Here is a 72,089-nt window from a genome sequence, read left to right on the forward strand (position 1 = left end):
TCACAATTTTGACTTTCTTTTTAACGTTAGTTGGGGTACAATAGTTTTTTCGTGACGAAAAGGTGAAGCCAATGTGCATATGCATATTGGTACTGATTCAGGAAATCTAAAGACAAGAATAGATATGTTTAAGGTGATTTTTTGGTAAATTACTAGTTTATTACTTAGAGTCACTTGTAAAGTTTGATGTAGTAGACACAGGTATTCAAAAAAATCCTTAAAATTGTCTAGATAGATGTTCCTTTTTAATTGTACATGTCAACATTCTATATAAAGTGGTTTTCATTTCTGAAAACCTAATTAGGAAGATAATAGATGCGAGTACCGTTTTCTTAAGACAAGTTAGTATATAGTGTATGAGTTTCCCACACATAATTTGTTGAAAAAAAAAAAAAGAAAGTCAAAACAAAACCTATACAGAGCCAAAAAAGTAAAATTAAACTCAATCCACTATGATACGTGTACTGCTCATAACTGTTACTTTCCCCCCTTGCCAACTGTTCTTGCCTAAAACCTAATGTAACAACATAATTTAAAAAAGTCAATTTTGTGGTCCATTTTCTCAAAGCTGCAAAGGCCTGCCTGCATTCTACACACATCTTCTTTTCCACATAAGGCCAAGGAATTTTTCTTTAGAGATAAACGTTGAAGAATTTTGATCACTCCAATGTTTCAGTTTCCCAGAATATGCTGGTGATTGGAACCATAAGCAAAAGGGCATCACTTGCTCTTTACGTCATTGCAGCTTTATTCCTAAGTTCCCAATAAGACAAATTGAATTTGTTGCGTCTGGTCCTATTCTCTTCTGCTGCATGCGGCTTAGGTTTACCCTACCATGATGTTCTCACACGCCTATACAAACAAGAAATAAACATCGAGCCCCAAACAAAAAGGTGCAGACGCCGATTTCATCACTTTGATTAGTCTTATGCTTTTGTGGGGTTGCCCACAATTTGACGTTCAACAAAACACATACCAAACTTGCTAGCTAGTTTTACCAACCAAACAAAAAAAAGGTATGGGTCAATTCTACTTTAGTACTTATGCAAAGAAGCAAAATTTTAATTATTTATACTCCTTTGGAAAATATACTATGAATTTTGACGCATTTATATATGCACTTATAAAGCTATCCTTTGTGCATACTGAGTGTATGTAAGGATATTGCAAAAAATTACCATTTTATCCCAGAAATCGATAAGTTTGCCTGCCATCGTAGTAGGGGACGAAATTATCAAATGCAAATTAATGGTTGTAGTTCTTGATGCATCATTTTTCTGAGATTTTCTTTTGACAAAGAATTACACAAGTCTATTGAAGTTGAACTATGGAACCCAATAATTCTATGCTTTGCAATTTTTGTTAATAGTTTGGCAAGATAAACATGAGCAAGGTAGTAGGTGACGACGTGATTTCTTCACGTTTTCAAAGAAAGTTAGGCTATAGAAGTGATGAGATGAACTGAGAAGACAACTCATACAATTCACAAATTGGGGTAAATTGCATCATACCCAAAAGAAAAGACAAAGATGAACAAGCTTAAACACAAGAGACAATAACCTAAATGGAAGGTCTCTGGATCCACAGATTCAGTAAGTGCTAAAATGAAACAATATTAAACTGATGAGTAAGGATTCCAAAAGCACCATCCACGTTAAGGAACAGAATTCTGTCACTCAAAACCCTAACATCACCTCTGACCTGCTTCAAGATTCTTCACATGACATTAAAAACTTGAACATGAGCAAACAACTATAGACATAATTAACTAGGACCACATTATTCAATACCCCTACCTTAAAAAACAAAAAGCGATAATTTTTTGTATAGTCTAAGGGGTAAGTAATTTTTTATACTGTCAGATATAGATGCATGTCTCGTGTTTAGGAATAGAACTTCAAATATTACATAAAGAGAAGACATACCTTTATAAAGCTTTTGAAGGAGTTCATGAAATTCCCCCAAGGAACTATTCAATTAGGGTATATGGGAATAAAGCGTGCTCATTTTGTTCACCAAAAACCCAAAAAGATAAAAAAAAAAGAAAGAGCTAAAGAGGGTTCCTCATGCTCCCATCAGTAGGTGAAACTACCGCATGATCTGATCTAGCCTTGAAGGTGAAGGAAAGATCAGATCATGCTGGCAGCTTCAACTACGAGTGGTGCACGAAAAGATTGCAGCATCCTCTTCCATCTTCAAGAGGGTCGAATTTTTCCGGCTTGGTTGGAGACTTGAGAGGCTAGAGGAGGCTGATCATGGGAGAGTATTTATAGGCCAGAGACTTGGGAGGAATTCTATGCCCACTTTGATGCTTTTTGCACTGCCAGTCTTGCTGCTTTTGTCCTTATGTGAAATGCGTCCTACTAGTATTTTAGGCAATTTTACTAAAAAATTGTCTGCAATTTATTGTTCAAGGAAACAAGAGTGTCTCTATTAATGACAAAGTTTATGCAAAAATATTTTGGTTTTATTGGCTAACAAATTCATTTCCAATATATATATATATATATATATATATATATACATATATATCTTACATATATATAAAGACTTAAGATTTCTTCTCCCCCACGTGGCGGTATCAGGGATGACATCTTTTGTTGTGACACTTGAGCGCATAACTTTCCTGCCTGAAAAGTATGCTAAGCAATAGTTCTGATAATTTGTTTCTAAATGTAAATCATTTTTCAACGAAAGAATAGGAATATTGAGCCAAGTACTTAGTCAGAACAATGGAATTTTATTTATTTACACATCTTTCCCACCAAAAATTGCAATACAGAAAACTATGTAAATTCATCATTTGTTTTTGTTCTATGCTGCATTTTGCACTTCCTTGTAAATTTCTGTTCTCAAATGATAGGTGAAATCTGTCTTACAACTTACAAGTATAGCAATTCTTTCCTTCCTTGTGCTGTTACTTAATTTCTGAGTCAAGATGATTTGCGGAGATGCAGATTAGCCAATGAAAATGAAAGCAAGCATAATCATTACAGTTCAATGAGTGAGCATGTGGATATTTTTTCTATGACAGTCAATCAAATCAAGAGAAAAACTCAAAAATGTCAATTTTGCACACCCGCTGAAGATTCAACATCATGTGCAAGATAAATATTGAAAACAAACAATATTTTTAGCGAAACTTTTTTTCTCCTAAGAAGTTTTTTTTTTTGTTTCCTAAGGTTTAATGTGTTTGTATGAATAAGGATTTTTTGCCCTTTTCCTTCCCTGTTTGAAATTTTAGGATTAATCGATGAAGCTGTTCAATCCTAAAATGTATAACTTATATATGCTGTGTCTTGCTTCAATTTAATTTCCTATGTTATAAGGCACACATTCAGCTGCTAATCTAACGGTCAAAATAGTAATTTCTCTTGCCTGTTAATACTTCAATAGATTAATATGTATACTGTTGAATTAAGCGTATAAGCAAATTGCCTCCCCAAGTCCATTTTTCTTTCCAATTCCGTTTCTTCCATCTTCCATTCTTTTTTTTTTTTGGGTAGGTAGCCTAAAGAATAGTTGATTTAAGTATAATTATCTCAAGAATGTCATAAAGAAATGGAATGATAACCCAATGAGAGAACTTTAGTCACGGCAATGATGGTTGTTGATGTGGACGCACATTATTTGAAGATTTTATGCGTGATTTCCTTGTAAGAAGATGAAACTTAATGTTGATGTGGGCTACCATGAGAAAGCGATCAATTTACTGTGCGAATTTTCTTAGTATATAACTTTTTTTTTCTAAAACATGCAAATTCTGAAATTCCTTTGGAGTTTTATTCAATGACTTTTAAACATTTATGTTAGCAAAGATCTTACTTTTAGCATTCTTCTCCTCATTTCTTCCAACTTCTCTCTATTTCTTTTCATCTTCTCAAAAAAGCCTTCCTTCTCGGGAGGGAAACCACCATGGTCTCCCTTTCATGGATCTTATTTTATTGTGTTTTTTAATAAAATCTCTCCTAAATTTTTTTAAATAAATGTCCTTTCTTTCTCCTAGATGTTTCTAGTGAGAATTTTCTATTTCTCCTAAAGATTTCTAATGAGAATTTTTTATTTTTATCCTTATTTTATTGTTTGATCAAATTTACTTCAGATTTGGTCGTCAGACCTGAAATTTTTTGAAATTTTAGGTCTGTCTCAACAGTTATCATCATCATTATTGGAGTTTAAAACCATTGCTCAACAGATCTAGCAAGTAGAACATGCACATAAGGAAACTGCAGTGATTTATATAATTATTAGAAAGCAATTTAAAAATTTCTTATACTTTTTAGATTTGTTCGAAATCATTCATGTTTATTGTATACGTTATTAAATTGCAGATATGTTATTTCAAGTACATGTTTAACCTGTCATTGGGCCAAATTGTAAATCAAATCATGTTAGACGATTTGCAACAATCCATTAATAACATTTGCTTTTTATATATAAAAAAATTACTTTTAACGTTCAATTGATCTTATGAAGCATTTGGTGCTTGTTTCTTAATGTGAATTAGCTAAGATTTTGAGCTAAACTTGTTATGCATGATATTTGGCAACTTAAACCTAATTTGTAACAGCCCGTCCCTTAAGAGTACTATTACCAGTTCAATTTGACTCAGTCAATATCAATGGAAAAATGATAAATAATAAGAAAAAATTTTAGGCCTCATGCATGATCTAGCTATAACTAGTGAAAGAGTAGAGTTTTTCGCACCATTAGAGCCCATAATTATTTGCTCCATGTTTTTTTTTTTGGTTGAAATTATACAATTTTGAAATATTGAAGTCCAACTGCAATCCTACCTGTAGTTAAAGATGACAATGGGTACCAACCGGGGTTGGGCCAAGTGGTAAGTAACTTGGTTCCGCTTAAGCAGGTCTCGGGTTCGAAACTTTGCGTACGCAGCCACCCTTATTGGGAGACTCACCCACCACAGTCAGGTGTGTGACCGGGGTCGACCAACGGATTAGTCAGGGTAAAGCCCTGGATACCGTAGCAGGCAACAAAAAAAAAAAAAAGATGACAATGGGTAGGATAAACCTCGATATCCACATGTGTCCAATCTGATGGTTAATTCGATTAGATAACCGATGGATAATCCGCTAGAACTTGATAAGAAAACCTTAAAAACCTACATACATACATACATATATACATACACTCACAATTATGGAATATTAAAGTCAAATTGTAGTTTGCATGTAGCCAAGGTTGAGATCTGACATTCTTAAATTCAAATCTCTATTCTCCTCCTTCTTCCTTAAATCCCATCCTTCTCCTGTTGTGAAATTTTTTTTAAATGCAGTTCTGCCTTTGTTTTCCTATGACCCTTTTCATTTGCTTTGTTTCTTTCTCATAATTAAACGCACATAAAAATATATTTGGGGAGTAGACAGAAGAGAGCTTTGTGACTGAATGAGCAGTGTAGTTGTCTGATATCACTTGTAAGCATCAAGCATTACTAAAAAAAAAAAGAATTTAAATTTGAAAAGGTAAAAACAAGTAGCAAGGGGACCATCCCTTTAGTTAGAGCAAGAAAAAGGCAGGTGGGAGTTGGAGTGAGGGAGACAGCTTCTATACTTATCAAAGTCACCTCTCTCTTCCTCACACGTAGTAGCATCGAATACATATTTTACATACATAAATGAAACCTTAGTTTGTTAAGTGATGCTATCAACCTCTTTTTTTTTTTAATAATTTATAGGGGCGGCCATTTGTAAAAACGATGCAACGTTTGCTTTCTTGATTGGTGAAGATTTGACATCAAATGGAAGTATCCAGTAAACAGCCACAAATAAGTTAACATTTGGAACACATTAGCCTGTAAAGTTCTCAATCTGACTCTAGCAGTATGCAACATATATATACTTTGGAAAAAGCATACATCTTTTAATAACCTTTGTTTTTTCCTTACCCACTCGTTTCCACCAAATGGGCTGTCAGAGGAATCCATTGGAGGCATATAAATATCACAAAAAAAAAAGGTAAAGAAAGTGAGGGGGATTGGGAAAATTTCTATTGGTTAATTAACTAAAAGCAGAGGGCCTATTAACAGAGACAGATATGCTCCAACTTTAGTGATCAGTAAGTACTATCATGTCATCCAGAATTGTTGCATGCTTCTTGAATCAAGATACACAGACAGATATTATTTAGGATTCCGTTGGTTGGACTTAGAGAGTAAACAATTTAAAGTAACAGTAAGTATTGAAACTTTCTTTTTTATTTTTTAGAGTAATAAAAGTAGAATAAGATTGTAAAAAGAAAAATAGTAAATCTTATATACACTGACAGTGCATACACTATCACGGTTGGATGCATGATATATGAGCAAAATTTGAATTTTAAATTTAAATTCACATGAGTTATTATGCATCCAATTATAATTGTGTATACACTGTCAGTATATAATAAATTAATTCAAACAAAAAGAAAACGTTAATTACACTCCCTAGTGTAAGCCATATCAATTGAGATCTCAACTTGGGATGGGTTTTAATTAATTGAGATCTCTAAAGAGAAATCACGGGCCGGCTATCTCTGTTGCAGGTCAAGAACTGTGGCTGCAGATCAAGACTGCTGGTGCTGGTGATTGGTGGTGCCTATGATTGACATGGAGCAGAAGAAGTGCTAATAAAAAAATGTACAAAAGCAATAATTGGGTTCAATTGGGTTATTGGGTGTTATCCACATGTACCCATTCGTTTGATGGGTTGAAATGGACAAACTCAATTAGACCTGGCTTAAAAATGTTAGCTCCGTATGGATTAGAGGTAGTGGTGTATGTGAAAAATAACTAGTGTAGAATGGTTCCTTTGGATTAGATATTTTTCAACATATTTTTGGAGTGTTTTTAAAATGGGATAATTTCAGAAACCTTCCTTGAGGTTTCTCATAATATCACTCAACTTTCTTGAAGTTTTTAAAATCTCACTTTTCTCTCTTATCAGTTTGACAAGACTAAATATTCCTATCAAATGTCACAAATTGACAAAATATTCCTAAATATTTTAAAGGAAAAATCGTTCAAAACGTCCCTCACATTTTGCAAAACGATTTTTTTCGTCATTTACTTTTAAAAGTATAATTTTACGTCCCTTATAAATTCACATTGATCAAGTTTGGTCCTAATTTAGGTTTTCGACTAGTTTTTTGCCGGAAATCCACCACGTGCAAGTCATTTTTTAGGGGCAAAATTGTCAAATCAAATTTCACATAATTCAATTTTTTCGTCCCTCACATTTTTCAAAATGAATTTTTTCATCTCTTATTGATCATGTGTACGAATAGTTTCCTTTTTTTTTTTTTAAACCCATGTATATATCTATTTGATTTCACCTGAACAATACAAATAACATGTAATATATCTGTATTTGCTTTCATCTTTAACTACAATTAGTTTATTCAGGTGAAATTAAATAGAAATATATTGCATGCTATTTATATTGTTCAGGTGAAATCAAATAGACATATACATGAGTTTTCAAAAATAAGAAAAGACTATCATACGTATGATCAATGAGGGATGAAAATTTTCATTTTGCAAAATGTCAGGGATGAAATAATTTATTTTGTGAAATGTGAGGGACGAAAAAATTCATTTTGTAAAATGTGAGGGACTATGGATCAGATTATATGAAATGTGTTTGACAATTTTACCCCTAAAAAATGATCATGTGTAAGGCACGTGGTGGATTCCGACAAAAAACTAGTCAAAAACCTAAATAGGGACTAAATTTGACTAATTTGAATTTGTAAGGGACGTAAAATTACACATTTAAAAGTAAGGGATGAAAAAAGTTATTTTACAAAATGTGAAAGATGTTTTGAACAATTTTTCCTATTTTAAACCAAAATATTTAGATTAAAAAATAAATTAATATATAATAATGATCCATATTTCTTAATATCGAGGCTATGGTAGGACAGCTAAAAAAGTGGTTAAATTAAATCTAGTCAATATCAACCACTTAGAAGGATTTTGGTGAATAATTGACACTTTGAAAAATTTTGAGGACAATTATAAGGAACTAAGGAAGTCAATAGATTTTTTAGGAAATATATTTTAATACATGATATAGTTTAAGTTGTATTGAAAACTAAAATAATCTCTTCATACGTGTGTATTTTTCAAGGTGTAAAATTTACTTTTGTTCCAATACAACAAAAATAAATAGTTCAAGTCAAGAAATTTACACATTATAAAAATTTAACCTTATTTTATTTTTTATTTTTGTTGTAAACTTCATAAGTAAGATAACACAAGGGTAGTATTGAAATAAAAGTTTTATCTTTTTTGTATTTCCTTCAAAGGGATTAAAATATTACAAGAAATGTCAATTCAAGAGAGATAAGTGAGATTTTTGAAAATCTCAAAAAAGTCAAGTGATATTATGAAAAACCTAGGTTTTTTGAAATTATCGCTTTTAAAACTTAAAATTTTCTTCGGATAGTATTAAAAATCTAAAAAAATTTCAACATCCACCACTACTCACCACTACCCCTCCCCTCCTCCACCACTACACTAGGCTCTCTCTCCTTTCCTCCCTTCTCATCCTCTCTTCTTTCTCCTCTTCCTCTCTCTCTTTCCTCCCTCCCCTCCCTTCTCCTTTTTTGGCCATTGCAACCAAAGAGAGGAAGGGACGAAAGAGGGGAAGCAAAAGAGGGAGAAGAAGAGGGAGGGAGAGAGAGAGAGAGAAAAACAGAGGAGGGTGGTGACTGGCAATGGTGGTGGGTGATAATGGTGTGTGGAAGAAGAAAGAAATTTAAAATTTACTTTTATTTTTATTTTTATTTTTTAATGTATTTAAGTGTGTGTTTTTTGAATTGTTTTTGGGATTTATTACTGTAACTTCCACAAATAAAAATAGTTTGTGGGAAATAGAGTCAATCCAAGCAGACTAGTAATTAGTTACTCAAACCCTAGTAGTAACGGGTGGATTTGGATGATTCAGAACATATGAGTCATAATTGCATATCTAGTTTTAGGAAATATGAAATAGGGGTGCATTCGAATTAAGTTGAATTCAAACTCGAGCTGAGGTAAAATAATTGAATTCGACCTCAAGTTAGAGCTCTTCGTTTTACCTTACTGTGTTTGAATTCAAATTCGAGTTAATTAAATCTAATTGAGTCTAATCAAACTCAATCGAGCATATTCGAGTCTTAATACAGCTCAACTAATAAAAATTAATATTTTACATATAATTTTAAATAAAGGATATAATTAGCATTTCACAATTATATATGTATACACACACACACATATCTTGATTAGGCTCATCAAATTTTCGAGTACAAGAATTCGAAATTCGAACTCGACTCGTGAGTTTAAACAAGTAGCTCGAACTCGAGCAAAAGCGAGCTCGATTCAAGCTATTGACCGACTAGTTTACAAATTCAAATCGTGCCACTTCATTCAATATCACCCGTAATGTGAAACAATAATATATGTAGTTTAAAAGTTTTGGCAAAAACTTGGATAGGCCTGACATACCGCTCTACTTGTAGACACTGACAGAGTGACCCAAATTTTGCCACATCATCATTGTGCATTAAATGATTAGAAATTAGAATTTGCTCTTTGATGGGAGCGGGGAAAATGCCCAAGATGGGAGCCGGGAAATGACCAAGGATGTACAAGCATTGAAGCAACATCCTCCAGTCTTCATACTTCATTTACTGTGACTCCGTCGCCATCATATCCCCGCCTACACTTCAACTTATTGCCTATTTGCCTTGCGGAAAAAAAATATTCTTCTCAATTCATACAAATTATTTTTACTACTATATCTTAAATCCATTCTTTTCTCTTGCCACCCAAAAATTGAAATAAAAAAAGAAGCCGTGATTTTTTCCTTGAACTTACAACTTAATTTCTCTGCCATAGTCACAAAACCTTAAAAGGAAAAATCATGACAGGAGTGGGGGGTTGGGACTAGTTCCAAAGAGGCAGTGATCCAATGCCCTTAAAACCAATCACGGTTGCTTGCCATTGTGGCTACTGGCTATCCACGCTGCTTTGCGAACATTGCAATACCTGGCCCTAGATCCTTTGTCGGAAGCATTTTTACTAAGGGGCGAGATCTGGATTGTTGATTGTAGGAGAAGGGGGAGTCCTTCCTCTACTTGGACTGATGCTGATGGAAGCTTGTTGCCTTAAAAAAGAGACGAAAATCTTTAGCATAAGAATTGTTTTGGAATGATGAAGGGAGAGTTCTTCCCGCTCTTGGACTGATGAAGTCGTTTTGTTTTAGAATTGTGTTTGAGTTGGGCGAAATGACGTGGCAAATTCTGAACAATTCTGTATACAGCTCAAGTTTTTGTCTAAAAGCAAAGAGACCATGTCAATGTTAAAATCACAAAAAGAGCAATTGAAAAAAAAAATCACCATCCCCAGATTTGTCCGTGACCCCCAATAGTCACATATTATAAAAAAAGGTTAGTTACATTTTTCTCCATTGAGATATGACCAAATTATGAGTCAAACCCTCAGGTTTGACAAAATTACAGAGACACTCTTGAAAACCATAAGCTTGCAACCATTACACCCCTCAGTGATTATTTTGCATGACTTTAAGGGTGCTTATTTACTTAGTTTTGGAATACTTTTAGGCTTTTATGGATGAAATTTGCTCTTTTAAACTACTTTTTTTGATAAACTCCATTTTATAATCAAAACTTTCATTTGAAAATTTATGTGCAAAACTTGTTGCATTGGTAGGTTTTGGTGATTATGGATCAATTCGGATGAAGGAGAAATCAAGTGAAACATTTGGAGCAATTCAAGGATGGATTGGAAAGGATTAAATTAACAAGAGCAATTTTCTGAGCAAGAAATGCGACCTAGTTATACTAGGGTGGTCACAGTGCATATCTTGTTTGAGCTAGAATAGAAAATGACTTAAAAAAAATACAGGGGACGAGTTATGCGAGGGGGTTACGCAGCATACCCAGCATAACTTAATGGTGGCTGTGCAAGTCAATCTTAGCCTTTTCTAGAGCTACAACAGCTCATTTCCAGCAAGAATTTTAGCTATAACTGTTCAAGAAATCCTAAAAGCTTGTGAAAGAAGTTTTATTTCGTCTCAAATGGAGACCCTTTGATCATTCTAACATCTATATATTTTAAGATCAAAAGGAGAGAAAGGAGATAGCTTACGGAGTAGAAATAATAGTAGTAGAGAAAAATTGAGGTGTTGTTAGTAGAAAGAAATTGCTTTTGGATTAGAACTTGAAGAACAAGTGAAAAAGTGAAGATCGAGGAGCTCGATTCATCTTTTGAATAAGATTCTTCTACTTTTTCTCTTTACTTCCTTGTTTTTGTTCATATTTTCTTATAAGAGTTTCATGAGCTTTGATATGTGTGATTTTATGTATAGTTAAACTTCTTATATCCTAGGGTAGAAATGAACTTGTAGATTCTTGATATATGATAACTTGAGTTGATTTTTGACTATCTTTTGAACTTTTTTTTTTAAGGCAAAGATACTTTATTTTCCAAAAGTCAGGACCGATTACATGAAGAAGACCAAAAGAAAAACCAGAGGCTAACGCGTAGGGCTATCACTCCCGTACACGCTGAACCCGAACATTCGAGAATTCCCTACTATCCAGTAGAACTGTTGCCCTTACTTTCCCTGGGAGGCTGGCAAAGGAGACTATCTTTTGAACTTGTTAGTTCATGTATTTACATGCCACATTGTAGTTGTTTGATCATCAACTATAATTCATCCAACCATGTGTTTGGTGTATTAACTTGCCTGACATGTATACTTCAAAATATATAAACTCTACATTACATCTTCATGTTAGTAGGAGATAGATTTAGTTGGAATAAAGGTTGTAATTTCATTGAGTTTCATGAACTTGTACTAGATTAATTTATCATGCAAATAGATAGAAGCTTGATATAAGTATATTTGTTTAGTTTCGAAAGCATTATACAAATGGATTAGGAATTTACTTCCTAACAAGTCACATGTCAATGACCTAATCAACTAAGTTATTCATTTACCTTGAGCTACAAGGGATTCACAAACCATAGAAATTCTTTCTACTAATTTAGACCTTACTATTTTACCACTTTAATTAGTTTAATTTGTAGTATTATTTATTATGGTATTTTTGTTGTTTAGATAATAAAGTGAGTTTAGAAAGGCATAGTAATTGACCAAATCCCTATGCGATCGCTTTAATTATCCCTATATTCGTTTGACTTATATACTTGCGAAAAATCAAGATAATTAGACTACATTGATTTAATAATTAGTGTGAGGACCCGAAATCTATTTGTTTAACTTTTCTCTTAAATTATTTGCATTGATTTAGGGCTTAGGGTTTAATGGTTGATTGATTTAATGGTTGAGGAATGATTGTGTACCTTATTGCTCCTTTAATTTGTTGCATGATGATTTTCAAAGGGGAGTTATTCCAATTCGACCAACTAGTGGGGTGTGTGGTATAAATTGTGAGGAAATGAGGGAGTTTTGTACAAAGAGAATTTTGTAAAAAGGAGTATTAGGAGATATTTGAGGAAAAGAAAGATATTTGGTAGAAATACTTGTGATTTTGCCATTTGTCAAAGATCCATCCAAGGTCTTGACCAAGACTATTCTTAGTCTTCATCTTGTAAAATTGAACCAAAAACACTTCACTTTCTTGCTAGCTTGGCCGAGAGAGAGAGGTGAGGAAGAGAGAAAAACTCCTTCAAGTTTCATCTTGATTCCTAGCAAGATTTTGTGGGAAAATCAACCTCAAACCCTAAATCCTTCCATAGAAGGTTGCAACAAGAAAGGAAGGAGCTTGGTGTGGTGTGATTTTGGAGAAGAAAGCTGTGATTTGTTACTCTCCTTAGGAATTGAAGGTATTCTTGGCAAGGAACTACTTTTTCCCTTTAATCTTGCATTTAAGTGGATATATTACTTGAATATGGAAATTTTATGAAAGATTTCATGGGTTGTGAAGTTGGTGGAACTTTTCTAGCTTTGATTCATATTTTCCAGCCATGAGATGATTATATCTAGCTTTGCTATAGACTTGAGAGAGATGATATGAAGATTTCTAGCTTTAATATGACTTTTTAGCTTCCAAATAAGGTTTTTCCAGCTTTAGTTCCAAATTTCCAGCTTTGGTTGAGAATTTCCAGCTTTGCTATGAAACTTTAGTCTTGCCATGAGGATTTTCCAGCTTGAACATGTATGTTTGGCTTCACTTGAAGGATTTCTAGCTCTTGGTGTTAAATTCCAGCTTAGGGTTTAAATTTCCATCTTAGATATATGTTAAATATATGCTAGATATATGCCTACTATAGCTAGTTTTGTGGCTAAAACAAGGACCCTTTTGTAGCTTATGAATTGTGGACTTGTTTGGGGCTGTTTTGCTATGAGATTGTAGCCGTGGAATTGGACGAAAATGTAAGGAAAAACAGGGGAAATGCTGTCCGTTTATTTTCTTGTAGTATAAGTGAGTGAAAGTGAGATTGGAAATGTGATTTTTTGATGCGTTGGACTTAGTTTGCTTAGAAATGCTTGAGTCCACTCTAGTGGTGGTATATGAGCTAAATTTTACTAAAACTTATACATTTTGCATGGTGAACGTGATGACCATTTTAAACATGATGTTTAGTTACATATGTCAAGTTTCGAACTTAAAATATTTTACTCGTTTTCTTCCCAAAAACAAAAAGGAGTTGCATAGGGTTACTAAGCCACGACATATATTTATATAAGTTCCATTTACATGATTTTCCGTTGATATTAACAAGCGAGGCTTTAGGTGTGAATTTAGGACATTTTTGTTTTTCCCTTGCATATGATTTTACTCAAAACACTTGTTACAATTTATTTCTTTATGGGTGTGCTAGTTTTGAGCAAAGACAAGAGGTTTAAATGAAAGGAAATGAATTTCTTCAAATCATTTTCTGGTCGGACAATTTCCAATTTTTTACTTTGAAAGTCTTAACCTAATTTCTTCAAATGTTTGATTATAATCGATGCCCGTGTGTCCAAATGACTTTTGAAACATTGATTTAGTATGTGCATGAGATTTTCTCCTCAATTTGCACAAGAAAATGTTATATTTTTTATAAGTTATATGGGCATAAAACTTATAAATTGATGCATCTTTTAAATGAAGTTTTGAAACCTCAATTTCTTCATGCATTTTGACTTCGCCTTGCTAGTCTTTTAATATGGTATATGACCATAAGACTCGCGAGAGTTCAGGAGGACAAATCAAGGTTAAAGTGAAAGATTACGATTGATCGGTGAGTGTTCCTTGCATGTGTATGCTTTAAATGACTATGTGAAATGTTGTGAATATTACCAGAATGTTAAATGCTTTTCAATGATTGCTAAATGGATTTTCGATAAGCGAGTGTGTACTTTATCACTCTCAACCCAAGCAAAAGTGAATTTTCAATGATTGAATGCTACTTGTGCATGAATGTAAGTCTTTTGGTTGAACTGGGCCCTTGCCCTTCGTTGCCAATCGACTCGAGCCAGAAGCAGATTCGGTCGGGCGGCTGGTGACCCTGGGACAATGTTTGGCATACTTGAGTATTACCACGAAGTCTGGTGGAGAACTGGCCAGTGGATTCAATGCAATGATATCAATGAATGAATGACAAGAACACTGAAGGAGTTTTCACTTGCAAACGTTTTCTAATATTGGAGGGATAAGGAAAATGGTTGGCGAATGAAAGAATGAATTACTTGAATAAATGGATCCAAGTGAGCACGTATCCTTCCAATGATGGAATGATTATTTCTTGAATAACTGGATATTATTGCTGTAAGGATCGAAGACAACCAAGTGGAAGAGATAAGCAATGTACAGATCACAGACGTAACAATACGTAAATAGAAAGGAAAGAATTGCAAACCAATTAACTACCCAACTCCTCCTGAGCTTGTAGATTAATTCAAATAAGCTTCTTCAAGTTGATGAATTACAATCACTCTTGCGTATAAAGGAAGGTTCACCTCCTCCTTGCCCCGAACACCACTCGATCAAGTCAGGAAGTTTTACTATCCCTCAGGACAACCCTCACAGAGCTACACTCATGAAGTATTCACTCACAAATGAAAAGCTTACAATGAACCTCACACCACTAAGACTACAAATCTTCTTTGAAGAGTATTTTCTCACTAAAATCACTCTAGATCTTTTGTATCTTCAGTGTGCAAAAGTTGTTTAAAGTATCTGACCAACCACTATTTATATAGGACCAAGAAAGTGCCTCATTAATGTTTCCAACGGATAGAAAATAGATGAAGAGTCAACTAGCCGTTGGAGTGTCGGACGTCCGATAGTCCTGTTTTTTGCGTCCGACAGCAAGCAGTGAGTTTAAGAGATTTTCTTCAATTCTTTCGGAAGTCCGGTGTAAGCTCTTTGTGCGTCCGACAGCAAATAAAGAGATTTGAGAAATCATCTTGTTTCTATCGGACGTCCGGTGGAGACATATTCAGCGTCCGATGGTTTCGTCGACTTTGAAGGATCCTATTGGACGTCCGATACTTGCGTCCGATCGAGGTCAGTGATCCAGGGGGAATGTCTTATTTCCTTCGAACGTCTGGTGGTGGAGTTCTTCATGTGTCCGAAGTTACGCAATAATTATCGGACGTCCGATCCAAGCGTCCGACAGCTTTCAGCAGCCTTTGTCCCTTTCAATTGCACTTGATCTTTGAATCTGATTTGCTTCACAACTGAAAGTATTTCTTGAAGAGATATTAGTATTATCCATTGTTTTGTAAACATAAAAAACTAGGGACCAATGTCAACATTCTCCCCCTTTTTGATGATGACAAAACAATGGATGGAAGAAAGAAAAAGATTGAGCATATGAGCATAAACTCCCCCTCACTCATTGCATCCAAACTTATAATCTCAGAAAAACTCCCCCTTACACATAGCATCTATTTCTCCCTCTTTTTATCATCATAAGATGAGAGTAAAAAAAAACTCATACCAAAATCCAGCAATAATAACAGAGAATTCAATATTCCAAACAAAAATAGAGAAATGATACCAAAATTCAACAATCACAAACATACCAACATATTACAGAGAGTTTAACAAAGTAAATCATCATTAGACCAGAATTGTTCTTTTCTCTCCTTTTTTGACATCATACAAATTCAGTAATATTCAAACACATCAAGGAAAACTCAGTTCAAAGCATCAGAAACATCAAAAGAGAATTACAAAAAAAATATTATGAACAAAAATCTCATCAATCTTACCAATATCTCCTACTTGTTAGAGTTAGTATCATGTCTAACTATCCACATGCATTTCATACCTCTTTTCATGTTCTTTCTCACATAACAATTACTTTTCATGTGACCTTTTTGACAGCAAAAATTACACATAACCAAAGAGTTATTTACATGAACAGGTTTAATAAACCTTACTTGTTTTCTCTTATAAATAGCAAATTCATTTACATTCTGATTCAGCCTTATCTGATGAATACCAAAATTTATCTTCTTCTCATAAGTGCCAAAATAAGGTTTTGTTCCATTTTCTTGAAAGCAGTTTTGTTTCTTATATTGTAGTAACTCATTTAAATCATCCATTCTTCTTTTCAAATCACCTTGTTTCTTTTTTAGTGTCTCACAAAGACTTATTTTTCTATCAAATTTATTTTGTAAATCAATCTTATTCTTTTTCAAAGAATCATTTTCAGCTTTTAGTTTTTTATTTTCTTGAAAAAGACGAGCATTGTCCTGAAGAAGAAAGCCAATTTTATGTTTTAATTCCTTGTTTCTAACATAAGATTCTTTCAAACTATCATGCAATTTTATAATGAAAGATTCAAGATCATCATCACTTTCATCATCACTTTCAAATTGAGAGTTAGAAGATGTTATCTCATCATCTCCAATGGCCATGAAAGCCAATTGAGCAGATTCTTCTTCCTCTTCAATTTACCATCGGAGTTGCACTCATTCCATGTGAATTGAAAGTTATTGAATCTTGATTTTCTTCCTTCTTTCTTCTTCATCATTGGACACTCACTTGCGTAGTGTCCAGGTTTGCCGCATTCAAAGCACTTATCAGTTTGGTTTTTGCTGAACTCTAGCTTCCCTTTGTTTCTTGTATTGCTGAACTGATTTGGGAGTGAGTTGCTGTTTCCTCCTTTTCTGAACCTTCGTTTGTTGAGGATTCTCTTGAACATTTTTGTGATGAGAGATAGATCACTATCATCAGCTTCCGCATCTTCTCCATCTAGAGAGGCAGAATCATCTTCATCTTGAGATGTCTTTAGAGCAATGCTCCTTCTTACTTTCGCATCCTCTTCCTCTTGTACTTTGGACTTAAGTTTCAGCTCATAAGAGGTTAGAGAATTAATAAGAGATTCAATAGGCATAATATTCAAATCTTTAGCCTCCTTAATAGCAGTCACTTTATTTTTCCAATCTTTAGACAGAGCATTCAAGATTTTTCTGTTTTTCTCTCCTAAGGTATATTCTTTTTCCAGAACCTCTAAATCTTTAATAAGATCATTGAATCTATAATACATTTGATCAATATTTTCATGAGATTCCATCTTAAACAACTCATATTTAGTAATCAGGACAGATTTTTTCTATTATCTAACATTCTCACTACCTTCATGAATTTCTTTCAGTTTGTCCCGAATTTCTTTCAGTTTGTCCCAAATTTCTTTAGCTGACTTGCAACCCTTGTCCCAAATAGATTCATTTGAGTCTAAAAACACAATATAACACATTCATGACTTTTGCATTTAAAGTGAGATGAGCTCTATCCACAGCAGTCAGTTCACTTCTTATTTTTGGTCTAGATTTATGAGTATTTTCATCTATAATAGAGGCATCATATGGACCTTCATTAATAATAAACCACAATTCAATATCAATTGATTGTAAAAAAATAATTATTCTTTCTTTCCAACTCACATAATATGATCCATTAAACATAGGTGGTCTAATGACAGAATGTCCTTCAAAAAACATGGCATTATTGGTTATCATATTTACTCCTAAGCCTATTGAACTTAATCTCAAAGAGACCAAGCTCTGATAGCAATTGTAAGGATCGAAGATAACCAAGTGGAAGAGATAAACAATGTACAGATCACAGACGTAACAATACGTAAATAGAAAGGAAGAATTGCAAATCAATTAACTACCCAACTCCTCTTGAGCTTGTAGATTAATTCAAATAAACTTCTTCAAGTTGTTGAATTACAATCACTCTTGCGTACAAAGGAAGGTTCACCTCCTCCTTGCCCCGAATACCACTCGGTCAAGCCAGAAAGTTTTACTATCCCTCAGGACAACCCTCACAGAGCTACACTCATGAAGTATTCACTCACAAATGAAAAGTTTACAATGAATCTCACACGACGAAGACTACAAATCTTCTTTGAAGAGTATTTTCTCACTAAAATCACTCTAGATCTTTTGTATCTTTAGTGTACAAAAGTTGTTTAAAGTATCTGACAAATCACTATTTATATAAGACCAAGAAAGTGTCTCATTAATGTTTCCAACGGATAGAAAATAGATGAAGAGTCAACTAGCCGTTGGAGTGTCGGACGTCCGATAGTCCTGTTTTTTGCGTCCGACAGCAGGCAGTGAGTTTAAGAGATTTTCTTCAATTCTTTCGGAAGTCCGGTGTAAGCTCTTTGTGCGTCTGATAGCAAACAAAGAGATTTGAGAAATCATCTTGTTTCTATCGGATGTCCGGTGGAGACATATTCAGCGTCCGATGGTTTCGTCGACTTTGAAGGATCCTATCGGAAGTCCGATACTTGCGTCCGATCGAGGTCAGTGATCCAGGGGGAATGTCTTATTTCCTTCGGACGTCCGGTGGTGGAGTTCTTCATGCGTCCGAAGTTACGCAATAATTATCGGACGTCCGATCCAAGTGTCCAACAGATTTCAGCAGCCTTTGTCCCTTTCAATTGCAATTGATCTTTGAATCTGATTTGCTTCACAACTGAAAGTATTTCTTGAAGAGATATTAGTATTATCTATTGTTTTGTAAACATCAAAAACTAGAGACCAAGGTCAACAATTGTGCAAAGTGTTCAAACTGTTAAATGCCATATTTTCATGGTTTCTCTACCTGATTGCTTGTTTAGGAACCTCACTGGGCTTGTAGTTCATTCCTTTAGTTTTTGTTTTCCTTACAGGAATGGAGGTCTGAAGCAGTTAAATGTGAACTAGAGTGTATAACCCTCTTGTATTTATACTTTTGGTTGATAGGATATATTTTGACATTTGATGTTGTATCATACGTTTGGCTTTTGGGTTGTAAATAAGTTTATATTTTGGTTGAATTGTAGAACTTAAATGTTATTTAGAGGCTTGAATGATTAATCTTGAGAGTTGATTGAGTAAGTGAGTGAGTCCTGACGAGAGTTGGGCAGACGATCCGCCAAACCCTTGTGTACACCCTAGAAGGAAGGTAGGGTCGTCACAATTAGGAATTTATAACTTAACAGTCTAAACCACATCACTTCCCATTAGTCACCTAACGTTGACTATCTCAATTCTAATAGACCCAATAGTAAGACTTTTCCCAAACTCATAATATATCCCTCAAAACCCTATAACTCTTTTTCTACCTCATGTTTTTAGAACTTGTCGGTTGCAAGGCTTCAACAAGCACTTTTCCCTCTTATTGAATCAAATAAAAAATATGAAATTTAGGCCACCATTGTCGTCTCCACTTTACCTCAAAGAAAACTAACATCAAACTGTTAAAAAAGGCAAAAAGAGACCAAAAGCTCCTTACCAGAAGAGATGAAAAATAGAGAACACTTCTTGATGATAAGGGATAAGATATTATTGATGATCAGATGTAGACAAGAGATTTGGGGAAAATGAATTTGTTACAAAACTGTTCGATGATATTCCCTTTAGCTCTACTGATCTTTAATACTAGTAGAGAGGCGGTGGAGGGAGAGTTAGTTATAACTAACTCCACTGCCATTCCTTTTCCTGACTTTCTATTTCTGGTGCCATGCATGTGATCAGCACGTAAACTTTCCATGCATGGCCTTACTATTTCTGTTAATTGGTTACATGCAATCTGAACAGAAAAAACAAATGCAGAAAGAAAAATACAAAGTTACCTTATTACTAAAATGCCCATGGTAAATATTTGTGCACGTAACAGATGCTCCCTCCTGAGAAAGTCCTCAAGGACTAAAGGTAAGGAACCTCTGCTTTAAGTCATGCAAGAATTCCCACGTTGCATCCTCTGGAAATGAATTACTCCATTGGACCAAAACCTGAGTTGCTGCTTGATTTCCTCGCTTTGCAATGCGCCTGTCTAGAATGGCTACTGGTTCGAGTAACAAGTGGCCTTGATCAGTGATGGTAGATGGTAATTGTGGTGCGACAACGTGAGATCCCACCTTCTTCTTTAACAAGGAGACATGAAAGGTTGGGTGGATACGTGCATGGTCAGGAAGTTGTAGTTTGTAGGCCACTTTCCCTATTCGTTTGATGACCGGAAAAGGGCCAAAATACCTTGGAGCTAGTTTCTGACAGCTAGAGGATTTGAGGGAGTGTTGTTTATAAGGGTGCAGTTTGACATAAACCAAATCTCCAATTCCAAATTCTCTGTCAGTTCTATGTGCATCAGCTATCTGTTTCATGCAATGTTGAGCCCTTCGAAGGTTATGCTTAAGGAGATGGAGTACCTTTTCCCTGGCAGCCAAACTCCTATCTACGACCTTAACCACAACAGAACAAGCAGATAAGGGATGTGAATGGGAGGTGGCTGCTTGTAGATCACCTGGAATGGGGTGATCTTGATGGCTGAGTGGAAATTAGTGTTGTACCAAAATTCTGCCAAGGGTAGCCAGGAGTACCATGATTGTGGTTGCTCACTAGCCATGCAACGCAAATACCCCTCCAAACACCTGTTCATCACTTCCGTTTGCCCATCAGATTGTGGATGATAGGAGCTAGAAAACTGCGATTGGACTTTTAACAGTTGGAACAGTTCCTTCCAGAAATTGCTAAGGAATATGGAGTCCCTGTCACTCACAATGGTCTGAGGAAGACCATGTAATTTGAAGATGTGATCCATGAAAGATTGAGCAATCTCCAGTGCTGAATAGGGATGAGATAGTGCACAAAATGTGCATATTTACTCAGCCAATCTACTACCACCATAATGACTTGTTTGCCTTGAGATTTTGGGAGGCCTTCGATGAAATCCATAGAGATATCTGTCCAAATTCTGTCGGGTATAGGTAGAGGTTGCAACAGACTTGGATAAGCTGCCAAATCAGCTTTGTGTCTTTGACAAACATCGCAAGTAGCAACAAAAGTGTAAACATCCTTATGCATGTGCTTCCAATTGAAGGTGCCCTTCCGCTTGTGATAAGTCACCAGAACTTCAGAATGTCCTCTAAAAGAGCTAGTATGCCAAAATTTGATTAATTTGTCCTTGAGCACTATGTCAGCTCCTACACCAGCTTTCCTTCTTAACATTTGATTGTCCCAACTATAGTGCTTGACTCTGGAGGTGTCAGTTGAGAGTAGCTGTTGAATAATTTCCTGCATCTTAGGATCTGTCTGACATGATTGTTGTATTTTTGATAGTATCTAAGTGGTAATTCCATGGAGAGACCATGAGGTCACTGGTGTGTGAGGTTGCCTGGATAAGGCATCAGCAGTGATGTTTTCAGTACCCTTTTTGAACTGGACTTCATAGTCACATCCCATCAACTTTGACAACCACTTCTGCTGACTTGGTGTTGAGATCTTTTGATCCATCAAGTATTTAAGGCTCTAGTGGTCAGTTTTGATGACGAAATGGCCCCCTAATAGATATGGTCTCCACTTCTGAACTACATTAACAATAGCCAACATTTCCTTCTCATACACTGACAAGTCTTGATGCTTGGGTGCTAAAGCCTTGCTGAAAAAAGCTAGTGGTTTCCCACGTTGCAACAGAACAGCTCCAATGCCTGAGTTGGAAGCATCAGTTTCCACCACAAACTCCGGAGAAAAATCTGGCAGAGTTAATACAGGAGGAGATGTCATCGCAGTTTTCAGCTGATCAAATGCTGCAGTTGCTCCATCATGCCATATAAAAGCATTCTTTTTGGGAAGATCAGTCAAGGGTCTAGCAATCTGTCCATATCCTTTGATAAATCTGCGATAATAACCTGTCAAACCCAAGAAACCCCTCAACTCCTTAATTGTAACAGGTGTAGGCCACTGTTGTATGCATGCAATTTTCTGAGGATCTGCACTAACCTCTTCTGCCGAAATTACATGTCCCAAATACTCAATTTGGTCAACAGCAAAGGAGCACTTGCTCTTCTTCACCTTGAGCTGGTGTTTGAGCAATGTCTCAAACACTTTTGTCATATGTTGTAGATGTTTATCCTCGGATTTGCTATATATTAAGATATCATCAAAAAAGACCAGCAAGAATTTCCTTAAAAAGGGTCTGAATAAGTCATTCATTAAGTTCTGAAATGTTGAGGGTGCGTTGGTTAGACCAAATGGCGTAACCATAAACTCATAGTGCCTATCATGAGTTCGAAATGCAGTTTTGGCAATATCTTCAGAATGCATCCTAATCTGGTGATATCCAGACCTTAGATCCAGTTTGGTAAAGATGACAGCTCCAAAGAGTTCATCAAAGAGCTCCTCAACCAGTAGTATAGGAAATTTATCCTTCATCGTGGCCTTGTTAAGCTCCCTGTAATCCACACACATGCGCCAGGTACCATCTTTTTTTTTTACCAACACCACCGGAGAGGAAAATGGACTATTACTGGGTCTAATAATGCCATTATTCAACATCTCAGTCACTAGTCTCTCAATTTCACCCTTTTGAAATGCGGGATATCTGTATGGTCTAACATTAATGGGTTGGACACCCTCCTTAAGATAAATCCTATGATCATGCATCCTAACAGGAGGTAACTCCATAGGTTCTTCAAACACCTCACTATATTTCAATAGAAATGACTCAAGTTGGTGTTGGTAAGTTTTTACCTGCTCATCAGAGTTCATAGTGGTACAGAGGCTATCAATCTTGGGGGCACCAGCTGCTGTCAAATCTTCTATCCCCCTCAGCAGTCACCAAACACAGTTGAGCAGATTCAATTTGTTCAGGTTTGGTCAGGAGTTTCTGCATTTGCTTCTTTGAAATCACCTGAACTGGTTGTTGCTTGGACCCTCTCAGCACCACCTTCTTCCCCTTTTGCACAAACTCCATTCTCAATTCTGCAAAATTCCACTTGACTTCTCCCAGAGTTGACAGCCATTGCATTCCCAACACTACTTCACAACCACCTATAGCCAAGACCAATACATCTCCTTCAAACTCTTGCCCCTGCATTTTCCATTGGAACCCGAGACACAGGGTAGTTGTAGTGAGGAAATTTTCATCAGCTACTACTACCCTAACAGGAGCAACTTATACTGTTCTCAAGCCAAACTTCCTTACCACGTTGGGGTGTAAAAAATTGTGAGAACTCCCACAGTCTATCAGAATGCTGAAAGCCTTTTTGCTAATCTGTGTATTCTCATAGTTCTGTAGTTGGGAACCATTAAACGACACATGGCATTTGTAGAGATTTGTGCCAAATTGCCTTTAGTTAACAGCACCTGCTCATCATCCTCAAGGAGTTCTGGTTCCCGTTCGTCCAGCGCATCTTCCACATACTCAATCTTGTATAACTGCTTTCTTTTGCACTGATGGCCAGGACGATACCTTTCATTACACCAATAGCATAGTCCGTTGGCCCTCTTTTCAACCATCTCCGCAGTACTCATGAATTTAGAGCTTCGTTTCTGTCCTTCCACATCACTTGCTCCTCTTTCCCTAGGTTTGAGTAGTAGGGGAGCATTGTTAGAGCTATTTTGCTTGGGATAATTGCTGCTGGAACCTGCATTTGGGGAATAAGAAGTGTTCACTCGGGATGGTCCAGAAAACTTACTTTGCTTCCAAGCATTCGGAATCCTGGCTTCCTCAATTCTTGGCAATCCCACAGCGTGTTGTAGATCACGTGGCATGAACATTCTCACTGCCAGCTGAATTTCTTCCTTCAATCCCCTAATGAAGCAGCTTACCGCGTATTGCTCAGGGAGATCTACTCTGTTTAACAATTCTTCAAATGATTCCTGGTACTCATTCACTGACCTGATCTGCTTCAAGCTCTTTAAATCTCCCATAGGATCATAATAAAGACAGTCTCCAAATCTTGATCCCAAGGCCCGTACATACTCCTCCCATGAAGGTGGATCTCTGGAGATCCTAGCCTTGATGAAAACTTGATGCCATTAGAGAGCCTTGCCCTCCAAATGCATGGCAGCAATTCTGACCTTGGCTTCTGATGGGGTTTCATCAATTTCAAAAAACTGATCACACTTGTATAACCAGCTTTTGAAGTCTAAACCTCCAAATTTGGGAAATTCTATGCTCGAAAACTTGGTTGGAGCCTGATAGCTACCCCCACGACTTCTTTGATTATCATTCTCAGAAATGTGGGGAGATTCTTGCTGTCCTTGACTCCTTTGGCTGTAAACCTCTAACACCAAGCTTTTGATTGCTTCCAATTCTCGCTCTAATTGCTCTCTCTGCTCCTTTAGCAGATTTCTGACAGTTTCTTCGAACTTCCTATTTTCTTGACCTCTCGTGCCTTCTGCCATTGCTTCCTGGAATTTCCTACTGAGCTGGAGTGACCCAGCTCTGATACCACTGTTACAAAAGGCAGAAAGAGACCAAAACCTCCCTACCAGAAGAGATGAAAAATGAAGAACACCTCTTGATGATGAGGGAGAAGATATTATTGATGATCAGATGTAGACAAGAGATTTGGGGAAAATGAATTTGTTACAAAACTGTTCGATGATATTCCCTTTGGCCTCTACTGATCTTTAATACTAATAGAGAGGCGGTGGTGGGAGAGTTAGTTCTAACTAACTCCACTGCCATTCCTTTTCCTGACTTTCTATTTCTGGTGCCATGCATGTGATCAGCACGTAAACTTTCCGTGCATGGCCTTACTATTTCTGTTAATTGGTTACATGCAATCTGAACAGAAAAAACAAACGCAGAAAGAAAAATACCAAATTTCCTTATTACTAAAATGCCCATGGTAAATATTTGTGCGCGTAATACCACTGTTACAAAAGGCAGAAAGAGACCAAAGGCTCCCTACCAGAAGAGATGAAAAATGGAGAATACCTCTTGATGATGAGAGAAAATATATTATTGATGATCAGATGTAGAAAAGAAAATTGGGGAAAATGAATTTGATACAAAACTGTTCAATGATATTCCCTTTGGCTCTACTGATCTTTAATACTAGTAGAGAGGCGGTGGAGGGAGAGTTAGTTATAACTAACTCCACTGCCATTCCTTTTCCTAACTTTCTATTTCTGGTGCCATGCATGTGATCAGCACGTAAACTTTCCATGCATGGCCTTACTGTTTCTATTAATTGGTTACATGCAATCTGAACAGAAAAAACAAACGCAGAAAGAAAAATACAAAGTTTCCTTATTACTAAAATGCCCATGGTAAATATTTGTGCGTGTAACACAAACCCAAGAAATCCAAAAACAAAAAACTTAGATGTCAAGCAACCATCCCAACTCTGATGAAAAACCGCACCCAATCCTTGAATTGAACAATAAATTGAATTAGATTGGATTTCTTTTGCAACCATTTTTAAATTCACGAGTGCATTCATATGTATTGAGATGTTTTAAAACTATCCCATTTATTGGTGGATCTTTTTGTCATGAATTTGGGTTTGGCCAAAGTTGGGAAATAGAGAAGTGCAAGATGAAGGGAGTTTTATCTACATTTAGGAATATATCAAGGATGGAGTTAGAAGGGCTTAGGTGTGAATGAAGTTTCAGGCATTCAACTTTGCATTCTTCCTTTTTTTCCCCCTCTCATCTTCTAGTGATATTACTATTCTAATCCTTTCATTTCATCTAGATTTGGTAAATTTTTTTAGTATCTTGTTTACTTTATTTCCAGGAAAATAATTCTTTAAGTAGTCTTTCAAAAAATAAAAAGTGTTTCTAGGCGATGCTCTCAAGGATGGGGAAAGAGAATTCCATACAATCACACTATGAATTTGCTTTCTTTTTTTCTCTTTTTTTGTTTTGGATTAAAAATTGCTCTTTTATTGATAGGAGGTTTTGTTGTCATTACATTTCATTTGTTAACTAGATTTATACACCATTAGTAGCAAGGGGATAAACATAATTTGGTCAAACCTAAGGGTTCAACTCATAGTTTGGCTAAACCTTAGGGGAGGTAAATGTAATTAACCCTATAAAAAAAATTAGTCCCACTCCTAAATGCTTCCATTAATCAACCAGCCAACATACATAGCACTCATATTGATTAACCAAAATAAAAATAAACTAAATTAGATCTAATTACTAGATTACTAGATATTTCTGTTGAGTCTGCCTCATCTTTGCCATACTTGTCACAGACTCACATTCTACTCCCTCTATCCTCGCAGATCCCGATCTGTCCATTAGATTTGTATGAACTTTCGCCAAAATTATTTTACCAAACCCAGTTTTTCTCTCAATTTTGTTCATAAGTTTTTAGACTTAATCGCATCTTTTGTTCATTCTAATCCTTTTTATTGCAAACTATAGCCTGATGTTCCAAAGTATTTGGTTTGAAGAGATAAAATATGATGGCAACACCGTAGAAGACATACATTAGAATGGAAAACACAATTCTAGGGCTAAAATGGTAAAAAATATCATACAGGATGAATTGATTTCAGTGAAAAAGTTCATGGACTAAATTGGCAAATTTCCTTTTAATACATCATCACAACTACAGCTCGTGGTGTACAATGTCAGAAGACTGACTTTTTTGTGGTGTAAAAAAATTCTAATAGGAATGGTAGGATTTAAAAAGTAAGGAAGGGTTAAGGGGATGTTGGAGAGTGCAAAATGAAAATAGTCTATTCTTTTATTTTCAACTCAGCTTTCAAATTAAACACTAAAAAAGGAAGAGTTGGAGTTTTGCTCTCCAATTTATAATTCATGTGCAAAATTAGTCCCTAATCTATTTCGCAAAATAAATTTGGCCCTCAATCTATCCAATTTTGCGTGAGAGTAGGCAGTTGATGGATTTTCTTCAATTTTTGCCAGAAACAGGTCAAGTGAGATCATGTGCTGATACTCAAAACAACTTTTTCTATCTTTTATGTGAAAACTCTTAAAAAATGAAAAATGTGTTTTAAGTACAAACATATGATCACATGTGATCTATTTTTGACAAAATTGAAAAAAAATTGCCACTTGCCCATTTTCACTCAAAAAACTGGATAGATTGGGGACCAAATTATTTTACAAAATAGATTGGGGACTACTACTACGCATGAATTATAGATTGGGGATCAAAACTCTAATTCTCCCCTAAAAAAAAAGTTTTGCATTAATTCAAAAGTATCCCCTCCAAAAATAGCTCTTTTTCACTTTGTCCTATAAGTGTTAAATTGGATCAATTTACCCATTATGTATTCTATTCTTCATATTGGAGGACAATCTATACAATAAGTCAAATTCCTTGAAACAAAAAGTTATCCTTTTGGGGTACATATGCTACTCTTCAAAAAACTATTGGAGTGTTTGGATCTGTAATTTTTTGAAATAATATTTGTATTTGCATCACAAATATATTTTTAATAATATTTTTATTTTCTCAACTATCTCTTTTATCTTACATACGTCACATTACAAAAAATACTATAGTAATTATTCCAAATAATACTCAATCTAAACAATCCTTATATTATAGGAGACTAAGTCAAACTTGATTTTATTATTAAAATACCCCTAATTCTAACAAATGCATCTACATTCATGTGCTCTATGTATAACAAACAATATATAAAAAAAGCTAAAAAATGATTCTTTAATCTCTTCACTTATAGGTAGAATCTCCAATTTTTTTCAGAACCCCTAATTTTTTAAAATGTTCAAAACCATGTAAAAATATTAGGAATTTTTCTATAAGTAGAAGGTTATTGGTTTTTTTTTCTTTTTTTGTTCAAGGATATTTTGGGATTGCATTTAAGTTGACCCTTTTTTTTGGAGGGAAATGATATTTACAGCTCTCAATTAGCTTCTAAGTTCTAACACTCCTCAAAGGTTAGTGCAAGAGGTTAAATAAGGAGTGCGAATATCAATTTTATTTTTGGAGACAATTCAATCTTTTGACAGCCATTCGTGCATCTTACATGACAATCTAAATAAAATTCGGGCTTCATTGACTGTACCTAATTGGAAAAAAACTAGAATAGAGCGTGGAGCAAAATTGATAGCGAAACTTTCAAGGGGGCAAAGTGAAGAAAAGTCTTAGAACTAAGGGGTAGTTAATACCAAATGCCGAAACTGTTCAGTCTAAGGATTTCAACTAGATGTTTGTTCTCCCTTCCGTCGAAGAAGGCAATAAGGAACCTTGGGATGTTATCACATTTGGTTTCCATTCTTTGAACAGCAGCCAAGTAAGGCCTCACGCTAATTTCTCCCTTTTTCCTTTTCTTCCTTATTGATTTCATGTTCATGTACTATATCTATCTTCATACGGGTAATGTTTGTTATCTTATCAGTTATCTCTGTTCAGTTTTTGTTGTTATCTCTTCATTTATTTGTTCTGTTATAATTGTTTGATACGGGGTTCTTGTTCTTTTCCTTTAAGCAAAACAATCTGGTTTTCCAATGCAATTAAACAAATTGGAAAGTTAGCCGCAAAAGTATGCCATGAAGATGACTGGAGAATTCACTAAACAGTAAATATATTTTTTATGTGTTTATAATGATTTTTAGGAGTAAAATTTGCTGATATTTGAGTGATTATTTCCAAGTCTATGACTTTTGAAAGCGATTGTGGAGATTGAGTTGGGAATTTGAGGCTTACATTATGGTCATGGATTTTCTTTTTGTATGTATGTGTATTGAAAGATTCAGCTTGAAGGGATCTTAAAATAACCCCTTTGAGTGTTAAAAACAAATTTATTGTTTTAAGGGCACGGGTTTGGGAAAATAAAATATGAAATTTCTGGATTGTTTTGTTTGGAGAATTTTAGTTCTTCCTTGCATGCAAAATTAGCATCTAGAATGTTGATTTAGGGATTTGAGAGAAGGCTTACTAAATTGGAAATGTTTGCTTAAGGGATATTTGTAGAGGATCAAGCTTCTTAGAGGTGGTCAAATTAGCTTGTTTTGGTCCCCTATGTCAGTAGTGCTTTTGTTTTAATGATATATGTAGTTTCTTCAGTTTTCTGATGTCTAGCTTTCAAGTGCATACAGAAAGAGATTAAACATAGAGGATTTAATTAGAATGTTTCTTGCCGTGCTTGAGTGTGGGAAGCAGAAATGGCACAAGGACTGCTGCACTTGCTACTTCTCTCTCTCTCTCTCTGTTTTTTTTAAAAAAATTAAGGAACATACAAATCTGAATTAGAGGTTTAGGTATAATTTGGAGTGGTATTAGCTTCCAAAATTTGCTATGCTTCCATTAGATGAATGTCTTTTTTTTTTTAAGAGTATGTAAATCTTTACATGGCTTACAATTTTGATGGCTTTGAATTCTGTTGGCCAAGACAATCGGGGTAGACAGGTCAAGGGAAGGGGGACGGATTCTCTGCATGCTGGCTAGCATACAGATTTTCATTTCGAGTACAAACCATTCACAGTTCGTGAGATTGGAAGGGATTTGACATGTAGAAAGCCTGGTGTGTTTGCTTAATTTTCAGCAAAAGAGGTAGCTATCTGACACTTTAGCTGCTATTAGGCACTTTATTGGGGAAGGGAGTTCAATTCACATTTTCTTTTAATGATGGACAACAGAGGAATCATTTTATCATTATGGCTTAGAGCAATACCATTATGGTCAAAGTAATGGAAATACTAGAACGCAAATACTAGAATGCATCATATCAAGACATGTTTTTACTAGGTGAAGTTAATGGTGATTTTGAAGGATGGGAGCTCAGTGATCTAAATCAAAAAGTGGTGAAGAATAAAACCTGTAGCTTCTTAATCATCATCTGAAGTAACTTAGAATGCTCAACTAGGCTGGTCTGATGCCACTACATTTCCTACTTGAAATAATTGTCAATCTTGATTAGGATGGTTTGGTCCTCATACATTCTTAATGAAATTCCTTCGAGTAGCTAGTCATTGGTGGACAGAGGATGAGAAGTTATGAAAATCATCAAGTGTTGCTTTAAAATTTGTGGATATATGTGTAAGTGAACCAAGAAACCAGAAAGTCATGTCAAATCTGAAAGCATGCAAAATAAAATACTTGATGTGTATTTTGGTGAAACTTGCAAAAACACATCTTTTAATGATAACAAAGAGGAGCGAAAAGGAAAATAAAATTATCTGTAAAAACTGAAGTACATTGATAACTTTTAATTGCATACTTGTACACCTATTTCATGCTTTCTGAAAGGCTGACATTTGAAACTTAATACTTCAGGGCCTCATTTGATTAATAATTTCTGTTTTAACTTTCTTGATGCTCGTGGTCTCTGGCATGACATGTACGTATAAAGATTGACCTCCTTCCACCCAGTTGATCTAAGATTCCACTTCTTAAAATGTAGTTCTAAATGGAAGAGAAGGGAGCCGTTCAGAAGGGATGCATTTGACAAACCAACCAATTGGCCATGACAGTGCAGCAATTCCAATGCATGAAACCCATTGTACCCAGTTCAGCCTTTCTGTAGTGGCAAATCTCTTCAAGAACTCTACCATAACCACTTGAAGAGCTACTGTCATCCCTATGATGCTTAGAAACAGTTTGTTCTTTAGTACTCCCCTGAATACATTTTTCTTCTCAAGCTCTCTTGCGTTGAACTCATTAAAAACTTGACAGAGGACAAAACTATTGAAAATAATGGTGTGCTCAACCTTTTCGTTCACATGGAAGATAGAGCTTCCTTTGAATTCAAGGATCAGTATGATAGTTACCTGATATAAAGCCTGAGCAATGAGATTTCGCCACATGATTTTGGTTATAAGAGGTTCTCTGCGACCAACAGGTCTGCATTCCATTAGATCATTGTTTGGCTGTTCAGTTGCCAAGGCCAAGGCACCCAATGTATCCATGATCAGGTTCACCCAAAGAAGCTGGACTGCCGTGAGAGGAACTTCGCCGGCAGATACTGCAGCAATAAAATTGATGCATAGGGCTGTGATATTGACTGTGAGTTGAAACTGGATGAACTTTTGAATATTTCTGTATACGCATCTGCCCCACCTTAATACCATAACAACGGTATTGAAATTGTCATCCAGGATGACAACGTCTGAGCTTTCCTTGGCAACTTCTGTGCCCTGGATGCCCATTGAAAGGCCAACATCTGCTTCTTTCAAAGCAGGTGCATCATTTGTGCCATCACCAGTTACTGCTACCACATGACCTTTCTGCTTTAAACTCTGTACCATCAATAGCTTGTCAAAAGGAGATGATCTTGCCATAAGAAGGATCCGATCAATTTTTGCCATTCTTTCTTCAGGTGAATAATTTCTGAAAGTTATTCCTTCAACAGCTGTATCTTCCAAGTCCTCATTACCATTTAAAATTCCGCACTCTATGGCTATTGATTTTGCTGTCAACATGTTGTCTCCAGTGATTACTTTTATGTTCACTCCAGCTTTTCTGCACGATTTTACTGCTGCTTTAACCTCTGGCCTGCATGGATCCTTTAAACCCACCAACCCCAGTAATGTTAATTGAGTGTCTGGAAGATTCTCGCAAATGACACCATGTCCTGCAATGCTTTTGAAAGCAAAAGCAATGCAGCGAAGACTCTTACCTGCCATCTTTTCAATTATTATTTCAAGCTGTTTTCTCTCTTCATCATCTATGGCCTTAACTGTACCATTTTCCATGTAGTAGTTTGAACACCTGGCCAGAATCATTTCAGCTGCTCCTTTCCAATGCACACGAACTGTCTCCGAATGATTTTTCCTCACTAAAACCCCACTTCTTTTCTTCTCTGAATTGAAAACTTCAACATGGAGCTTTTCATACTCTTGCTTTGTTGTGTTGATATCCATTTTCATATCAAATACAGCCCAATTAAGGATGGCTGACTCTGTTGGGTTACCAGTAATCTCTGGATTTGGTGAAGAAGGTGAAGTATAAATCTCACCAGTACTGTTTAAGCCAATACTTTCTTGCAGCAGTTGACCAACATCAGGTGCTATGTCTGTTGGTGTCTTTCCCTTCATCGGCTCATTGCCTAACCAAAATTCAGTGACTTGCATCTGATTTAAAGTCAGGGTGCCGGTTTTATCAGTGCAGATGGTAGTAGCCGATCCCATAGTCTCACAGGCTGATAATTTTCTCACCATGGCATGGTCCATCACCATTTGTTTCATTGAGTATGCCAGGGTTAGTGTTACAGCCAAAGGCAAACCCTCTGGAATAGCCACTACAAGGATAGTAACTGCTGCAGCAATGATCCGGATGATGGAATTCATGATATCGCCAGTACTCGTCTGTCTGGCTTTGAACTCCCTTTGCCCTCTTTCATCTTTGGTTTGTCCGGTGAAGTAACGTATCAACAACACGACTAAAACAAGGAAAGCGACCAACAAACCGACCTTCCCAATACCGGAGGTCAGCTTGTTAAGCCGCCTTTGTAATGGTGTCTGTTCATTTGTGTCATGAGTTATTAAACTCATCATCTGACCCCATGTTGTGTTCATTCCTACAGATGTAACGAGCATGCGACCATAGCCATCTGTGACCTTTGTACCCGATAGCAGGAATGGATTGCCTGCCTCATGGATTTCAACATGGTCACTTTCACCTGTCATGCTAGACTCATCTACCTTTAAAGAGTAACCATCCAGGAATAACCCATCTGCTGGAATTTGATCGCCGATTTTTAGACATACAATATCGCCTACAACGATTTTGAATATGGACATTTGCTGTCTCCGCCCATCTCTGACTACGACAATTCTTATATTATTGCTCTCATTGGAAAGCTTCTCAAATTGCTTACTTTGTTTGAAGTTGCTGATGGCAGAGACTCCAAGAACTAGTATTACAGCCACAATTATGCTTGCTCCATCATACCATCCTTCCTTCAGGCCATTCTGTTTGATTCCAAAACAGAGTGACAAAACTGCACAAACCAGAAGAATGATGATCATGGAATCTTTGGATGCTTCGAGAAGAAACCTCAGTAAACTTTTAGCAGGGGGCTTTCTGTATGTGTTGGATCCAAATGCATCGATTCTTTGCTTTATGCTACCCTCTGCACTGCTGATACCAGCTTCTGGATCTGTTTGAAGAATGGCTGCTAATTCTTTTGCACCTCCATAAGTGTGCAGCCTATCGCTATTTTTTTCTCTTACCAAGTCAGCAAGTGCCTTCCTATCAATTTCCATAAAAGATCTTTCGAGGCGATCATTTTTGGAGGGTTGTACATCAATGGCAACGTAGGAGGGATTGTGATGCAAAACTGAAGGAAACAGCAAGGCATTGGTATTAACTGCTTTCTTAGACAAGGAAACTGCAAAGTATATAGCTCGAAAAACTATCTGCAAACGCTTCTGAGTGCGATTAGACTTTGGTGGAAGTGGATACATGGAAGAAGAAAATGAAGAAGAAAAAGAAGAAACAGTGACTGTGGAAGAGATTCTATAAGATACTGCTGCAAGCACTGAAAGAAAAAACACGAATCTTAACGAGTGCTTGAGATTTTTCTTGTTTAAATTTCTGTTTCCTTTTTTTGGTGGTGTTGTAGATGAGCTTAACATTGTTTATATAAGAGTCTGTTTGTGAAATTTCTTTGCAACTACAGATCATATATAATTACAGTCATGAAATGTGGGTAGCCACAGCATAAATTTAAGTTTGAATTATGTAAATGTTATGTATTTCGTGATTCTTGTGAAATGATCTCGTATATATGCTTCATGCATAGCTAGCTGGAATCAATTCTCTTTCTTATCTTCAGTCCCATCATATGCTCTTTTCTTATTAACAGCATGGAATCAATCCAATTCAGATGCTTCTGTGCTTTTTTGCTTTCGGTTTTTGTTTGTGAATTCAATTTCCCTACTGTTTTTGTATTCCCGGAAAACCTTGGACCACCACCAGAAAGGCACTTGAGTAACTCTATGAGATACTTACATAGTTCTATGGATTAAGGATTTGGAGTTATCATGGGACAGGTGATCGAAGAGTTCATAGAGCATGGAAATCTGGGATCTGCAACCACAGCTTCATTGATGACAGTCGCAGATTGATAAAATATGATGAGAGTTCTTTTAACAAAGCAGAGTAAATACACTAAATATCTAAAAACTTCCATAGATTTACGTAAAATTGCAGTTTTGGTCTATCAAAAATATATTTGCTCATCTAAGTATTAAAGTTTTGCTCCAAGAATGAGAACAAATATTGTATATATTTTTACTGCGAGCAAAAACTATGCAAGGATCTGAATTTCAAGTCAACAAATTTTAAGTGTGGTCCGCTATCCAACACATTAGGCTCTAAAGATCGTAATTGACCTAAAACTTCCCTCAGTTATTTTTTTTCCCAATTCTAAGGAGATTATAAGTCTTACAAGTGTGAATGCAAGGGGGGTGGGGCCCTGAGATTCGAATCAAGACTTATGATTATTGAAAGAATTGCAGTTGTGGTCCAAATGTTCAAGGAATAGGCACTGCTGGTATTTTTTTTTTTTTTTTTTGTCGAAACGATAGATGTCCTATAACCTAATCTAAGGGGAAGGGGAGGGGGTTCGATGTGAGTACAGACTCCATCGATGAAGGTCAATTAAGACCGCCACAAATTGTGACAAATTTGTGGGAGGTAGGGATTGAACCCCTGACCTCCAGCATCACCTTTAATGGTGATGACCACTGGACCAAATGGCCAGTGGCTTTTTTTCAGGGATGTTTACAAATGGTGCACTGCTGGTACTTGAGGTTTCAACAAAAGTAAATTACGTCTATTGGAATCAAGTCACGTGCTGGTAGCTAATTTTTTTTTTTTTTTTTGAAAAATTCTAAAAAATTGAAAAAAATTTGCCAGCCATATTTTGTAATAAAAAATGACTAACTACCCAAATATTGATCGCGTGAATAATTAGTCTCTAACCCTTTTTTCTTGTCAATTGAATTTTTGTATTCTGAGTTAAAGACTAATTACTCATATGATCAGCATGCAAGTAATTAGTCCTCTTTTACTACAAATTATAGCTACAATTTTTTTTTTTTCATGTTGTTTAAGTCCTTTAAAAAATTTAGTTGTTGGCACGTGACCAAATTCCAATAGCAATTGGCAAACATCAGTTAATAGGACTGAATGTGTTTAAAAATTGAAACATTTGTAACTATACTTGCTTTTATCTTAACTTTAGGGACTAAAAGCGCTCATACCCCAAACATTTAAGACCAAAATTGCAATTTTCTCCATGATTATTTAACTAATTAATTTACCGACTAAGTTAGTTTTTGAGGATAAATTTTCTCATTTTTTTGGTTATATGCGGAGTCCAAGAAAAGGAATAAATGAAAAAAACCGGCAAAAAACATAGATTAGACGCTTTAAAATGCTGAAACACGTTTGATGTCTTTCTTTTCTTTTCTTTTTTTTTTTTTAAGTTTTTGGTCTCTCAAATAAATCAAATGGGTATCCTCGTATACAATTTGCTTTTCATTTTTGCCTTTTCCTCCTTTTGCTTTTTTCATTACGGTCTCCCAGCTTGATGGGCATGTATCAACTTTTTATATTTAAGTAAAGAATAAATCTTATATGCACTGATAATATAATATTATAACCGTTGGATCATGACATATGTGTAAAAATTAAATTTCAAATTCAACTTTTGTGTAATTGTTATTCATTCAATGTTAACAGTAATATATACACTATTAGTGTATGCAAGATTGATCCTTAGTAAATGGAAAAATATAGGAAAGTGTCATAATCCATTGTCTTGGTCAATTAAGATATTTAAATTTAAGACTAAAAGTCAATCTCCCAAAGTCTTGGTCATCTTTCTTTCTTTCTTTTTTTTCCAAATAATTCGGTACTTGTTTGGAGCCCAAAAAAAAAAAAAAAAAAAGTACAATGCATGCTCCACTTTTTCGTGATTCCTCTGTGGAAAACTATGGAATAAATTAAGCTGAGCTTTTATAGTGTATATATTTGCATTAAATTGTGGAGTTGAAGAACTGAAACAAATTAAAATGAGGAATTGATAGGAAATATAACATCAGAAACAACTTCCAACAACTTTTAACAGTTTTAACATATCCTTAGATGGATAACATGTAGCTTCATTCTTCAGATTTTTCTTTTTGATTTTTTTAAGGTTCTTAACTTCTTGTGGAGCTCATCAGTTTTCGTCATCTTGATGACATCAGGTTCAAATTAAGCCAGCCGACTGAGAAAATAATATACACCATAGTCAAGCTTTACTAACTGGCATGGTGGACCTTGAAGACTACAAAGTCCCTGAACTTGCTAAACAAATTTTCCACATTTTTTTATGTTAAAATTTTTGTTAAAAAAAAGAGACTTAACAAGTCAATTATGGTTTAATAGTTCCACTGTCTTGAGAAGTTTCCCATTCTTTTCTCTCTTTCTTTTGCTTGGGGGAAGGGATCAATTGGTTCTGGGGAAATTTCATGTGCCAATAAATATTTGCCAATTGACAAATGTAGACCATGTCGTAAATTGTTTACCTCAAATTGGGAGAGCCATAACCATATATCAAGTGCCAGAAGTGGTAATTTTGGGGGTCTACATTAACTTAAAACAAATTTGATTGATGGAATAGTGAAGCTCTTTCTTTTAATTTTTTCCTTTCCTATGTAATTATGAAGCTTCGTCAGATGAAAAAGTGTAGTTTCTGAGCTTTTTGATACATTTTTCCACGTTTGATGTTTACACATTTTAGGTGGAGAATTATGAAAAATCCTTGGTAAATCATCTGAGTGCTCTCATCTTGACAATTTTTTTTCGTTTTTTGAAACGCATTTCTCACGACATACTTATTCCAATTCGATATTAAAAGGGACATTGAAGTCTGAACCAACAAATGTTCTCGTTTAATTCATACAAAGAAAGAGAAAAAAAAATCAACAATGTGGAAGTCAAGGATGAAAAGATCAAGAAACAGTTCCATTAGATTATTAAAAGGTTCAAACGTAATTGCAACTCATATGGTACATAGATATCCATTCAACAACTCCTTGACATCAGACGTATGATGTAATGGTCATGACGCAAGAGAATGAATAATGTAGACAAACTAATCTCCACGCAAAAGCAAGTAGAATTCTATCCTTTCTGCTGCCAACTGTTAAAAAACAAGGAAATTGAAGAAGCAAAATTGTTGTATGGTATGAAAATTTGATTCATTCATCCTATTCAATATAGTGTGCTCTACTAATAACTTTATTGGGGCGTGTGTTTGCAATAAATAAAATGTATAGTTGTTTGTAAATTTTTTTTTTTTACTAAAGTTGGTTTTATGCTTTGAGAATTAATTTGTTAAAGAAGTTATGAAAATAAAAATGTATATATGGATAGTATTTTTTTTTTTCCAACCCCATTAGCAGCTCTATCTGTGTCAATAAATTTAAGGATAGAAGTGAAATTTTAATGTGAAATTCTTGGCCATATATGATAATTATAAACATTTTGGGATGGACCAAAATAAAAAATATAATACTTTCAATCGAACAAGAAAGTACAAATGAGTGTTATGCTTTCGTGATTAAACAATATGTATGCGATGTGTGTAAAGTTATTGTAAATCCATGAACTCTAAACGATTATGTAATAGATGATAGGTGTTATTACAATGAGTACTCCTATTTCAAGTATGATCTATTGTAGCCATTTGCCCCTATTTTGGCCCATGTTTATCAATGGTTAACTGTAACAATTTGTCTAGCCTTTGTCCCATGTTCATGTATGTCAAGCGGGATTCACAAAACGCCTTGATTGCCCACCTAAACCTCCTAGACAGGATTATTCTCTAGATTAAGGACTTGGAACCATACTATTATATGTACCTTGACAAGAAATGAAATAATATGATCCACAAGTTATATGATTTATGAAGAATGTATATAAATATGTTCACGTTATGTTATATGGTTTAATGCCATGCACTTCTCAGTGTAATATGTATGTGTACGTGTGAAACCCAATGTTTTGAAAATCGGATCGGAGCGGGCAGTTGAACCACGAACCGGCCATGGCACCGGTCCGGTTCTATGTCATAGTTGACTTTGTCAGAAAATCGGTCAAAACTCGGTTGAACCATGAAAACCGCCGAATCGGATTGAACCGGCGGTTTTCCGGTTTTCAACTCCCCCCCCCCTTTTTTTTTTTTTAGTTTTGCAAAATATAGATATCAAGATTCGAACTCAAGATCTTTGTAATAGAAGATCAATATATTAACCATTGTACCATCACATCTTATTAGTTTTTTTTGATAACTTATTTATATAAAACAAACACTCATATTTCTTTTTTCCATTTTTCTTACAAAATCTCATTCTCTCATGGCTCTTTCTTTTTAATCTTCAACTCTCTCTCTCTCTCTCTCTCTCTCTCTCTATCCTCTTTTATTTTATCACTTCCTTTTTAATCAAACCTCTTTATTTTTAATTTATTGATGTTTTCTTCCATCTTTTAATTTTGTTTTTGTCCATTAAATTGAAAAAAGTTAAAAAAGAATTATTTTTCTTTAACCCAAATTATTTAATGCCACAACCACTCACTTTTATCTCATTTTTTGCTTCTTATCAAGTTTACATTTCTATTTTCGATTCTCTTGACTTCCTTTGAATTCCAAACTTCTTTTTTTAAATTGCAATCTCTAAATCCCAAAGCGTAAATTAAAATTTAAGTTCGCAATGTCTAAATTCTCATAGACGTGAATTTTGTATAATTTCAAAATATTGGGATATTTTTGGGTTGGATTTAGATATAATTGAAATTGAGATGAAATTTATTTGTTTTAACTTATAATTAAAAAATTTATTTTTAAAAATCCAAGTTATTAAAAAATAGTAAACTTTTCATCATATAAAGTATTAAATTAGTCCATTACATGTCTTATTTTGTGCATATATATATATCTATATAAATTATTTTTAAAAAAATTCATTGAATCGGGGTTGAACTGGTCCGACCGGTTGAATCTCAACCCTTTCACTTCACCGGTTCAATTAACGGTCCAATTTTTAAAACATTGGTGAAACCATGCCTATGTTTTCAAGTCGAGATATGCATGTGATACTATATAACCTAACATTTTAAATATATAGGCTCCGTTTGGATTAGCTATTTTTTGGGTTATTTTTCAAAAACAGCACTGTAGCATTTCGTTTTTGAAATATAGTATATATATTAGCTACATGATCCAGTAAAGGAGCAAGTTTTATTTGCTACATACATCACTCAATCCATGTTGCCTATGTTTTTCTTACAGCCAGAGATATCAAGATTGTTTTTCTCGAGAAAGATAAGAGCATTGCAATCGAATTCTAGGCCTGTGGACTAAAGACTTAGCAGGTGTGTTAAATTTTAAGTGTTTATATTTCTCATAGAGTTATTTAGACTAATGTTGATGATTTTAAGTGTTTAGCAATTTAATATTGGTGTTTACATCGTCATAGAAAAAGTTGTAAGTTTAACGGGAAAAATACACTTTTCATCTCCAATATTTGGGGTGTTGGATAATTTCGTGCTTAAAGTTTCATTCAAACACATTTCATCCTCATAGTTTCATAAATTTGACAAATTGAGAATAACTGAATGCATGTTAACCAATTTGGGCAAAGTATCATGGCATGACCAGCATGTCTCATTATTATTAATAATTAATCGTTGATTAAATTACATAAATAATAATGAGTGTGTTTGGATAGGAGAATTCTTTTTTAAATTTGTGATGTATGTGTCTGAGATAAAAGGATAGATTGGATGATAGATAAACAGTTTGAAAAACATGTATATGATGCAATAAAACAAGATTTTGCTAATACATGACAATCCAAATAATTCTTTCTTTCACATTAATATTTTGCTCCAACTGGTTGTTATAGGATTGTTTGAAATATTTCTCCAATTGGATATCATGGAGTTTCTTCTCCACCACATCGTTTCTTCTCAATCTTCTTGTTCGATTTGTGATTATGAAGAGAGTAATGGTGGTTGAAAATTGCTTAGTTTTCTTTTTCTTTTTCGTACTAAAAAGGAGAAAGTAAATTTAAAAAAAAAAAAGAATTTTAAGGTTTTGTTGATCCAATATTTTTTACGAACGGACATGGTCAAGTGATGACATTCCATTCAAATTACTTGACAATTCATCAATTGTTCTCAATTAGTCAAATTTATGAAACTATGAGAATGAAATATATTTGCATAAAACTTTAGGGATGAAATTAATCAAAATTATAAAACTATGAGGATGAAATTGTTTTGACTAAAATTCTAGATATAAAATTGTCCAACACTCCAAACATTGGGGATTAAAAGTGTATTTTCCCCTAAGTTTAAGATTTTCAGTGAATGTTGTATATTATGGCCAAGATAACTTTTAATCATGGAGTAAGGTCTTATAAATATAGCATGCCTCGTCTTAAAATCTGGTCAATGGACTTCGCGTTTGTGACATGTTAAACTAGAAGCAAAAATCTAAATATGCTTTCTTCCTGTTGTTGTTGTCAAGCACAAATTGATCCCGTTTACCTACTTGTCTCTTCGCCTCATTCTTATCTATTCTAACAAAATAAAATTGTCCAGAAGAAGAATTTAAAGTAAGGGAGATTCTAATCTATGCCTAACCAAGAAAGACTATATTATAGATAGAGTACCACAAAGTATTTATGGGTTAGGTTAGAGGCTCTTGTTGGCAAATGTCAAATCCCTAGGGTTTCTTTCGATCAAAGAAATGTTACTATAAATAGGACCAAGGTTCCAAACGGTTGTTAGAAAAACCGTTTGGGCCAATTTTTGTTCAAATGCACAAGATGTAACCTCATTTGTTCAAATCTAATTCACTTTCAACAACTTGTAAATATAGAACAAATTTTGTAGGACTCACACATGGTATTAAAATCGATGTACGAAATGTGATCTAAGCCTTATATATATATATATATATTGGCCAAATCATGGCCGTCAACCTTTAGGGACAGTTGCTACCTACAACCATCCCTGTCACATTTTCCTATAAATTATAACTTGAGAATAATTGATAAGAGTATATTTTACGTGTTTTAAGTGTATTTTATTAGTTAGTTTTGGTATGTTTTAACTACTTTTATAACTAATTAACTAGTAATCTAGTAAAAAGATGCATTTTGTGGTTTAAAGTGTGAAATTTGCATTTCTATGGATTTTAATGGTGAAAATTTCATGTTTTTGTACGTTTAAGGATTCAATCATCAAAGGGCGTGATTTGAGAAGATAATTGGATGATTGATGATGATTTGAAGTGATAAAAAGAGAAGATGAAGTGCAAAAGAATAAATACAATCAAGAACAAAGGAAGCAAGTTTCACAGCTTTGACACATTGTGGTATTTTATCAATATCTTGAGCTACAAGCATTGGATTGAGGTGAATTTTATACCATTTTGAAACTAAGAGATAGATCTACATTTGATATGAAGACATCGAAGTCCAGTTCAGTCGTTTTCATAGTCAAAAAGTCAAAATACAGAAGCACAAACTCTGTTGTCGAAAGCTGAAACAGAGCTCTGACCAGTCTTTGGTATTTTGGTCATATCTCGGTCCACAGAGCTTTAAATTGGATGATTCTTGAGGCATTGGAAAGATAAATCAAAGGGCTACAACTTTTATGTTTTGTACAAGAGCTAGTTCGGCTCCATCAGTGAGAAAATAGCAGTTGAAGTGGTGCCATGTGTGCAGAAGTGAAAACGCGACTACATGAATACGTGGCTTGAAGTCGGGTATTCCCTAGTCACATATTCCTCAATTTCAGTTGCAACTTGCTCAGCAACTTGTGTTTTGTTCACACAAGCTTTTTGACCCATTTTTCTGTAAGAATATCGGTGGAAACAGCCCAAGACAACTGCAAAAGAAGCTTTACAACTCATTTCTAGCTTGTTTATAGGCTCAAGACATGATTTAACACTTTGTCTCTTGCAAGAAGTTCCTCTATATATAGAAGCCTTTGGAGGATATTTTCATAACTTTGAAAGGCTAGAGAAACTCACAAAAAATGTAGCTTTCACTAGAGTTTCCTTAGTTCATTAGTTAGAATAGTATAGTAGGTAGTGTAGTTTATCCTTCTTGTATTGGTAGCTAGATTTGGATGAAGATTGAGGAGCAAAGATGGAGAGGTTGATCTCATGTGACAAGGGTGATATCTTTTCTACTACTTTCTTTATTGTATTAGATTTCATGTTTAGTTATAACACAAGTTTGGAATTGTGTTTTTAATATGTGTTTCTAAAGTTTATGCCTAGAGTATGGATGAACTTTCTATATCTTGTTAGTGATGTTTACTTGGTTATTTGATGATATTATTTTGAGCAAGTTATTTATTACTTTTGCTTATCTAATCATGATTAACTAGCCATTAGTTGTGATTATCTAAAGGCGTCAAGTTTGCAATGAGAATTGGAATTTAACACTAGTTCAAGGAAGTGATAAGCCTAGGGAGTACACTCACGAGAGTAGAGGTGCACCTATGTGGCTTTCGTGACTTATTTCATGTAATTTCATAGAAAAAATGAACTTGTAGTTAATTCATAACCACAAGAGTAGGTATGACTTAGCTACAACTCCAAGTATAGTTGATTCACTAAAAGAGTAGGTTTCACATACATTAAAAAATTACGTCATAACTAGCCAAGATAATAGCATTCACTTAATCGGTAATTTCATTTGCAAGATTAGTAAGGAATTCCATACCTCTTGTAGCTTTTTGGTGTTAATTTTATTACTTTTACTTCATGCTTTTAGTTTAAATAATAAAGGAGTTTGAAAATCACCGATAATTGAAAATCTTCCCTGTGGGATCGACCCTTAATACCCTATACTCGCTCACGATTTGTATACTTGCGATAAATCATATGTGGGGTATTTAGGAATTATAAATGTAAAACTTGATTATGGATGAGCTAAATTATATATGTATACCCTGCGCACGTCAAGTTTTTAGCACTGTTGCCGAGGAAGATTTGTCAATATCGATGCTAAGAACAATTTTATTAATTTAGACATTTAGACATTTTTAGTGTCTTTTTGAGTCTTTGTGTATGTTTTTTTAGGTATTTAGAGTCACCTATTCTTCTTGACTAAACATGTTTTTGAGTTACTTTGAAAGCATGTTTAGGGGTTCAAAGAAAGTAGAAAACATGAGGAGACAATGCTTGAGAAGTGGAAGATTGGCAATGGATGGTTACTACGTGCAAAACTCCTTGAATAGAGGTAACCATGAAATAACCGAAGGTATGTCGTTTGAAGATGGTTTAAGGTGTTTGAAGGCTAAACTTGATGTTATAATGTTAAAAATTCAATTGGATGCCATTTCAAATATGCTTGAGCAAAAGAGGAACGTTAGTGCTTTTAATTCTTATCATGTAATTTTTGACTTGTGTGGATGTTATCATGCTACTAATACATGTAAACAAGCACAAAATGTGGATTATTTTGATGAATTAGGGCATTACAATCCTTATTTTGATCAATATGATACTAATTTGAGCAATTCTTATGCTTATGGTTGGGATAATCAATGTAGTTATAGTGATTCTCCATGTTTTTATAATTATCCACCCGAATGTGTCCAATATGAATCAAAACCATCTTGAAAATTGGCAATAGAAAGGTTAGTTAATGCACCTTTACCTTCGGAATTAGAAAGTGAACCAATAGCTAACGACTCTAAGCCATCTTGGGAGTTAGCTCTAGAAAAACTAGCTAATGTGACTTCCAACCGTTTTGATAGGGTCGAGGAATGGTTAAATGAATTAACTTCTCACTTTGGTAGAATACAAGAGCAATTGCATTTATTGTGTGAAGTTATTTCTTCTAATGACATGCAAAATGATCTTAGCATGAATGGTGGGAGTGTTGTCTATGAAAATGGAATGCATTTTGGTCAAAATGATGAATCTAATTTGAGTTTCAATGAGCAAATATTCATTTCACATGATAGTATTTTTGGAACTAACGTTGAACCTCAAGAGGTGAGCTTTAATGACTCATTTTTCACCCCTCTTGAGGAGTATATTGAAAGTACAGGTTCTAAAGATATTGTTGCCCAAGAAACCCTCATGGCATCTCCTTTGGTAAGTTCTCAAGTGGTGCATATTCAAGGTACTATCCATGAAATACTTGAGATAGGTAAGTCACTTCCATCTCTCACATCATTAGAACATGTGGTTGTTCCTATAAAGTCACCTTTTAATATTCCACCTCGACCTATAAAGGTGGATTATTTATTAACAAAGCCTCCTTGAAAAATGAGGTTCAATAGTCGAGCCAACGACTATAAACAAAAACGCTTGTTGGGAGGCAACACAATGTTTTGGCTATTTATGTTATTTTGGTGTGATTTTATGTTTAAATTAGGTGTTTAAGTTATCTTATTGTTTTTCTTTTGTAGGTTTGGGAAATAGAAGTAAAGGTGACCATTTGAGGTGAAAAAGGCGAAATTTGATCGAGGAACTCAACCCCTCAATTTGAGTAATTGTTGTTTTTGATTCGTTAGAAAGGGGTAAAATGCATGTTTTGATCATTTTATATGTGTGTGCATTGATTATTTTGGCAAAAGAATGATCTAGAATGTATTTTGAGTAATTGGGGTAAAAGTCAAATTTTTAGAAAGTTACAAAATTTCTGCAGAAAAACTGTAGAAATTGAAAACGCGAGCTCAGAAATACGCGACTTCAAGTCGCGTATTCATGAGCTGCGTATTCCATTCTGCGACAATAAAGAAGAAAATGCGAGCTTCAAAACGCGACTTCCAATCGCGTTTTCAGAAGCCGCATATTTGATCCGGCAACTTTTCAATTGAAAACGTGAGTTGCAAAAACGCGACTTCAACCTCATGTTTTCTGTAGTCACGTTTTCAGAAAAAAAATGCAGGTTCCTTGTTCATTCTTCTTCTTTGCCTCATGTGTTTCCTTGTACCTTGAGCAGTTTGTTATGTATTTTCTATAGGTACTTCACCATCACAAAGGCGTCGAGTTACGGATCACCTTTATATTTATTAATGCCTTTGTTATCACATTTTTTTCTCATTTTCATTCTTAGGTTTCTATTACTAATGGTTATCAAATGGAACTCATGAAGCATTGGAGATAAGCGGACAACGGATCTTGAAGCTTCATATTCACGCATTTCAATCACAGCAATAGGGAAGTATTACTTTCTTTATCTTGGTTTCCCTTTTTATACATTGAGGACAATGTGCATGTTAAGTGTGGGGGGGGGGGGGGGAGAGAATTGAGATCATATACATTGTATGTGATTGACTTGTTTGTTGCAAATATTGGACTTGTGTTAAACTTCAAAACTTTTTCTAAAATCTTGTCCAAAATTGCAAAATTACCCTATAAAGTTTCAAAATTTTTTCAATTTTATCCAAGGGGTAACAAGTTCCATACCATTAGTAACTCAAATTCCTTCTATTTTTGAAATAAATATATGTGACTTAAGCACTTCTTTCCTCATTTAATTTGGAAATGACTATTATGTGATTATAATTTGTGTATTTATAAAAAAGTATATCATGTAAAGTGGAGAAAATTATGCCTACATTTTGCATGTTTAATGAAATTTCTTCTCTTTACTTGATTTTACATAGTTAAGTGATAAGTTTGGTCAATAATTGCAATACTCTTCTCATGATTGTGCTTTTGAGGGACTTACTTTGAAAAAAAAAGAAAAGAAAAGAATAAAAAAGAAGAGAATAAGACTTGCTCTACTCCAATGGTTCTTGTACTTAGTAACCGGGAGTCTTCATCTACAAATATCGACTTTCGCGTAAAACGGTACTTGAATTAAGAGTATGCAAGGCAACTTGAGAATGTGAAGTGTTGAGTAACCGGCGATTTTCATCTAAAAATGTCGATTTTCACGTCAAAAGGCACTTTCACAACTTGAACAATATTTAGCAATATGAATAAATCCCTCTTTAAGTTAAATAAAAAGATGATCATGAGTTTAGGAAGCGTTTTGTTGACCATATGAGTTACTTGCTTGTGAAATTGGGTAAGGATGAGAAATTGAGTTGAACTAGTTAAATTTATGGTATAATTGGCTCTCCTTTACGTGATATTATGAGTACTTGAACTTAATGGAGTGATTGCCTAATAGTTATTTACCTTGTTTTGAGGAAATGAGTTGAATGGTGCACTTATGTTTATTTTCAAAATGTTGGATCATTGTTGGTTTGTATTTCTTATTGCTTGAGGACAAGCAATGGTTCAAATGTGGAGGTATTTGACAAGAGTGTATTTGACGTGTTTTAAGTGTGTTTTATTAGTTAGTTTTGGTTTGTTTTAACTACTTTTATAACTAATTAACTAGGATTCTAGTGAAAATATGCATTTTGTGGTTTAAAGTGTGAAAATTGCATTTCTATAGATTTTGATGGTGAAAACTTCATGTTTTTGTAGATTTAAAGATTCAATCATCAAAGGGAGTGAATTGAGAAGATAATTGGACGATTGATGATGATTTGAAGTGATAAAAAGAGAATATGAAGTGCAAAAGAAGAAATGCAATCAAGAACAAAGGAAGCAAGTTTCACAGTTTTGACACCTTATAGTATTTTGGCAATATCTTGAACTACAAGTATTGGATTGAGGTGAATTTTTTACCATTTGGAAGCTAAGAGATAGATCTATATTTAGTGTGTAGATATCGAAGTCCAGTTCAGTCGTTTTCATAGTCAAAAAGTCGAAATATAGAAGCGCAAACTCTGTTATCGAAAGCTGACACAGAGCTCTGACCAATCTTTGGTATTTTGGTCATATCTCGGTTCACAGAGCTTCAAATTTGATGATTCATGAGGAATTGGAAAGCTAACTCAAAGGACTACAACTTTCGTTTTGTACAAGAGCTAGTTCGGCCTTCATCAGTGAGAAAATAGCAGTTGAAGTGGTGCCAATTGTGCAGAAGTGAAAACGCGACTACATGAATATGTGGCTTGAAGTCGCGTATTCCTCAATTTCGGCTGCAACTTGCTTAGCAACTTGTGTTTTGTTCACATAAGCTTTTTGACTCATTTTCCTGCAAGAATATCGGTGGAAATAGCCCAAGACAGCTGCAAAAGAAGCTTTACAACTCATTTCTAACTTGTTTATGGGCTCAAGACATGATTTAACACTTTGTCTCTTGCAAGAAGTTCCTCTATATATAGAAGCCTTTGGGGGATATTTTCATAACTTTGGAAGGCTAGAGAAACTGACCAAAAATGTAACTTTCACTAGAGTTTCCTTAGTTCATTAGTTAGAGTAGTATAGTATAGGTAGTGTAGTTTATCCTTCTTGTATTGGTAGCTAGATTTGGATGAAGATTGAGAAACAAAGATGGATAGGTTGTTCTCATGTGACAAGGGTGATATCTCTTGTATTAGATTTCATGTTTAGCTATAATACAAGTTTGGAATTGTGTTTTTAATATGTGTTTCTAAAGTTTATGCCTAGAATATGGATGAACTTTCTATATCTTGTTAGTGATATTTACTTGGTTATGTGATAATATTATTTTGAGCAAGTTATTTATCACTTTTGCTTATCTAATCATGATTAATTAGCCATTAGTTGTGATTATCTAAAGGTGTTAAGTTTGCAATGAGAATTGGTATTTAACACTAGTTCAAGGAAGTGATAAACCTAGGGAGTACACTCACGAAAGTAGAGGTGCACTTATGTGGCTTTAATAACTTGTTTCATGTAATTTCATAGAAAAAATAAACTTGTAGTTAATTCATAACCACGAGAGTAGGTATGGCTTAGCTACAAGTATAGTTGATTCACTGCGAGAGTAGGTTTCATATACATTAGGAAATTTCGCCATAACTGGCCAAGATAATAGCATTCACTTAACCGGTAACTTCATTTGCAAGAGTAGTAAGGAATTCCATACCTCTAAGAGCTTTCTAGTGTTAATTTTATTACTTTTACTTCATGCTTATAGTCTAAATAATAAAAGAGTTTGAAAATCACTGGTAATTGAAAATCTTTCCTGTGGGATCGACCCTTAATATCCTATACTCGCTCACGATTCGTATACTTCCGATAAATCGCATTGGGGTATTTAGGAATTATAAATGTAAAACTTGATTGTGGATGAGTTGAATTGTATATGTATACCCCCGCGCACGTCAATAATATATTTGACTAATTGATTGATTTGATTAATTGAAATATCAATTAACATGAGATATTAATCAATCGTCATTAATAAAAAATACTAATCAATTATTGACAAAATGTCAATTAATTAATTAGGATATCAATCATATGGATCACAATTGCCTCTAAAAAGAGGTAAGTATTACATTCCCCCATTTGACCCATATAGAATATTCCGATAGCTTATGAGTGAGTAGATAGTTAAAAGCCACAAGTCTTGATCATTACTCACCAAATTTAACAGTTATTTAATTAAAAATTAATAATACATGAATTATGGTAGTTATGCTTGGGGAGGGTTGGGTTGGGTGGTATGGGGGGAGGGAGTGTAAGCAAGAGGTCTCGGGTTCGAGTCCTCCTGCTTACACTAAAAAAAAAAAGAAAGAATTATGGCAGTTATGCTCTCACTGCGAGCACTTTCTTCCATGTATTATAATGTACTATACTTTCTAACCAAGCACTAAAATAACTTTATGAATAATTTTATACAAGTTACTCAGGGTCCAACTTTATGAGTCAAATGATCCTTACTTTATATAGAACAACAATGTGCACAACATCATGTAAACGTAAGTATCTCGAGTGTCTAGACAATAATAATAGTTTGAAAATAATAGCAAAATACTAAATATGCTAGTGACTCCTGTATGAGTTATTTGATTGTTAACAACTTAACTGGCAACTTTAGTTGTTTGATCAATAATGATAACTTCTTACTGTATACTGAATAGCTACCATTAGCTTTCTAAATATTATTTTCAACTATTGAATACCTTATGTCGACTTATTTGTCTTGGCTCTCACTCTTTCATACATACATAATAAAAGTGTATAGCCAAGTCGAATATCTATAGTGGATAAAATGCAAATCGACAAACTGTAGCCCAAGCAGTAAATGCTTGTGATATAATTTTATAGCATCTTTGGTAAATCTATTCATTCTAATGCATGATGTGAACATTATGCAATTATTCATTATTATAAAGTAGATTATTTAACCAAGTAATACTATGTTCCTTAATATTATGTTTTGTGAATGCCAATGACATAAAGGCTTCGTAAATAGCAAGGATTGAGAAAACTTCCACTGTATTACTCCCACTAACCTTGACGAAAATTAATTTACTAGTGGAATTCTTCCAAGATCAAGTCAAGAATCAATAAATTAATATACCATTGAGGAGTAATAAATTGGTTTAGTTTGCATTCTCTATGAATGCATTATGTTGACACGTGTGTATGCCTAATTATCAAGATCCATATTAAGGACATTAGTTTTCACATTCATCTAATGTAACTCTAATAGTAAGTTACTATTGTGACAATTACCCTAAACAAAATCAATCAAAACTTGGCAGAGATTTTACGATATTCAATGTCTCTTTTATGACATTGTTCTAGAATATGGAGCTTTTCCATTTGTATCTTGTGAAAGCATTGTATAATTCATCCTTAAAGTCTTCTATGTATATAACACAATAACTAGAGAACTTAAATCCTTAGACTCTTGTAAGTATACAACACAATAACTAGAAAACTTAACTTTCTTATTTTAGAGAACATTTTATCTCCCACTATTTCAAAGATAAATTGACCAGTGGATTCAAGGTAAATTTATCTTCATGTGTTTATTTGACAAGAAAATTTTCAATTGATTGCTCATCTAAAATAATTTAAATAATTATTTTGAGAAAGGCCATCTATTTTCATATATAAATGAGTCGAATATGAATCATTACCTTTTCAAACTCCAATTTTAAGTCAAAGCACTCCCGCTTAATGTTCTTCAAGAAATTTGAATCTCCAGTTCTAATAATTCTTAACATATGAAAGAATCTAAATTTCTTGGAGTTAGCAAGATAGCCTTGTTTCTTTTATCCACCTTCTTTATGTGCAGGTTGATTACCCTCGGGAAAATTGAATATAAGACCTTAAAACTTGGTTTCCACCTATACCATAATCGAAATGGTATTTGAACAACATTGAAGGAAATTGTTTAAGTATATACTTTATTATAAAACTTTACTCACAAGATATAAAGATTGCCAACATACTATATCTATGCAAAACTCATAATTTCCTTAAGGTACACCATTTAAATGAAACCAATAGAAAGCATTGGTTTTATTCATTAACAAATGCTTCTCAATTAAGTAATTTATGAAATGAGCACATATAATATTGTCCCTCTTTTGTTTATATGCTTTCACTTTATTTTCTATCCCTTAAATTTCAAATTTCCTTTCTCATTTAAACATTTCCAAAGGTATTAATTGTTGATCCTTTATCAAACAAGAAAAGAAATTTACTTAGTAATGAGATAAACAAGTATCTCTACTAATCCAATAATAGAAGGGTATAAAGTAATTCACAAAATCAATATTATAATGAAACTCTTATGGCATCCATAATGGTTGAATAGTTAGTTTTACTTATGCAGTCTACTTAAAATACTATAGTTAGTAAATCTAAAATCTTTAATGATTTATGATTTATCAACTCTTTATTTTCTTATGGAGATATATCTCAATTTCATATGCCAAAATTTAAGAAATTTCTTTTAGTGATAATCATACTTACTACCAATATGTTTATTGTGGTCATGTATAGTATATTGTTCTTTTTTTTTTTTAACTTTCATAGAGGGCCACCCAACAAAGGGCGACACCTCTCAAAAAATTGGTGTATGCCACTAATTGCGGTGAGCACAAGGTCAAGTATAATATATTGCTCAATTCAAAAGATGGTAATGAAAACTTTGGAGTGAATAGCTTTACTATTTTCAAAATCCATCATTGGATAATGAGTTTCAAAGTCATATCCAATAGTAATTAATTTGAAAATAGTAAATCTAAAGTCATAAGAAAATAATGTCTTTAGAAAAACAATTTTTCTTTAAATGAGAAATAATACATAACTTATCTATATGCAAACATATTTAGTTCCAAAAAAGAAACTTTTTTTCACTCTCAATATGTTTCCATATAATTGGAAACTTACTATATTGGCAATGTGAATTGATGAACCTTAATCAATTGACCAAAAATATATCACAATATATAACACTCAATAATTGAGATTTTCTTTTGAGTTTTTTTCAATACAAAGTATCAAATACCATTCTCTTACAAACAACACTGGTCGTTATTGCTATTTGATATAATGAGAACAAAATTATCTTTATTTACATTTCTACTTTCATGAAACACAATTAATACATAAGTGTCTCATATGTTTCTCTTATTTCTTAACCTCTTTATTCTTACTACTCCCTCCGTCTTATTGAAAGTGTCATACTTTCCATTTTGGAATGTCCCAAAACATTTGTCATGTTGGAAAAATCAAAACACCTTTTAGTTTCTCTTCCCAATATAACCCTTTTTTTCTAATCATATGCATGCTACCATTCAAATTTAAAATTTGAATTTGTGGGGGTAAAATTGAAAAGAGAAACACAAACATTACAATCAAACCACTATTATTAAAAAGTTGAATTCTCCAAACATGACTAAATAATTAGGACGAAGGGAGTAATACATATGGTTAAAACAAGCGATTAACCACATATCTTTATGTATTATATTATAAAAGGTTCAAATGGCTAAAAAAATTCTTTAATGAGAGAATCATAATGCTGCAAAAATAATTCAATCTCAATTTAATGGAATTTTAATTGATGATATTGGAAAATTCTCATTTTTCAAAAATGAATTAAAACACACCTCAATATTTAAGTATCACAAAAGAAAGCCTTTTAGGGGTGCTAGTTAAAACTTGCAAAATTTCCTTATAACTTTCATGCAAAATTTGACTATAAAATAATTAGGGTTTGATCCCTATTTTTATGTGAATATGAGAGAGAATGAGCAAAATATTAAACTACTCTTAATTCTCGTACTCAACTGCTATATTAGCAAATATATCCAAATATAAGAAAATGAATAATTTATTCTCATAAAAATGCTAATTCAAAATTTGCACCCTAAGTAGAAATGAGAATGAACTCAAAAGTCAAGCTAATAGGGACTATAAAGCCATTGGAAATAATAAACATAAATGAACAACCAAGAATTATAACACAGGAAAGCTATGAAGTTTCTACCTTAATTTTGAATCAACATTATGTCGATCCAAATAGTAAATTCAAATTTTCTTATGCACAAAGGTTGTAAAAAATGTTTAGAGTTTACTTTCCTTAACTATAAGACTAGTAATCTAAAATAATAAATTGAAGAAATAATTCAAACTTGTGGGCATACAAATATCTCTTAATTTACTGTTCATATTACTATTTTATGTAAATTTATTTCATCAAATAATTACCTCCCTATGGGGCTGGATATCATCTTAATGAATTAATTGTAACTTAATCTAGATGCCCTTTTTTAATTTCTTTAATCACTCAATAATATGTGAAAATGAAATATAAAATTTCTTCAAATGAAAATATACTTAAGATGCTGTGGCTACTTCTAAATATATGAAGTTATAAGGAAACTTATTAAAAATGTCAGCTAATCAATATGTTGACCAAAAGCCCATAATTTCAATCACCAAATTGTATGTGAAAAAAAATTCACATCAAATATTTGAGATGCTGTGACTACTCTCAAATATATAATGTAAAAGGAAAATTCTTGATACGGCATCTAATAGTTTTTGAATAGTTGAAAAATCATATACTGACTAAAATTTGTTGAATTTCCTATTCTCTTTTAATGTAATCACTTAATTTTGTGTGACTAAAGTTCTTCACACCCTATATTTAAGATTCTATGGCTATTCCCAAATATAGATGTAAGAGACTTTCTAATAGAAATTCGTAAGATTTAATTAGTCAACTTATTAACTAGAAGTCCTTGATTTCAATCATTGAGTTATATGTGATTAAATTTTTTTAGTATGCCACATATCTAAGGTGTTGTGATTACTCTCAAACACATAGTGTGTTAGACGTTATAATGACATCAAAATAGTTAAATAATGTGTATTTCGACAAAAGAATTTCTTAATTTCCTTTTTTAGTTCCCATTCATTTTAATCACCAATCTTTATGTGATTAACATACTTGATGCATCAAATAATTGAGATGCAAGAAAAAAAACTTTACAAAGGAAATTTTATGAAATTCAAATGTAACCAACCATATTAATATTGTCACCATAATCCTAATATGAGATAAGTGAGCATAATTAATTGTATTGCACAAATATACTATATAATTTTAAATAATAACAAGACCATAGATGTAGAAAAATTGATATTGAAATTAATCAATAACCAATGTGAAATTATGCCTCTAGATATATATCTCATATTCATGATATGAACAAGGTAGTAGAGATTCCATAAGCATGTAGATCCATTCATATTAAATCAACCAATTATCTCACACAGATTAATACAATATTAATATTTTGATTGTTGACTGATTTCAGTGATTTATAAATTTCTTAAATGTATGATTGTTTAATTACTGCAACATGTCTCTAATAGGCACATACAGTAATTAATGCAGTATATCAATTCAATTGAAACATGACTTGACATGCAAAATGAATCAAATAGTATATATGATATAGATATCCAACCAACTTAAGCATTCAAATTACTTGCAAATTATATTGGATTATTGAAGCAAATCCGAATGAATTGCATAGTTAGATAAAGTATTATATGAATGATACATATACATGAGATTAGTCATTAGTTCTGAATTACTGAGTAAATGAGACCATAGATCCCATGAAAAATTAAATTCGATTTGTCTAAACTTTATTTGATTCTCTGTAACTTTTATTAGATTACCAATAAGCCATGAAGTTATAAGTTGAACAATTTCGCTAAAGGTTGGCTCTGATATCACATGTTAAACTAGTAGCGAAAATCTAAACAAACTCATCTCTAACCATTATTGTCAAGCACAAATTAATCTAGTATGTCTTCTTATCTCTTTGGCTCCTTCTTGCCTATTCTAACAAAATAAAGCTGTGTATAAGAAGAACTTAGAGTAAGGGAGCTTTTAATCTATGTCTAACAAAAAACAGTATCATACAAAGAGTATCCTAGGATATTATGAGTTAGGTTAGGGGCCTTTATTGGCAAATATCAAATTGCTAGGTTTCCTTCCAACAAGCAAATGTTATTATAAATCATAACTTGAGAATATTATATTTGACTAATTGATTGATTTGAGAATAGTATATCTAACTAATTGTTTGATTTGATTAAATGAAATATCAATTAATATAAGATATCAATCAACCATCATTAATACAAAATACTAATTAACTATCAATAAAATGTTAATCAATTAATTAAAATATTAATCATGCGGGTCACGATTGCCTCTAAAAAGAGGGCACTAAGTCTAAAGGTACTACCAACCACTAGGAGAAGTCATGGAAAAGCAAAGCCGCCAAAAACCAAAGAAAGTACTACAACTTCTTGAAAAAGAAACCACCATGAAGAACCAAGAAAATGAGAGCTCAAGAAAAAGTATGAAAAGGACGGAAAACATCGCAAAAAGAGGTTTGGAAAAACAACCAAACTTGTAGTTTAAAGTTAAAAGAAACTAATACGTCAAGAGGGTGGAAGAAGTTTGAGGCAATGAGGAAACCCAATTTCCTTTCCAGGCACTTCAAGTTGTATCACCCTTCAAAATTCGAAAGCAACTAGCACTTCATCTTTAAAAGGGGGACAAATCCCTAGAAGAAAGGACGCTATCTTTTTTTTTTTTTTTTTTTTGAAGGAAAGAATAGACGCTATCTCAATCCAACTAGTAGCGTTTACTGGTTCTAAAGAACAAATTCTACCTCTATTTCTACTCATGTCTAAAGAAAGGAGAAAAGGAAAAATCAAAAGAAGAGCTCTCCAATTCCGAGAAAGCACTCCAAAGTTCAATGAGAAAAATGAAGCTCGATCAATCCTTCCTTTTTTTTCGACTGTAAGAATGAAGGCACTCAATTATTCTTCCCTCCAATGACTCAAGTATGAACAAACATAAAATTCATCCCTCTAAAAGTTTCTCTCAGTCATATTCTAGATTCATCTTCTATGTAAGGGTAGTATGAAGAGGGTTCAAGGGGGACGTCTCAAGCAGCTGAGATAAGCATAGCTTCACAAAAAATTAGACTAAACGAAAATTTGACCAGGTTATTTTTCAACCTGATGATATCAACTAGGCGTGCTACAAAGCTGCAGTACGGATTAGTCACTTGATACTCAAAAACAGATCTTAAAAACTGATGTGACTAATCCGATGTGATCACATTTCCAGCGGCACTTACAGAGCATATACAGTCAATCCACCAGATCAACTAAGGCCCATGAAGCTACTAAGTCCACTTAACAAAAGGTCCATTAACTCTCTACGAAGAACAGCAAGAGGGCAATTTTAGTTCATTTTCATTTTACACTCTTCAAATACAATTGAGTACTTCTAATTTTAGATTATTCTTTTAAAATATTGACTTAGATATAGGAGGTTACAAGGGGTGAAAAAGCCCTCCTATTTGAATTTTAATAGGTAATGAAAACCTGACCGGGTCTATGAAGAATTCAAGGAATCTATCTAGCTAGGGATTTTCATCCGTTTGAACTCGTAATAGACTTTTCTAGATATAGGGATTATTCTACATTTTGGTGCTACAATGCTTCTAACATCAAGATTTTTTTATGAGAGCCAAAGAACCCACCCGTCTACGAGACCCTCTAACTGTACACAAGGCTCTTCCTTGATTGGGACTTCTTGTGGTATAAGGAGAAGGGCAGAAATCTCTTTTCTGTTGATCATTAAAATTGTTAAAACAACCTTAATTTATAAGGTGGTATGGAGGGATGAAATATAAATGACAGATTCCGACCTCGAATGCTCCTACTTATACTTATAAAAAAAAGTCAGCTTATAAAGTAAGGAGACAGCACTCCCGTGTAAGACAGTAGTTTAAAGGACAAAAATATGAGGCACAATCGATTAATGCAAACAATACCTCACATGATCCAAAGACAAATTCTAGCATCTTCACAGTACACATTGGCACTATTTATGAGACGCCCGAAACGTACAAAAGCATCTTCCTTCGCTGGAGGACTTGTGATGATGTAAAGCGCTCGCTCACGTATAAGACCCTCGCACTATATACAAGATTTTTTCATAGCTTGTGAGCTTATGGTGATGTAGCAATGTTTTAAAACCCGGACCGTCAATTGAACCGGTGAGGTGAAAGGGTCGAGGTTCAATCGGTCGGACCGGTTCAATCTCGGTTCAATGAATTTTTTTAAAAATAATTTATATAAATATATATGCACAAAATAAGACATGCAATGGACTAATTTAAAACTTTATATGATGAAAAGTTCACTATTTTTGAATAATTTGGATTTTCAAAAATAAATTTTTTAAATTATAAGTTAAAACAAATAAATTTCATCTCAATTTCAATTATATCTACCAAAAAATCTTAAATCCAACCCAAAAATATCACAATATTTTGAAATTATACAAAATTCACGTCTATGAAAATTTGACATTGTGAACTTAAATTTTAATTTACGTCTTTGAGATTTAAAGATTGTAATTTAAAAAAGAAAGTTTGGAGTTCGAAAGAAATTAAGAGAATTGAAAATCGAAATGCAAACTTGATAAGAAACAAAAAATGAGATAAAAGTGAGTAGTTGTGGTATTAAATAATTTGGGTTAAAGAAAAATAATTCTTGTTTAACTTTTTCCAATTTAATGGACAAAAACAAAATTAAAAGATAGAAGAAAATATCAATAAATTAAAACTAAAGAGGTTTGATTAAAAATGGAGTAACAAAAGAAAAGATGAGAGAGAAAGAAAGAGTTGAAGATTAAAAAGAAAGAGTCATGAGAGGATAAGATTTTGTAAGAAAAAATGAAAAAATGAAATATAAATGTTTGTTTTATATAAATAAGTTATCAAAAAAAAACAAATAAGATGTGATAGTGCAATGGTTACTACATTGGTCTTCTATTGCAAAGGTCTTGAGTTCGAATCTTGATAGAAGCATTTTGCATAAAGTTAAAAAAAAAAAAAAGAAAGGAAACTCAAAAACCGGTTCAACACGGTTCACCGGTTTTCACGGTTTTGACCGTGTTTGACCGGTTCTCTGGCAAAGTCAACCAACGCATAGAACCGGACCGGTGCCATGGCCGGTTCGCGGTTCAACCGGTCGAACCGGCCGATCCGGTCCAATTTTCAAAACATTGGATGTAGGGGAGAGGGCCAGAGATCCCATATTGATACATAGTCAAGATGGAGTCTAACTTGTAAGGTAAGATGTTACACTTTTGTGAGGTGCCTTTTCAAGATAAAATCATGAATCTCAATAGGTTAGAGTAGGTAATGTCCCGTATGAGCTTAAAGACGCGTCAACAAAACTTCCAAAAATTGGACAATGGGAACGAGTATTTCATAATTCGCTTGATCCTGCATATGCTTAAAACTACTTCTCTAATATACACACAGGTGACTATAGATGTGTTAATTTTAACCCAAGAGCCCAAATATAATGTAAGTTATGCAATTTTCTTTATTGCGCAACTTATGCCAAATCTCTTGGTACAGAAAGAAAGATTGTAAGTTGGAAGTTTTGGATTTAAGATCTCTCATTACCACAAAGAAAAAACTCTTGTACAGGTCAATACTTCTATAAGTCGGACTTCAGGCAAATACTATTTTCTGAAAATTATAAAATGTTTTGTAAGTAACTCTAGGCTCATACTCATTGATTTTTCTAACAGCTCCTCATTTGCACTGATTAGTACTATTTTGCACCTAATTTACTATCTAAATGTATACGTGTATATTTATTACCCTCTTATATTAATGCATTTAGACACTTTCCTTAGTCTAATTTCAATTTTTCAAAGAAACTAATACCTAAGGTTTCTTCAATCTATACAAACCCATTAGTTCATTCTGCTTTTTAGATAAAAGAATACATAATCCTTGATATAAGTTATAATTCATACATAAGTCGTTCAAATGCCCATTACCTTCTCTAGTCATATACTCTACTTTGTCTTCCTCCATATTCTTTCCTCTCCAAATTCTACAGTTCATTGATATTAAATACATTCAGTGAATTAGGAAACCCAAATCAGTGACCTTGACTATGAAACATGACGATTGCTCATATCCAAGAACATTATTTTTGGACATGGTTGTCAATTTTCAAAATAGTTAGGATAACCAAAACCGTCCTGCTCAAATCCAAGAACATTGATTTTGGAAATGGTTATCAATTTCCGAAATTGTTGTCATATAGGTACTTCAATACGATACAAAACCTGTTCAACTATTGACCAGGAAGGTACTTTCTGGGAAAATTTTCCAAGAATCCAGAAATAATGACCCATAAGATAGATCTTATGAACAAACCATTTGTTCTCTCTCATTTATTTTGATGGATGAATCCGTGATACATGGAAGCTGAAAGTCATATTAAACTCTGATTAGGATCAACTTATTATCGTTAAATAAATTATGGATATACATTTACAAACTGTCCATCTATAGAGGAACAAAATTCTGCACGTTGTATTTGGAATTCTCTACAGCATCTATTAAATTATTGAAACAAGTAAAATCACAATGTCTACAAATTATGATTTGTTATATATTGTACACCTTGTAATCCGGGGCTACAGAATTTCGTCGAACCAATAATTGACCTAATCCTAGATTTGCTCCCTTTTAGATGCCTTGAGTACCTTACAATATTCCTTTTTGCTTTTCTTGTTTGTCCTTTCTCGTGTTACTTTTCTGATAACGATTTGATTACCACAAAAGTGAGGTCTCCACTGTATTTTAACGTTTAAATTGAAATCTCCTACAGAATTCTCTATCTCACTTCTTGTACCAATTTAATTCTATTTCATTCCTTATTTCTTCTAGGTGCAAATATACTACAAGCTTTATATTAATAATACACCACAATAGTTTACAAGTAAACTTACACCTAGCAAAAAATTAGAGACTAGGAAAGAAATTGGCGCAAAAACTGGGACAGAGTACTATCGGAAGCAAGAGTACAGCTTTAATAGCCATTAAAATGATGTTTTAACTGAACATTATGCAAATCGACCCTTTATCCTCTTAAGCAGATCATCCCAACTAATACAGGCCAAAAGTGCTAATACAGGGCAATGTGTTGCCATGCAGCCGGCCAATGGTCTCATTCATATATGTGCTACTATCATTTTACATTTGTCCCTTTGGCATTTAGCCACAAATGGCATTGTGCATCCAACAGTGCCTAGTAGATAACGGGGACTTTGTTTGATTTAAATATGGAAGATGTGCAGTCTCTAAGTTATAGCAAATCTTTAAAATATTTTTAATTTAGTCCTTGATATTTCAGAAGTTCCAGATATTATATAACCTAGAAGTTCATTTTGGGGACACAGTTATAATTTAAGTTGAAATTTTACAAGAAGTAATAAGGGAAAACGGCCATTTTGGACCCTTTTCTTTAGGGGCTCTACCGATTTAATTCGTCAACTTTAGAAAAAAAAAAAAAGCTAATGTAAAACTACTAACGATCATTAAACTGGTATGTGGTGATATATAACAGACCAAATTGGATACAATTACAAAGATAAGTGATCAGAACGGTTAATTCTCACTATTCACATGCCATGCACCTGATAAGTTACATTAGGATTTTCTAATTTTCTGTTCGAGATCCTACTTTGACTTTATTTCATAAAGATAAGGGACTAAATCAATAGATGATAACACAAATTACAAGACCCTAAATATATGAAACTAAAATGGTTGTTTTCCCGAAGTAATAATCCATATGATTTTCAGGAGTTTTGGCAATCTATTTATTTAAAGGAAAAACTATTGTGGAGTGCCACAATAGGACCGTAACTATCTTATTTAGACATGAGAATGAAGCTGTATATATAGCATTTAAATAATTATTGCCAGTATATGTGCATAAGATGGTTTTCCTCCTACTTTGATAGAAAGATGTATTTTCCTTCCATTCAACATCTTAAAAGACACTTAACAATCGATTTGTAGTAATCTATTTTTATAGCTTGATTAGGCTTTAGACCAAATGTGTGTAATTTAAAATAGGGTTGCAAGTGACACTAAAGATTAAGTTGAAGGATATATTGCAAATTTCAATTAAAACTGTTGAAATGGTCACATACACAAGGATCTTCATAAGCTCATTATCATTGGCCACCAGACTAACCCATCAGTTCATTTCAGTCATATTCACTCATTCACCAATAACTCTGCACAAACTCTAAGTTCACAAGCATATGAATTTATGATCACTAGTTATTTCCTCTACCCCATAAATTGTAACCTTTCAAGTTAAAATTTATCTCAACCAAAATCACCCAAATCTTGCACTTTCAATCAAATAACAGCATGGAATTGCCCAAAAACCTGCTACCAGATGAGGGTAGCCCAGATTTTTTGAACAAGGGAGACAATGCATGGCAACTTGCGGCAGCCACACTTGTTGGCCTACAAAGTGTACCAGGTCTGATCATCTTCTATGGTGGCATGGCTAAGAAGAAATGGGCAATAAATTCAGCCCTAATGGCTCTTTATGCATTTGCAGTTGTTTTAGTCTGTTGGGTTGGCTGGAGTTACCGCATGTCGTTTGGCGATAAGCTCGTGGCATTCTGGGGAAAACCATCAGTAGCTTTAGACGAAAAATATCTTCTTGAACAGGCTTTTTTAGGGTATTTTCCTACAGCAACAATGGTGTTTTTCCAGTTTGTATTTGCTGCAATTACTCCTATTCTGATTGGTGGGGCACTTCTGGGAAGAATGCACTTTGGTGCATGGATGTTCTTTGTGCCTCTTTGGCATACATTTTCCTACACTATTGGAGCATATAGCATTTGGAACCCTAACGGTTGGCTGTTCAAGCTTGGAATCATTGATTTTGCTGGAGGATTTGTCATCCATCTATCATCTGGTGTTGCTGGATTTACTGCTGCATATTGGGTAAGTGTGATTAACTCTTAGGATTAAACTTTTTTCTGGTTTTTTTTCATGACCTTTCTCAGATTGTTATTATCATCAACACGTGTTAAATTAATTACATAAAATTTAACCTTGCACTAATAATAACCTGGGCCAAAAAAAAAAAACTTTATACAATGTCTAAGGAGATAATTGGGGAATTACATATATTGTTTTACTATTTTTCATGTTGCGTGAAGCTTTTAAATAAGAGCCATAAAAAAAGGGTGGGGAGTCTCATTATTTGTCTTACTGATTGGTTCCTTCGCCTCCAATATTTCCACTTATACTGCTGCAGATCAACTTATAATTTGTACATGCCAATTATTTAAGCTTAGGGGACTTAGCCATAGTAACTTTTATTGGAGAATGTTCTTCAACTTCTACTCTCCCTTGAAATTTTTTTTTTTTTTCTACTTTGCCAAGTTGCCTCACTTTTCTATGTGAACGTTGAATTGAGAATAAAACATGTTGACTTTGATAATTGAAAAGAAGCATGAGTACTAGATTTAGAAGAGTGGGTAAGATCAATTGGCGTGCATTGTATATTTTTTTATCACCATTTTTGAACTGCCTTTGTCTTTAAGAAAGTGCACATCTTAATCAACTTTTTAATAGTTACAAAATCATTAACATCCGACCATTGATTGATGCAAATTGAGCTAATAGATTGTAAGGTAGATTGGAACATTAGTCGGCAATTTTGAGAACTTGAGTTTAAACTTTCAAACATCCTCTTTTCTTTACAAAGAAACAATATATTGTGAGTCCTGTGCTAAAATAGTCACCGGTTAAAGAGTTAGACAGATAGTCCATGGCATTAATTAATTAAGTCACCAATTTTCTTTGTTTTTTCCTTTTTTGTTTAGGCTTGAGGCATAGATGTTAATCTTATGAAAAACTTAAGTTATAAGTTAAAAAGTGACCAAAACTCAAAAAGGGATAATAAATCCGATCTTATATGTGTCAATAACTGATTGTCTATATTGATAAGTGCCAAGGATAATCATTAGACAAATCCAAATTTTAAATTAGAAAAATATGACCACAAACTTCATTAGAAAAAATCCAAATTTTAAATCAGAAATTCTGAAACTTAATTGATGCAAAATATTTGAAGAAACAAATGGTAAACTAAGCAAGCAATCCACATCACAAATGACAAAGCAGAATGATGAAAACTAAAAACAAATAGATAGAAGTAGAACTTTTACTACTAGCAAATTGTCATGTCTATTACAAAATTTCTATAGGTAGGGCCAAGAACTACAAATGACAAGGAAAGATTTCCTCCAAACAACGTACTTATGATGTTGGCCGGCGGAGGCCTGCTATGGATGGGTTGGACTGGGTTCAACGGCGGAGCATCTTACGCCGCCAGCGGTCTTGCGTCGTTGGCTGTGTTGAACACTCATGTTTGTACAGCTGTGAGCTTGCTAACTTGGCTGGCTCTTGATTATTGTTTCTTTGGGAAGCCTTCAATTATTGGTGCCATGCAGGGCATGATCACTGGCCTGGTTTGCATTACTCCTGCAGCAGGTATCAAAAATTATCTTCTTTGATGAAAATTTTGTTTTTATTTTCTCATATGATAATTAATGGTATATAAAAAGGTAACTCTAAAATTCAACTTGGATGCCCTTTATTATTATTATTATTATTATTATTATATAAAGAAAATACTCTTCTAGTCTCAAATTCATAGTTTTAATGTTATTTCAGTATAGTATATTAACAGTTATCTTTGGTAGACATTTGAAGTGTAAACTACTCTTTTTCTTTGAAGTATTCTATACGTTAAAAGTTATGAATTAACCTTTCATATACTATAGCATAGATAATGATAAGACTGTAGGAGTAGATGCATGATATATGTGCAAAATATGAAGTTCAATTTAATTTAAAATTAATTATCATGCATTTAGATCCATAATATATGTGTATATATATATATATATATATATATATAAAAGAAAGATTAGTTCAAAAAGCACTAGTAATAATAGCGATACACATGCTTCTCGCTGCCAATCAAATTGTTACTTTAACTCTTCTTTTTTCAAGGCTCATGCTAATTCAAGCAAAAATATTCAATTCGGACAAAAAAAAAACGGCTATCTTTGCATCAATGCGAGCTTACATGTTTTCATTTCATTTAAGGTTAATCAACAGGCACCGAATTCTACTTCACTACACAAATTATGAGTGTCAAGTCCATAACTAAACCTTTTACGCCTCAAATTACTAAGAAATAAACAATCACACATTAATTTGTCTTGGATAGTTTACTACATAATGCAAAGGATAAGTTTTATCCCTAGCATATATTTTCCCCTGAAAATAAATCAGATTAACAAACCAGTCCATTTCCTCTCCGGAATCACTAAGATGCTGATGAACTTTTCGGTAGATTAGTTAACTAATCCCTTTTAATTGCTTCATCAAAATTCCAAAAGAAATTAATGTATTTCATCATGCAAATCAATCTGTTCCAGCAACACTGAAATTCTAAATTATGTTATCAGGTGTAGTTCAATGCTGGGCAGCTATCCTCATGGGAGTGATTTCAGGATGTATTCCTTGGTTCACAATGATGGTGCTGCATTATAGGATCAAGTTCTTAAGGAGCGTAGATGACACATTTGCAGTCTTCCACACCCATGCCCTAGCCGGAAGCCTAGGCGGCATCCTCACCGGCCTTTTCGCGGTGCCTAAACTATGCCGGATTTTCTACAACGCACCGGACTGGGAAAAGTACATAGGCCTCGGTTATGGCCTCCAAACAGGTCGAACTTGGGCTGGTCTAAGACAAATGGGGATTCAACTTCTTGGGATGGGTTTTATTATATGTCTCAACATTTTCACTACCACTATTATTTGTATGCTCATCAATTTGATTGTCCCTCTTAGATTGAATGAAGAGGAGTTGGAAATGGGAGATGAGGTTGTGCATGGTGAGGAAGCATATGCATTATGGGGTGATGGGGATAGGTTTGAAAATCCCAAGGTTAATTCTGTGTATGATGCTGATGAGTATCCTTCTGCTATGTCAAAGTTTTCAATGGTGTCGAAGACTCCCAGTGAACTGCAAATGGTATGATGTAGGGGGAATACCAGACATAAACTATGTTGTTGTCGCCATATTCAAATGTTCTTTCTTGTTTCATTTCTTATTTTTTTTATACTGTTTATGGTGATATGAAATTTATGAATATGTAATAGGACGAAGAAAAATTACAAACAGCTGAATTTAGTCCATTTTATTCGTTGGACAAAAGTATGTATAGCATAGATTGCTGGGGACATGCACAAAAAATGAAAATTTTCTCAAACGTTGGTGTATAATTAATGTATATGCCCTTTGCAACAATAATTTAAAAGGGTAACAGATATATTATAACAGAAAGAGAGTATAAAAGAGAGAATACAAAATCCTCAGAAATAATTCCTAAGTCCAAATGGCACTTAAAATTGAAAATACAAAAGAGTCTAAATAACACAAAATATATACGTAAATCAAATCATGTTGAATAATTTTCAGCAATCCCTTAATGAGACTTGCTTCTATTAAAAAAATATGTATATAATGCTAGTAGTTTTCAATTTTTATTTTTATATTCTAATTTTTTATTTATAAATGTTTTAATGTACTGTCAAAAATTTTTGGATTTTCTTCAAACAAATGTTTATATTCTCCATGAATATATTTTTCAATCATCATTTTATCTTAAACACATCAAATCACTATAGTATATTTTTTACAAAACTCTAAAAAAAAGCAATCGAAACAAACTCTAAGGTTTAATGTGCTATGTTGAGTTTATTTTTATATTCCACATTGGGAGTTTTAAAACAAAATCTCTCATCTTGCTAAGAGGACCAATCTAAGTGACAAATACACTGGGCCAAAAGAGTTTTAGAGGATCCACACCCCAATCTAAGAGAGGTTTTGGTTAGGCATCAAATTAAAAGAGTAAGTTATGGGTTTTTGGACTGCATATATTTTGTACTATTTAGACTATTTTGTATTTTCAATTTTAGGTGTCTTTTGGTCTAGCAATTATTTCTTAAGATTTTGTAATCTCTCTTTTGTACTATCTTTCTGTTCGGCAATAGAACATGACCGTTTCACAAACTGCAAGTATAAGAATGTGAAGGCTGATTGATGGTGCTATATATATTTTACATCCACTATGATTGAATATGGAGGCTGATCAAAAGGTGGTACCTTTTATCCTTTTGAGACATTAATCTTTTTACATTTTTCTACATTTCCTTAAATTTCTAATAATAATTTACCTAGATTTTTTTTTTTGGATAATTTACGTTGATAAATTTGGATGTTTTATACTTGACAGAGGGTCCATGTTTAGACAGTTTTTAAGTGTTTTTGAGTGTTATCATTATAGTTACTTAAAATGAGTATTTTAGACAAACAAAAATTTGCCAAGACAAACAATGTTCTGGTGAAACAGGAGAGTTAGAAATTTCTAAACCTTTGTGAAAAGGAACACACTGAGAACGTTGTAATAATAGAGAAAATGCGCACAAAGTTTAGCGTATTTCATATTGTTCCCACTCAAAACTAAACTCACCATTAGCTTTTTTTGCACAATCTCCATTAACTTTTAATCTTTAAGAAAATTCTTCTTAAAGTTTAGGATAAGTTTTATTTTGCATCTTTAAACTATAGACATACTTCAACTTTAGTAGTTAAATTCTAATTCTGGACACTTTACCCCTCATTCCCTCTTAAGTACCACATACGTTGCACTTCAGTACAATCATTGACGGAATTAATGGTCAAAACTAACAAGATATTTCCATTTCATTTTGAGTTTCACGTGATGTGAGACGGATCTAGACGAACACCAAGTTGGGGTGATTGGCGGAACTTTGACCCTTCTAGAATCACGAGCCACGAACTAAGGAGATTCCTTAACCCACGACTAGCAAATTTAGTGAACCAAAAGTATGGATAGACGAACGCCACAATCAAGGAGACTACTTGATTGATAAGTTCAATGAACAGCTTGAGATTAATTCTCAAGTATTCAAAGGAAATTCTCTTGAGGCAAGAGAGAGTGAAATAACTCACATATATTTTATAAAATCTGAACTCCTCTTTATTGAATGAAAACCTAGGCTATATATAGCCTTACAACTTGAAAACCTAAAGTGACTTGAAAACCCTAACTCGGCTAGGCTAGGCCTTTGGCCCGATTCCACTACTCAAATCCACTATCTAATGGTCAGCTTATAATCGATCCAATGAAGGCTTTAAGCTGGCCCAACATAACCCAATAAAAGCTAATTAACCAACTTAAGTTATAGTGAGCCTAGACTCTATAAATCGGATCCAACTCAACATGAGGTCTTGGACCGAATTTATTCATAGCAAATAAAATAGAAATCTAGAAAATAAACTACTAACTATTACTAAAAAATTCAATCTCTTGCAGCCCAAAACATGGCCCATAAGCGGCCCATATTTCGTATCATTCCCCTCCTCTTAAAAAAAGATTTGTCCTCAAATCGTGTTTGGAAATGAATGGTACTACAAGAGTTGGCAGTATGAAACTTCAAATCTCCACATATTGGCTCTCTTAGAATGGATGATACTTGCATACGTCATGATTATTGTAATTCGGTGCACATGTCTCTTGGTCAGCTTGAAAATGCTCACAATCTGCCATGGAAAACTCAAGGCTTGACTCCAACCACTCCAAAGCTCTCTAATCAGTCCTGTGTCATGAATGGTCGAATTTGGACCTACACAATAAATCACACGATTATCATTTGTAGGTATAAAATCACTTGATAGCTTACCATTCACATTCACAAGATAAGGATCTTCATAGTGATGCTCAATCGGGTTAGAAAAGTCCCGGACATGATTTTGCAAAGTTACAAAATTCATTGCAAGTTGTTGTTGGTATGGCCTATCTTGCACAAATGGAGTAAGATCGAGATAGGCAGCTTCTGAACCTTCAAATTGAAGAATAAAATCAGGTTGTAAGGAATCAGAATTTGGACCAATGAGGAAAGGATTGTCACCAACAAAATAAGAAGGAAATTTATAACAAGTTTCAAGTGTAGAAACTCCCTTTGAAACTTCATTATTCCTCCCAACAAGCAAGTCAGGCTCATGGTTGAAGTTGAACATCAATGGATGACAAAGGGATACAACACCTAAGATGCAAAATCCATGAAAAGTTTGATATTCACCAATGGATTTAGGCATAGAACATGCCAAGATCAATTCAATTTTTCCTTGCTTAACCTGCATAAAAGTAGAAACACTAAACAAAGTAGAGTTAAGATCGTTAGGAAAAACATATGATCTCACATCCTTTCTCGCAATCAACTTACTCTTAGAATTTTTTATCTCTTTCTCATGCTCAGTAGCTGACTTTTTCCCCTCATTATTCTCAACCTCTTTCTCCTTTTCAACTCCCTCGAATTTTACCTTTTCAGTCACAATTCTCTCCTCCAGCTCTTTCTTCATACTATAACGCTCATGCTCACTCTTCATGTATGCTAGATCAATACAAAGTTGCTTAGAGTTAAGCGACACAAGCCTGGTACGACGACCATTAAATGTGAAGGAATACTTATTAGTATATCCATCATATTTGACTTCTCGATTAAACATCCACCATTGTCCCAACAGCACATGCGTCACTTGAATGGGAACCACATCACACAACACCTTATCCACGTATTGACCAATACGAAAAGGAACAAGTGTGTGCTTAGTAATCCAAATATCACCACTATCACTTTGCAACTTGTAAGGGCGAAGATGATCAATGGTTGGAAGATTCAATTTCTCAACCAAGACAGTACTTGCGAGATTAACTTCACAACCCTTATCAATGGCTAAGCTGCAAACTTTATCCTTGATATGGCAACGTGTATAAAACCAATCATTTTTTTTGAGCTTTGATGATTTCCAATTGCTCAGTTATCTCACGCAATGCCACAGTATTTACTCCTTTAGGCACAAGATGGTGAAGCTCCAGTTGAGCATTCGTTTGTCTCATACTTTTATTACCTGCAAAACTCAACAAAAATTAGTAGAACAGTCCTCACTCGCTCCCTTACGTGTTTCGCTCACTCTCGTGTTTTGCTCAAGTGTTTAAAACACTCTAATGATCTCACCAATTCACTTCTCAAACCACTTGTTTGTTTCCTTTGAAGAAATCAGAAATTTTCTCAAGGAAGTTCAATCAAACTTTAACCAAAATAGCTCCCAATTGTATCAAAGGAACAAGGAAACAAAAAGTAGAAATGGAAAGCTCAAGTAATGAATAAGGAATGAAAGAGGAAAAAATTGATGTACAAAGAAAAAGAAAATCCAAGTACGATGATGGAGTTCCCAAGTGCTTTACTTAATTGCCCAATTGATTTTTGGAAACAAGTTAGGTGTTGGACTTATTTGGAAATTTCCTTAAAGTCGGCTAACCAAACAGAATTATTACCAAAATTTTTCCAGATTCCCTCTCCAAAAACCTTCCTAAAGTCGGCTATAACAAATCAGAATTTGGTAGCTAAAAAAATTTCCAGATTTCTGCTCCTTTTAAACCTTCCAAAGTCGGCTGCAAAACAGAATTTGTTAGCTTCCTAACCGCTGAAAATTTCCAGATTTGTTACCTTATCAAATCAGAATAGCTTCCACGAAAAAAATTCCAGATTTCTTGTCTTTTTAAATTCCCCTCAAAGTCGGCTGGAATTTCCTAAAAATTTTTCCAGATTTGGTAGCTTCCTAACCCCAAAATTTTCCAGAATTACCTCTTCTAAAATCCCCTCAAAATTTTCGTCCCTTACTCTCCTTCAAGAACAACAATTCGGCCGTCCCCTCTTTGCTCCACACAAGGACTGTTTTGACGCTTGGTGCTAAACAATGGCTTCACAAGATGACACAAGCAACGTCACCCAAGAATACCCCAAGCGGCCTGCTCAAGGAACTCCCAAGAGTTTTACTCCTAAGCCAAGAAAGCCCCGTATGGATGCAAGGATGTACAAGAAACTGTTTATACGTAGGGAGGTGCAAATCTTCAAGAATCAAGATGGTCAAGATGCTCAAAAAACTCAACGGGTGATACAAGTGATCAAGGCTCAAGGTGTGCAAGATTTCCAAGAGGAGGTTGGTCAAAACTTTTGAGTAGTCTTTTCTTGATGTAATTTTCTGGTTTGTTGGAACAATTGCAACAAGACAGAATTGGCAAATAAAAGTGCGGCTTCCTTCTTTGTTGTTTGCTACCCGAATGCCCTTTCTCTTTTCCTTTTTTTCTTTTTTTTTTGACTCTAAGAACACACAATTACTCGGCTGTTTTTGGGTAAAAATTCCAGAATCTAATGTCAAACCAATGCTCTCCTTCAATCCTCCAATAATGATCAAGACATGTATCAAAGTTTCGAGACTTCAAGATTAGTTTCAAGAAACTCAAGAAACCCTAGATTATGGTAGTCCCTCTTCAAGATTCCAACCCCAAACAAGTTCAACCACAAAATCAGTTTAGGAAATTAATTAAAACAACTTGGTGGAATAAACTAAAGTTTGGACAGATTTGGCAAGAAACTTGCGCCCAAGGAAACCCTAGCGGCTGGATTTTTTTTTTTTACTCTAAACCAACACAAAACTTCAAGAACAATATAACAAGACACCAAAATAAGAAAGAAACACAAGTTATGAACAAAAGTTTTTTTTTTCGGGATGAACAGTGTCGCTACAGTAGCGATGAACAGTATCGCTACAGTGCGGCGCGGTGAACAGTATCGCTACAGTAGCGATGAACAGTACGATGCTACAGTACCTTTTTTTTTTTTTTTTTTGTAATAACAATCGGATTTGACACAAGGAAGACACGACCAGAATTGCAAAATAAAATTGACTAGAAAGCTTACGAACAAACTCAACGGGATATACTTGATGTCGTCGACTAGCTCTGGATACCAACTGATGTGAGACGGATCTAGACGAACACCAAGTTGGGGTGATTGGCGGAACTTTGACCCTTCTAGAATCACGAGCCACGAACTAAGGAGATTCCTTAACCCACGACTAGCAAATTTAGTGAACCAAAAGTATGGATAGACGAACGCCACAATCAAGGAGACTACTTGATTGATAAGTTCAATGAACAGCTTGAGATTAATTCTCAAGTATTCAAAGGAAATTCTCTTGAGGCAAGAGAGAGTGAAATAACTCACATATATTTTATAAAATCTGAACTCCTCTTTATTGAATGAAAACCTAGGCTATATATAGCCTTACAACTTGAAAACCTAAAGTGACTTGAAAACCCTAACTCGGCTAGGCTAGGCCTTTGGCCCGATTCCACTACTCAAATCCACTATCTAATGGTCAGCTTATAATTGATCTAATGAAGGCTTTAAGCTGGCCCAACATAACCCAATAAAAGCTAATTAACCAACTTAAGTTATAGTGAGCCTAGACTCAATAAAATTCGGATCCAACTCAACATGAGGTCTTGGACCGAATTTATTCCTAGCAAATAAAATAGAAATCTAGAAAATAAACTACTAACTATTACTAAAAGATTCAATCTCTTGCAGCCCAAAACATGGCCCATAAGCGGCCCATATTTCGTGTCATTCCCCTCCTCTTGAAAAAGATTTGTCCTCAAATCGTGTTTGGAAATGAATAGTACTACAAGAATTGGCAGTATGAAACTTCAAATCTCCACATATTGGCTCTCTTAGAATGAATGATACTTGCATACGTCATGATTATTGTAATTCGGTGCACATGTCTCTTGGTCAGCTTGAAAATGCTCACAATCTGCCATGGAAAACTCAAGGCTTGACTCCAACCACTCCAAAGCTCTCTAATCAGTCCTGTGTCTGAATGGTCGAATTTGGACCTACACAATAAATCACACGATTATCATTTGTAGGTATAAAATCACTTGATAGCTTACCATTCACATTCACAAGATAAGGATCTTCATAGTGATGCTCAATCGGGTTAGAAAAGTCCCGGACATGATTTTGCAAAGTTACAAAATTCATTGCAAGTTGTTGTTGGTATGGCCTATCTTGCACAAATGGAGTAAGATCGAGATAGGCAGCTTCTGAACCTTCAAATTGAAGAATAAAATCAGGTTGTAAGGAATCAGAATTTGGACCAATGAGGAAAGGATTGTCACCAACAAAATAAGAAGGAAATTTATAACAAGTTTCAAGTGTAGAAACTCCCTTTGAAACTTCATTATTCCTCCCAACAAGCAAATCAGGCTCATGGTTGAAGTTGAACATCAATGGATGACAAAGGGATACAACACCTAAGATGCAAAATCCATGAAAAGTTTGATATTCACCAATGGATTTAGGCATAGAACATGCCAAGATCAATTCAATTTTTCCTTGCTTAACCTGCATAAAAGTAGAAACACTAAACAAAGTAGAGTTAAGATCGTTAGGAAAAACATATGATCTCACATCCTTTCTCGCAATCAACTTACTCTTAGAATTTTTTATCTCTTTCTCATGCTCAGTAGCTGACTTTTTCCCCTCATTATTCTCAACCTCTTTCTCCTTTTCAACTCCCTCGAATTTTACCTTTTCAGTCACAATTCTCTCCTCCAGCTCTTTCTTCATACTATAACGCTCATGCTCACTCTTCATGTATG

At 34.1% G+C, this 72,089-nt stretch overlaps 2 protein-coding genes across 2 annotated transcripts; one reads left to right on the top strand and one right to left on the bottom strand.

Annotated features, from left to right (window-relative positions):
* Window positions 1-30,527: 30,527 nt before the first annotated feature.
* LOC113754262 (putative calcium-transporting ATPase 13, plasma membrane-type) lies at window positions 30,528-33,918 on the bottom strand. Its single transcript, XM_027298639.1, has one exon. It carries the CDS (start codon window positions 33,783-33,785, stop codon window positions 30,600-30,602), a length of 3,186 nt encoding a protein of 1,061 aa, XP_027154440.1. The 5' UTR covers window positions 33,786-33,918; the 3' UTR covers window positions 30,528-30,599.
* A 26,907-nt stretch (window positions 33,919-60,825) lies between these two features.
* Window positions 60,826-64,531, top strand: LOC113760018 (ammonium transporter 3 member 2-like). Its single transcript, XM_027302597.1, has 3 exons — window positions 60,826-61,413; window positions 62,685-62,970; window positions 63,957-64,531. Exons 1-3 carry the CDS (start codon window positions 60,826-60,828, stop codon window positions 64,529-64,531), a joined length of 1,449 nt encoding a protein of 482 aa, XP_027158398.1.
* The last annotated feature ends 7,558 nt before the right edge of the window (window positions 64,532-72,089 follow it).

This window comes from Coffea eugenioides, chromosome 2 (genome assembly GCF_003713205.1).
Source record: "Coffea eugenioides isolate CCC68of chromosome 2, Ceug_1.0, whole genome shotgun sequence".
In the NCBI taxonomy this organism is placed as follows: domain Eukaryota; kingdom Viridiplantae; phylum Streptophyta; class Magnoliopsida; order Gentianales; family Rubiaceae; genus Coffea; species Coffea eugenioides.

Excerpts from the sequence above, each read along its gene's own strand:
- LOC113754262 (XM_027298639.1), bottom strand. The coding sequence starts at position 33,785 with ATGTTAAGCTCATCTACAACACCACCAAAAAAAGGAAACAGAAATTTA.
- LOC113760018 (XM_027302597.1), top strand. The coding sequence starts at position 60,826 with ATGGAATTGCCCAAAAACCTGCTACCAGATGAGGGTAGCCCAGATTTT. Across the intron at positions 61,414-62,684 it reads GATTTACTGCTGCATATTGG|GTAGGGCCAAGAACTACAAA; the intron begins GTAAGTGTGATT and ends AAATTTCTATAG. Across the intron at positions 62,971-63,956 it reads TTGCATTACTCCTGCAGCAG|GTGTAGTTCAATGCTGGGCA; the intron begins GTATCAAAAATT and ends TTATGTTATCAG.